Source organism: Candoia aspera, chromosome 2 (assembly GCF_035149785.1).
Source record: "Candoia aspera isolate rCanAsp1 chromosome 2, rCanAsp1.hap2, whole genome shotgun sequence".
NCBI lineage: Eukaryota > Metazoa > Chordata > Lepidosauria > Squamata > Boidae > Candoia > Candoia aspera.
Genome location: NC_086154.1, coordinates 182,751,146 through 182,823,234, shown reverse-complemented (window position 1 = coordinate 182,823,234; position 72,089 = coordinate 182,751,146). Strand labels below are relative to the sequence as shown.

Genomic DNA, 72,089 nt, shown 5'->3' with positions numbered 1-72,089 from the left:
TAATTTATTTATAGAAAGTAAAACAAAATGTAAAGGACTTAGCTCTCCTGGCTTGCTACATATCGGCAGAGAGAAAAAAAGAAAGTAAGAAACAAGTCTGGGCAGGATCCTCCCCCCAGGCGATTTGCATGAAGCACGTGAAAGGAGACAATCAAATACAACCTCTTCACCCGGCCAAAATGATTAGATACAATAGCAGTCTTAATCGTTAGTAGGAAAACCTCAACACACATATCTTAAACTTGCCAAGATTGAGAAACACTGGTCTAGAAAGATTCCTGGTTTGCCATGAGCAACTATTTTCAAATGTTCCCAGGGACAGAAGGGAGCTCTATCAATGCAAGTCAATGGAGAAATCCAAATTTAAATGTAGCCATCATGGGGTCCCCCGAAAACAGCAGTAATGGAAAGAGTTCCTACCCTAATTCAGTTCTTATAAATATACATGATATAAAACATTTTTAAAAATAACTCTGCTAATGAAAGTTTCAAAACGAGTGCCATTTGTTATTCATCATATTTCAAGCTAGAAAGGGTTGTGAGTTGTGGCTGGGACAGAGTGTCTTACAACACCCCTGCAGCGGAGTTCATATTAAGTAACATGGCTCAGGATCTGAGAAGATTATTCTCTACACAGTTAAGATCCCCATTACAAGTTGGGAGCTGATCTTAAGCTGAGACAGTAGCTACCAAAAGTTCTAGATTATAACCCATTACTTTTATTCCCACACTATAGTACAAATAGAGAGCCAGTTTGGTGTAGTTGTTAAGGCACCAGGATAGAAATCAGGAGACTGTGTGGGTGTGGGTGTATGTATTACAAATAGGCAAATATGTTAAGCTTCTGGGGGTTTTTTTCCTGTTTCTCATTTTTGTAATTCTATCAAATTCAGTTTGTCAAACTTGATTTTTTTTAAAGTTTCCAGTAAAAGTTTAAGTACTTTGGTATACATTTCTGCAAACATATGCATGCATTTTTGTTCACAATGGATATCCTTTCTGAAAATGATTTCCCCCAGTATTGATTTGTATATATTATTTTCATGCATTTCTGCAGTTTTGTATAGTTTTCATGAGCTTATTTGTTTATTGGTGAACTTGGGGAAACTGTGCATTTACATAAAAATTAAACCTTATTGTGTGTATTGGTTAAAAAATGAACTCAGCTAATTCTCCCCTACCCCTACATCCCTCTATCACAATGGGTAATTCAGATGCCACTATAAACTGGAGGGCTGTGTTGGTAATTTCTGGATCACAGTATTCCTGAAAACTAGGACAGGATGTCTCAACCAGCGGTACATGCGTGACTGCTGGTATGCAGTAGTCTAAGAATGTGACTTCCCTCCCCAAACTGGGAAAGGGCCCACAAGAAGAAGAGGGAAGCAGAGAAGATGGGCAGAATCGCCCATCTCAAGGATGCTGAGACCCCTGAAATCTGGGACTGGAGTAGCATCTGAACAGTGGGAATTTAGGAGCAAACAGAAAAGAAAGTAATTTTTTGTAGTAATGAGCTCTCTTTCATTACCTGGTTGTACTTTTTGGTTTCGGCTTAAGATATGACTGCTCTGATGGTGGCCAGCACTGCATCATCCTCAGTTAGAGCTCACTCATTTACTTAGATGCATTTTTAATTTTATTTAGGAGAGGACTGCTCTTACAGTGGCAAACATTTCTTCAACTGCAGTTAGCTGTCACTCTATTTTGCAATTACAGCAGTTATTATCAACAGTATTACTGAAAACTTTTATGTCCTTAAAATTTACTATATCTGATAGGTATAGTAGAATGCTAGTAAACATCTCTCTCTCTCTCTCTCTCTCTCTCTTTGGAAAAAGTGGATTTTTTGCTTCTATCATGATGATACCCAAGTTCTTTCATAAAGTGATTGGTGGGACTTAAAAAAAAGTTATATAACACAGCTATTTTATTTGCCTCCACACAGTTCCTCCTGAGACAAATCAAGCAAGTAGTTAGATGCAGAGGCATCATACTCCATTGATTTATATGCAGACCAGTTGCATTTTTCAGTGTTGAAAAGACTAAAAAAAAAAAATACACATGAAGATGGAAGTTACAGCAGCAACTCTTATCTTTTTGTTTTCAACAATCTCAGGAACACAATTTTTGCAGCCAAACAGACATATAATCCAGAGATGGCTTGCAAGATTTTATGGCTGACATTCCCCTCTCCCCAGGTAATGCTTAAAAAGCTTTTGCTAGGGTTACCAAATCTGGGCTGAAAAAATCTGGATAACTATTGTTGTTGTTTATTCGTTTAGTCGCTTCCGACTCTTCGTGACTTCATGGACCAGCCCACGCCAGAGCTTCCTGTCGGTCGTCAACATCCCCAGCTCCCCCAGGGACGAGTCCGTCACCTCTAGAATATCATCCATCCATCTTGCCCTTGGTCGGCCCCTCTTCCTTTTGCCTTCCACTCTCCCTAGCTTCACCATCTTCTCCAGGGTGTCCTGTCTTCTCATGATGTGGCCAAAGTATTTCAATTTTGCCTTTAATATCATTCCCTCAAGTGAGCAGTCTGGATTTATTTCCTGGAGGATGGACTGGTTTGATCTTCTTGCAGTCCAAGGCACTCTCAGAATTTTCCTCCAACACCACAGTTCAAAAGCATCGATCTTCCTTCGCTCAGCCTTCCTTATGGTCCAGCTCTCGCAGCCATATGTTACTACAGGGAACACCATTGCTTTAACTATGCGGGCCTTTGTTGTCAGTGTGATGTCTCTGCTCTTAACTATTTTATTGAGATTTGTCATTGCTCTTCTCCCAAGGATTAAGCGTCTTCTGATTTCCTGACTGTAGTCAGCATCTGCAGTAATCTTTGCACCTAGGAATACAAAGTCTTTCACTGCTTCTACATTTTCTCCCTCTATTTGCCAGTTATCAATCAAGCTGGTTGCCATAATCTTGGTTTTTTTGAGGTTTAGCTGCAAGCCAGCTTTTGCACTTTCTTCTTTCACCTTCATCATAAGGCTCCTCAGTTCCTCTTCACTTTCAGCCATCAAAGTGGTATCATCTGCATATCTGAGATTGTTAATGTTTCTTCCAGAGATTTTAACTCCAGCCTTGGATTCCTCAAGACCAGCTTGTCGCATGATGTGTTCTGCATACAAGTTGAATAGGTAGGGTGAGAGTATACAGCCCTGCCGTACTCCTTTCCCAATCTTAAACCAGTCCGTTGTTCCGTGGTCTGTTCTTACTGTTGCTACTTGGTCGTTATACAGATTCTTCAGGAGGCAGATAAGATGACTTGGTATCCCCATACCACTAAGAACTTGCCACAATTTGTTATGGTCCACACAGTCAAAGGCTTTAGAATAGTCAATAAAACAGAAATAGATGTTTTTCTGAAACTCCCTGGCTTTTTCCATTATCCAGCGGATATTGGCAATTTGGTCTCTAGTTCCTCTGCCTTTTCTAAACCCAGCCTGTACATCTGGCAATTCTCGCTCCATGAACTGCTGAAGTCTACCTTGCAGGATCTTGAGCATTACCTTACTGGCATGTGAAATGAGTGCCACTGTTCGATAGTTTGAACATTCTTTAGTGTTTCCCTTTTTTGGTATGGGGATATAAGTTGATTTTTTCCAATCTGATGGCCATTCTTGTGTTTTCCAAATTTGCTGGCATATAGCATGCATTACCTTGACAGCATCATCTTGCAAGATTTTGAACAGTTCAGCTGGGATGCCGTCTTCTCCTGCTGCCTTGTTATTAGCAATGCTTCTTAAGGCCCACTCAACCTCACTCTTCAGGATGTCTGGCTCTAGCTCACTGACCACACCGTCAAAGCTATCCCCGATATTGTTATCCTTCCTATACAGGTCTTCTGTATATTCTTGCCACCTTTTCTTGATCTCTTCTTCTTCTGTTAGGTCCTTGCCATCTTTGTTTTTGATCATACCCATTTTTGCCTGGAATTTACCTCCAATGTTTCTAATTTTCTGGAAGAGGTCTCTTGTCCTTCCTATTCTATTGTCTTCTTCCACTTCCGCGCATTGCTTGTTTAAAAATAATTCCTTATCTCTTCTGGCTAACCTCTGGAATTTTGCATTTAATTGGGCATATCTCCCCCTATCGCTGTTGCCTTTTGCTTTCCTTCTTTCTTGGGCTACTTCTAGTGTCTCAGCAGACAGCCATTTTGCCTTCTTGGTTTTCTCTTTCTTTGGGATGTATTTTGTTGCCGCCTCCTGAACAATGCTGCCAACTTCTGTCCAGAGTTCTTCCGGGACCCTATCTACTAAGTCCAGTCCCTTAAATCTATTCTTCACCTCCACTGCATATTCCTGAGGAATATTCGTGAGCTCATATCTAGCTGATCTGTGGGTCTTCCCTAATCTCTTTAGTCTGATCCTAAATTGTGCAAGAAGAAGTTCATGGTCTGAACTACAGTCAGCTCCAGGCCTAGTTTTTACCGACTGTACAGATGTCTGCCACCTTTGGCTGCAAAGGATGTAATCAATCTGATTTCGGTGTTGTCCGCACCTTAACCACTAGACCAAACTGGCTGATATCTCTGCTGCCACTTAGTGGTCGTATGGATATCTGCAGCCCAGATACACCCATTAGCCAGTAGCTTAGTTTTAAACTTAGATATTACAAGCACAACACTGTAGGAGGACAGCTGTGTTGACCTACAGTAGCCAGAAATCAGAAGGAGTCCGTAACAACTTTTCACACTAACAAATTTTAGTCGAAGGCATAAACTTTTGTGAGCTACAGCTGACTTCATCGAATGTGTACTGTAGCTCATGAAAGCTTAAGCACGATACTCAACATTACATTTCTGCAAACAAGCTCAGTCTGATCGTTTTTATGAGTTTAGCTGATGCTCCTTGGTGGCACCTCTAGAAGCCCTCTCATTCTTCTCAAAGACTGATTTCGCATTGGTGAAGCTGATTCAGACACAGACATTTGCCTCTGTAAGTGACATTCCCTCTCATTTTAGTTCCTATGAGAAATAACATGACAACCCACATTGTAAATACATGTAATCTCTAACCGATCTTATATTTACCAGGGACAAGGTTCCCCAAATAAGTACAGTCTCACAGGATTCCATTATGTTAATAAAACAGTGAAATATTCAGTGCTCATTTATGCTCCACAGAATTCTTTTTTTTAATTCCGTGTCAGTCTTTTTCCTAACAAGGCAAGAACTAGAGACCACCTTGCCTGCCACTCACCACAAATGGGTAACAACCCTGATTCCAGGCATCACATCAGTATTATTTCTGCACTTTGCTATCCAGTGCTTGTGTACCTGCAAGTGGGCAGAGAAGGCCTTGCTATTTATTTGTTTGTTTGTTTGTTTCTAAGTTTTGTATGGCCACCCATCTTAAAACTCAACCCTGGGTGGCTCACAACAACAATCCTTAGGGGCCAATTCTCTGTATGAGAATTCTCTCTTTGCTGCCATCTTGTGATTTTTGCAGCCAAACATGTTTGCCCTAATCATTCCATCTGATAATTTTAAACACTGAACCATACTTGGGACTGTTCCTGCTTCATATATGGAAGCCGAGGCAATTCTATTGACATGCACTTAAAAAGGAGGGAGCATCTGATACCAACCCACCCACACCCTTGCCCTACAAGAAGCAACATCTCACTGAATGAGATGACTTCAACAGCTTTTCCAAACAGAAATGCTAGTTCACCAAAGGAAACGCTCCTAGCAGTGGGTTCTGTGTCGATCTTGCACACCCCCTAGCCCAGTGTTTCTCAACCTTGGCAACTTCAACTTCCAGGATTCCCCAGACACTGCCCTAGACTTTCATACAGCTGGCTACGGGAGGCATCGGCTCAGTCTTTGTTTCTTCATCTTTGACCCAGGCTAGAGAAAGCTGGAGTGAGGTACGAACACACTGTGGGGAATGCAAAGATAACACCAATCCCTCTGCAGGGGTAAAAAAGAGGAATGCTGGGAATGTTCTGGCTCAGTTAGCAGTCACAATAAAAGGGAATCCTTGTTCCCCCATTCACTGTGTCCTATTGTTTGGGGGGGAGGGGGGAGCAGCGAGTATTTTTCAGCCAGACACCCAGCACTAAAAGTGTTAAACTAAGAAAGCCTGAATGTTTAATCTGCCAGAAACATATAAGAAGAGCAATCATATCTGGGATAAGTAGCTCTGAATGAGGTATGCCTGATTGCTTTGGGCCATGCTGTTTGTCAGTCTTTTAAAATTCAAGTCATTACCAGATGCTGATCTGCTATAATATTGTGATATTTTATCTGATTACACTTATCTGATTGTGCCATATCTGCTATTTGCCTTCCCATTTTTCCATGTATATTAAATGCAGGTGGTTTTATTATTCCGAGAGCTAGAAAGTGTTGACTGCTCTGAATATAAATGGGGATATTATATCATTAACTTGCTCTGAAAGCCAGGCCGTTCAGTGTGTAAATCACATCCAAGGTAGCTTGCAGAGACACAATAAACCATAATATCTTGAGAGAGAAAGCAATGAGGAAAAGATAAGGAGATAAAAATTTAAGGCATTGTTAAAGAAGGATAATCTTCATAATCCTATTTAGTTCTTTCCAGCTACTATTTGTTGATAATAGAACCTTTTCTATTCAGAATCTTTTTCTTCTTTTTTTCAAAGTTCATTAAACATCTCTTGGCAGAGGTGTTGCGAACTGAATGTTATCAACCAGATGATTGAAGAAAAGCCAGTCTTGGTGGAACATCAAGTGGCTTTTCCAGCTGAGTAAGGTGATGGCAAGAATATAAAATAGGTCAGTTCTTCTTGCACAGTATGTGGACATCAACCACTTGGAATCCTCCTGCCATATGCTAGGGTACATCTAAGTCCTTCTTAGACTCATTCTAGATAAAATGTCTTGATTTGGGAAATGTTATATTGGAAGGCAAATAACCTAAGAGCTTAGGGGCATGAAAGTGAGTATATATATAATGCAATCTGCATCTATATAGATCATATCCAGGATCCTAATTACAGATAAAGGGAAAGAGGAAAAGTGAATCATCATATGTCCTTCATGGAAAGGGAAATCCAAGACTTGCCAAAATGGCTTTCTCTGAAGAACTTGTGCAGTGCTGTCAGGTTTGAAGATTACAAATTGGACAAGTAAACATAAGATTTTTTAAAATTTTCAAACATGCAAAAAGTTGTGCTTGAGTTCAAGGACAGCTTTTCTCCTGAAGCAAACAGCAGCCATGGATGGTGATTTTCAGCAGATCTGTAGAATAGTGGTAAAATCCTCACCCTGGATGTTATGATCTTCATCTCCAATTGCCCTGCACCTTACAGTCTTCATCTTCAACTATCAATGTTATTTTAAGATACCAACAAGGCACATTAAATGTATGCACATATTTTCCAGTTTGGTACCCAGTTCCCTACAAAGAAAACTCAATTTCTTCAAAATAAACTCTTTTTTTCCCAGGTAACACTATCAACAGAATCATCCTGGTAAGTTGCACAATATTTATCTTTAATCATGCATTGCCTTATGTTGATATCAATGCTTATTTGCAGCTCTGAACTGAAAAAAAGAACATGGAAAATGACCGTGAGCTATTGTCTAAAACCACGTAATAGCTGCTTCCCTATTTCTGTGCCTTTCTTCCTTCAGAGGTCCCCCAAACCAGAAGTTGGATATCTTCTAGAAGCAATCCAAAGCATCCCTACAACTAGGTATGTGAGTTAGCTTTCTCAGCTACATCACCTTGAGTGCCATAATAGGATAAATGATTGTTTACAGTACTGTTTAGGCTACAGTTCTATGATTCCTGGGACAGCAACCCAAGAGACATAGGATTTGTCAGATTTATTCCTCCAAAGTCAGAGAAAAGGCTCTGAATTGGGAGAGGAAAATCCATACTTGGATTCCCTCTCCAGACTGCCCATAACAGCCTTCAGAAACTCCATCAGAAAGGGAACATAGTGAAGATTAGGCAGAAAGAGGGATGGGTGGAGTGAGGATATTCCCATCATGCCCATAGGGAAAGTTACAAGCAATGGATTTTGAATAAATACACATGCAGAGCAAGGAAAAAGCAAATAATTCATACCCCTCCATCCTCATTTTCCTCCCACCAGTACAGCATAATTTCAAAAACTCCTGCTTCAGAGGTCTCTAAAACCATATTTTGGATCACCAGATTGTTTTATTATGACTGTACTCTGATGCCAAGAAGGTTGGCATTTTATTTTTCCAGGGACAAAATGATTTGGCTAGTCTTGGATGTTATGTATCTTAAGATAGGGCTGGGGGGATTTGCTACACCACTCCAAGCAGCAAAACCTCTTGAGCCACCCCTATCAGCAGTTTGGTGCCAAGAAGGAACAGTGATTTGTTTTAGCGGTCCTCACTCAGAAATATCAAAGTGTTAGAAGAGGATTCACTTCAAAATTACCTCCTAACAATGGTGACTAACAAATTGGTTTAAAAAGTCAGCTGAATATATCACGGGATTGAAGCAAGGAAGTGCTACTTGTTCAAATGGGCCAGACTTTTATGCACTGTTTTTCCAAGAACTGATATGGGATTTTTAAAATGCCACTATTGTGCCCCATTGTGTGGACATCAAATGAATAAGGGGATTATTAACTGGAGTGAATGCCATTTTTCAGTAAGCAGTGCTAAGAAATGTGTTTCCAAAAACATATGGCTGAGTAACCTATGTTAAATTCATATTATAAATAAAACCTTTCTTTCACCTATAGTCCTTACAATAGGCTTTTTAGTAAGCCATTCACAAATATCTAGCTTTACTTCATTGGAGGAAGTTACATTAGCTGCTGAAATATCTGTACCTTTTTACTCCATTATCTGTGTTTATTTATATGCTAATGTCCTTGAAAATATTTATGTTGTAAAAACATCATATTTTTGTTTTCATTGTCTGCTGTGAAGTGGGATGCTCATGAAGTGAGCTCACAGGAAATCATACGATGAGGCCAAGCAAACATTCACTGAAACAATAATACTTATATTATTATGGTTCTACAACAAACCAGACACTACCATCAGTCGGTGACATAAGCAGAATGTGTCCAACGTGGTTCAAATGTCATGACATGAGGGACAGCTTTTATCATTTGATTACCAGCTTGCTACCTGAATTAATTTAATGACCCGGCTTACTTTCTGGAATATTGCAGGAAGTGAGGATTACTTGCAAATAATGCCAGCAGTTGATGGCTATATAGAATGGATTTGACCAACGTGTACTGAGTCAGTTGATGGCACCACCGTTATAATTGAACTGATTCCACCAGCTGCATAATGCATTACACTAAAGTGTATATATAAACCAGACTGTCAGTGAATCAGTTAAAATTTGGAAAAAGAAGTTATCTTGCCTCCTAAGGTATTTATTAATCTTTTTAAAAAAATGTATGGCATTATTGATCATATTGCTGTACATACAGAGATTGGGATGAGCTATCTACAGTATTTTGAGCTGGGGCTGTATTCACCTTGAAGTGCAGCCCCCAATCATGTTGGAGGCTGCACTTCAAGAAACAGACAAGCTGAAGAGTGGGCAGGGTTAAAGTGGGCAGGTTCAGAGTCAGTGATATGCTAATAGCAGTTCAGCAGTCTAAGTTGCATGTCAACATCCTCATCATCATACCCCCTCACCAATGAGTTATTAGCATTCTCAGTTGTTTTTGTTGCCTTTAGTATTAGATAAAGGTCAATAAAAAACTTAAATAAAGGAATAAATAGTTGTCTTCTGAAACAAAAAGTTCCAGTAAGTGGGTATGATTAGAATAACTGTTGGATGTAATTGTTGTCTGTTTTGGTTTTCACTGGATGTGTTGCATAACACCTTAAATCCAATGGCAATGTGCAGGATATAAAACCACAAATAAATTAAATTAAATTAAATTAAATTAAATTTTGTCAGCTGGACCTCAGCTGTGTGACATTGCAAAATAAAAGGTTTAGATTCTGTTCATAAGAAGCTCATTCTGTATTTGGATGAAAGCTCAAACACATAAGCTTAATACAACACACACCAGCAGTACTGAGATCAGTGCAGGAAGGAACAAATCCTGCATGAAGGATGACTTCAGGGGATCGTGACATCTGCCTATTTCCTCCTCACCAATCATCATTTTCTGATCTCACCTCCTCTCCCCCAGGAGAAACAGTCCATCCCTCAAATTGAATTCTGTTCTCCAATCATAGCTAAGAGGGTATAAGAATGGGGGCATGCACACAAGCCGCACCTTCAGTACACTTTGAAACTTCTGAAGACATGGATGCAACTCTTACAGGCTTTGAGGTTGAATGGGAAAAGCTCTACAGAACAGCATGGTTTGGACTGAATTTATATGCACACCCTCACTCCCACCTCAACCCTCACGTGTTTCTGAAATGAGGGAAACTATCTTCCAGAGCTGGGGGAATGATTAAACGAGCTGGCTGATATTTAATCACTGTCCAGCCATTTTGGAGACCAATTATTTTTATGGCAAAATCAAAAGCCTGATTTTCAACCAATTTCATCATTTTCCACTGAGGCCTGAATTCCCTTTAGACCTCTTCACCCCAGGAGGTCAGTAGGGACAAGCTCACCAGCTCTGCCACCCCTCTATCACTTCCTTCCATGAGGAGATATTCTCTCTCTGTAAAGCTTTCCTGTATCAATTGCAATTCTCAAAATATCAGGATATTTAATCACCTGGGGAGCCCCCATAATTTAAAAGTGCATCTTACTTCATACAATTGCTCTCTAGCACATGGAGTAAGGAGGAGAGCAAAGGAACATGATCAACCCCGCTATTCCTTCTCTCAAAAGCTCATAAATGGCCAAGTAACCTGCAAACAGAGTGATAGTGAATAATTTAGCTGCCATGTTTCTCTGAAAAGGGCAGGTGGCCTTTTCAAACGCCATCCTGAATACTATTGTGATTCACCCATTAGACTGATGGACATTTTTAAAAGCAACAGTTGATTGATTTGTTTTGATTTTCCCTTCTGTCCTGAACCAGCAGAAAACTAAAATTTAATCTCAGTAGATAAGATTATCAGGTCTGAGGATGCATGCAGGCTTTAAGATATATAGTTAAAGCATTATTTTTATGGAGGTTTTATAACCTACAGAAAATTGTTGTGCTAGAATAGTTACTCTTAGATGACTAATTATATCTTCCGATATTACAACTCAAACCCAATTTGGTGCAGAGTCAAGATGTAATTTTCTTTACCTGAAATCCATATTGATTCTGTGTTATAGCTAATCCTCTCAACATTCAAAAACTGATAGTCCTTTACCATTTAGTTCTACTTCCATTCTTCTTTTCAAGTATAATTATGCTTATTGTTGGGTTAAAGTTATAGCTTGAGAAATATCCACTAAAAAGGTAACATTTATAGGTCTTACTCCACGTGATCTCAGAAAATGTTAAATGAGGAAATGTTACATTTGGTTGATCCCATTTCTGAGCCCACAGGTCCAGAATATTTTATAAAATCCCAAGCTTTCATAACATGCATAAAACTCAGAGGAACAGAGAAAATCACAGCTAAAGTAAGGCCAGAAATATGAGTAAAAATAAACAACATTATGGTCAGTAGCAATTATTAAGGATATGCTCCATATGGACCATGACTATCTGTACCAAGGTCCTCACTGGATTACTGTATATCAAGCAGGAAAAATCTCTTTTTCCCAAAGCCACACCTCATCTCTATCTGCAAAAGAAGGGTGGGCTCAGTCATTCTTCACCTGCAGGTTTAGGTCTGCTTGCCAAGGAAGATTGAGGCATGGGCAAATCAGGAAGCACCTGGCTTGGGAACATATTTATATGTTCCCAAATAAATAATAGTACTTGATAGGCATAAATGACATTGAAGAACACCTGTTCAGCCCCACCACTAATTTCATCCAGTCACATGGGAAACAGGATTTGGTCCTCCAGTTTAATCAAGTCTTTTGTCCCTGATGTACTGAATCCTATGCCTATGAGCTATCAATAGCTAAATAATAACTTGATATTTCCAATTTAAGCTGAACTTAAATTTCTTTCTTCATTCTCCACTCCATTTTTCTAGTAACATCTTGCCTGAGGAAGATTTATAGGGACCTCAAAAGCTTATTTTGTGTGGATTTGGGGTTAGACCATGATAGGACATTTTAACATAATCAGTGAGCTAGACATTTGTTTCCTATAAAATCCCAATTTAGAAAAAATAACTGCAACAGAGGAATATGCGACAGGGGCAATTGTGGTGAGCTGGCAAATGGATATATGTAAATTTTCCCATTAATCTTTTTTTTTTTAATGTAAGCTGGATGGCATCACCACCTATTGGGATCAATTGGCTTCCATAAAACAAACATACAAAGCTTGGAACACCCTTTTTTATTTCCCTTTTAATTTCTTTCTAGTAATCCCAGCAACTTTAAAAGTCTGTCGAAGCTTCAGTGGAAAACAAAAAGATGGTTATACTATTAAATATTTCTCCTAGTAGCTGACAAAAAGCTCTCTCTTAACCTGATGGCAATGAAAGACAGAGAATGAATCATTGCTCCGGGAAACCAATTTATTTAGTCACTCCGTTCTGCTGTTATTTATTACTTGTCAGCACATGCTGTTAGTTCAATTAAATATAAAACTCTGATGTTCTCTGCTGGCCCTTCCCCTCTCCCTCCACAACCCCCCTTTTTTTTTCAAAGCCCCCACAACAAACAAGAAAAATGACAGAAATATGCAACACTAAAACAAAAACCTTTTGGGTTTATTGTGCTTCTCTTGTTTTAATTAAGCATTGTTTATTAAACCTTTTGCAGCAAAGGTAAGGGGATTATTAATCTTTTTCACTAGCTGAAGATAAAAGTTTGCAGGGAAAGAGGACATTATAAAAATATAGTTTAGAGTTCCCCACTGAGATAAACACAGGGGAAAAAAATTAAAATGAGGTAGCAAGACAAAGTGTTGATTATAACACTTTATCAATACCAACATGAGAAGCCACAAAGAGCAAACTGCCATAGTAAAATATTTCTATTGCTTTAGGTATACAGCAGCTTGGGGAATTGAGGGAGAAACAGAGAGGGAGAGAGATGATTCGATTTTGCTTTATGTCGGGTGTGTACATCTATGTGGGCTTGTGCATGTGTGCCATATATGAAGCAAGAAAGACAGGCAGGAGTAAATGTGTCTTCCAGCCCATACATATTTAGCTGGCAGTAAGTCCTATGGAACTCAAGGGAGCTTGCCCCTGAGGAATCATAGATAAGAATATACAGTTAATTACTTAGATTCCTACCCTATGATGGTCTTTTTTCCCCCTAACAACTCAGGAGCCAGCTGAAAGTCTACCAGGGCAGGCTTTTTGGCCCTGGAACTCCCTGTGATATAAGCCACCTCTTTATAGCAGCACTACTGCACTGACAGCCCTCATGACACACACAATTGGGTGATTACCTGGGCTGTCCCAGAAGTGCTAGCGAAAAGGGAGATTTCTGGAGAAATGCTTTACCGTGGTTTTGGAGTTTTGTTTTGCTTTGTTTTTTGGTGACTTCGAGTCAGCGTTGACTCCTGGTGACTGCCTGGACTAGTCCCTGCCGTTTTCTTGGCAACGTTTTCAGAACTGGTTTGCCCTTGCCTGCTTCCTAGGGCTGAGAAAAAGTGACTGGCCTAAGGTCCCTCCCTAGTTTCTCAGGCTGTTAAAAGGATTCAGCAGGAGGATTGTACTTTTAGACTTGCAAGATTCTGTTCATGTAGCTTTACAATAAAGTAGAATTAGCTTATCTGTTTGTGTTTCCTGTCTGGTCTATCTGGTAAGGCTGACATCCGTCTTGCAAGTCTGAAAGTACAATTCTCCCACCGTCTCATTTACAGTCCGAGAAACTAGGGAAGGTCCCTTCTGAGCCTCTTGCCCTGTCCACTATCCAGGTGCGGGCTATGCTGTCTCCTATCTGACCGTTCCCTAGTAGCCTCTCTTTACCCCATCTCCCAAGGTCTTTCCCACATACTATTACACCCAGCTGGCTTCGTGCCTAAGGCAGGACTAGAACTCACAGTCTCCCGATTTCTAGCCTAGTACCTTAACCACTACACCAAACTGGCTGTACCATATACAGGGGGTGGGCAGGTGGGGAGGACCAAAGGTGAATCCCTCTCATCATAAGCATCACAAAGTAAGTTCTACCCCCTACATAGTCATGCTGATGAAGCGTTATATAACCTGCAGTCTGCTCTAAATAACAGGAATGACTCTGCTGAATGAACAATCCCAAAATGTTGGTAGAAGTAAGCAGTGCTAGAATTAAGGTGGAATTAAGCAATGATTTATGATCTGTATATTCCTTATGTTAGCTAATATGTAGAGGCGTAGTTCTCTCTTCAGAGTTTAATTTCAGCCCCTGAAATTCAGAGATAGAGTGCATCTATTCAAGGAGTTGCATTTAGCTACATCTCATGCCCCAGGCTTCCTTCTTTCCTGACTTCCTTCTTTCCCAGGCTTCCTTCTTTCTTTCCAGGGCAGGGTGTGGGGAGTGCTACAAACAGAAATAAATACAAGCAAGTAGAAGAAATACTGCCGTCATCAAATGTGCACTTACGTGTACGAATCATAGCCAGATTTTTTGCAAAGAATTTACAACTTAGATATTCAGAACTTGTCTCTTGTACCAATACAGCACTGTATGTTAGGAGGAAAGCTACAGCCTTAAATTTTAAAAATGATTTTCAGACTTAAGGTTTATACAGAAGGGGGTCGGCTGCAAACCAAGACAAGGAAGCATGCCCTGATTATTCTTGCACACGCAAACTTGCCTGAACAAAAATTCCAACACAATTTATAGCTTGCACAAAGAATTCACTGTTCACCTGGAGCCATTTAGTCATACTAAATGGGAAAAGCTCTTGGAAAATTTGTCTGCATTTACATATATTACAGGGGCAGGGATGGGGGTAGAATACAGACAGACACCCTGTCTGATCTGCATTTGTCCACCTTAAAAAAAAAGAATCGGTTGCCTTTTAAATTAAAACTATTATCAACTTTACACATCCAATGTATCAAACTCAGCCCACTGATTTTTCAGGCTGATTACAGCCTTACTTCAGTAAGAAGTATAGATTTTATCCTCCGAAGCCATTCTCCAAACAGCTTTATGAGACAGCTCTTCATCGACTATAGATCTGACTTGCACCAGGTTCCTTCCCTTCGGCCTATTGATATTTAATGAACAGGAGTGACAACGTTATCTGCCTTGGCAGCAAAATGGGAACAGAAATGCCTCTGATGGCTAAGCAGCTCACCCCTCTCCTTCTCCTTTCCTTAAAAAAGAGAACAGGATTGGATCACGGCCAGGTTTTCAGAGAGTCCTTACCTATAAATCCTCCACGAGGGAAGTGCGGTTTCAAGCTCTCCCCTTTCAAAGCTGTTCAGACAACAGGGCTGGTAATTGTGGAGCAGAGGGCTCAGTGAGTAAATTATAGATTTCATTAGATGCCCTTATACAAGGCCGTTAATTGGAAGTAAATGCTATTACAGGCTTCTCTGTCTCCAAGCTTTAGGAAATTCCAGTAGCAGCCTTTTAGAGGGTTGTTTTCTTGCAGGGAGAGAGGACTACCTCCTTACTAGGTTTATTATTTTTTACTTTTTGCAAAAACAAAGGAAAGCTGAGGAGAGCAATCAAGCAGACAATGGCTAAGTTCACATGATGCAGCAGACCCAAACATCCTTTACACCTGTTGAATTAACTCATCTTTGGGCATCAGCAGTGAGTCAGTCAAGAGGTTTTAATCTGCTGGCCTGGGGGCTGTTGTTGTTGTTTATTCGTTTAGTCGCTTCCGACTCTTCGTGACTTCATGGACCAGCCCACGCCAGAGCTTCCTGTCGGTCGTCAACACCCCCAGCTCCCCCAGGGACAAGTCCGTCACCTCTAGAATATCATCCATCCATCTTGCCCTTGGTCGGCCCCTCTTCCTTTTGCCCTCCACTCTCCCTAGCATCAGCATCTTCTCCAGGGTGTCCTGTCTTCTCATTATGTGGCCAAAGTATTTCAGTTTTGCCTTTAATATCATTCCCTCAAGTGAGCAGTCTGGCTTTATTTCCTGGAGGATGGACTGGTTGGATCTTCTTGCAGTCCAAGGCACTCTCAGAATTTTCCTCCAACACCACAGTTCAAAAGCATCGATCTTCCTTCGCTCAGCCTTCCTTATGGTCCAGCTCTCGCAGCCATATGTTACTACAGGGAACACCATTGCTTTAACTATGCGGGCCTTTGTTGTCAGTGTGATGTCTCTGCTCTTAACTATTTTATCGAGATTTGTCATTGCTCTTCTCCCCAGGATTAAGCGTCTTTTGATTTCCTGACTGCAGTCAGCATCTGCAGTAATCTTTGCACCTAGGAATACAAAGTCTTTCACTGCTTCTACATTTTCTCCCTCTATTTGCCAGTTATCAATCAAGCTGGTTGCCATAACCTTGATTTTTTTGAGGTTTAGCTGCAAGCCAGCTTTTGCACTTTCCTCTTTCACCTTCATCATAAGGCTCCTCAGTTCCTCTTCGCTTTCAGCCATCAAAGTGGTATCATCTGCATATCTGAGATTGTTAATGTTTCTTCCAGCGATTTTAACTCCAGCCTTGGATTCCTCAAGCCCAGCATGTTGCATGATGTGTTCTGCATACAAGTTGAATAGGTAGGGTGAGAGTATACAGCCCTGCCGTACCCCTTTCCCAATCTTAAACCAGTCCGTTGTTCCGTGGTCTGTTCTTACTGTTGCTACTTGGTCATTATACAGATTCCTCAGGAGGCTGACAAGATGACTTGGTATCCCCATACCGCTAAGAACCTGCCACAATTTGTTGTGGTCCACACAGTCAAAGGCTTTAGAATAGTCAATAAAACAGAAATAGATGTTTTTCTAAAACTCCCTGGCTTTTTCCATTATCCAGAGGATATTGGCAATTTGGTCCCTAGTTCCTCTGCCTTTTCTAAACCCAGCTTGTGCATCTGGCAATTCTCGCTCCATGAATTGCTGAAGTCTACCTTGCAGGATCTTGAGCATTACCTTACTGGCATGTGAAATGAGTGCCACTGTTCGATAGTTTGAACATTCTTTAGTGTTCCCCTTTTTTGGTATGGGGATATAAGTTGATTTTTTCTAATCTGATGGCCATTCTTGTGTTTTCCAAATTTGCTGGCATATAGCATGCATTACCTTGACAGCATCATCTTGCAAGATTTTGAACAGTTCAGCTGGGATGCTTTCATCTCCTGCTGCCTTAGCAATGCTTCTTAAGGCCCATTCAACCTCACTCTTCAGGATGTCTGGCTCTAGCTCACTGACCACACCGTCAAAGCTATCCCCAATATTGTTATCCTTCCTATACAGGTCTTCTGTATATTCTTGCCACCTTTTCTTGATCTCTTCTTCTTCTGTTAGGTCCTTGCCATCTTTGTTTTTGATCATACCCATTTTTGCTTGGAATTTACCTCTGATGTTTCTAATTTTCTGGAAGAGGTCTCCTGTCCTTCCTATTCTATTGTCTTCTTCCACTTCCACGCATTGCTTGTTTAAAAATAATTCCTTATCTCTTCTGGCTAACCACTGGAATTTTGCATTTAATTGGGCATATGTCCCCTTATCACTGTTGCCTTTTGCTTTCCTTCTTTCTTGGGCCACTTCTAGTGTCTCAGCAGACAGCCATTTTGCCTTTTTGGTTTTCTCTTTCTTTGGGATGTATTTTGTTGCCGCCTTCATCCTGAACAATGTTGCGAAATTCTGTCCGTAGTTCTTCCGGGACCTATCTACTAAGTCCAGTCCCTTAAATCTATTCTTCACCTCCACTGCATATTCCTTAGGAATATTAGTGAGCTCATATCTAGCTGATCTGTGGGTCTTCCCTAATCTCTTTAGTCTGATCCTAAATTGTGCAAGAAGAAGTTCGTGATCTGAACTACAGTCAGCTCCAGGTCTTGTTTTTACCGACTGCATAGATGTCCGCCACCTTTGGCTGCAAAGGATGTAGTCAATCTGATTTCGGTGTTGTCCATCTGGTGAAGTCCATGTATAAAGCCATCTCTTAGGTTGTTGGAAGAGAGTGTTTGTTATGCAGAGTGAGTTGTCTTGGCAAAATTCTATCAGCCTATGTCCTGCTTCACTTTGTTCTCCCAGGCCATGCTTACCTGTAATTCCAGGTGTCATTTGACTGCCCACCTTAGCATTCCAGTCTCCCGTGATGAAAATAACATCTCTTTTAGGCGTGTTGTCCAGTAGGTGCTGCAGATCCTCACAGAACTGCTCTACTTCAGCTTCTTCAGCATCTGTGGTTGGGGCGTATATTTGGATCACTGTGATGTTAGATGGCTTGCCCTGAATTCGAATTGAGATCATTCTATCGTTTTTTGGATTGTATCCAAGCACTGCTTTAGCCACTTTACTATTAATTACGAAGGCTACTCCATTTCTTCTGTGGTCCTCTTGTCCACAGTAGTAGATCTGGTGGTCATTTGATGTGAATTTGCCCATTCCAGTCCATTTCAGTTCACTGACACCCAAAATGTCTATCTTTAATCATGACATCTCACCAATAACCACATCCAATTTGCCCTGGTTCATAGATCTTACATTCCAGGTTCCAATGGTGTGTTGATCCTTAGAACATCGGATTCGCCGTTCACCACCAGCACTGTTGGCCGCTAGCCGTCCTTTCGGCTTTGAGCTAGCTGCGTCATCATGTCTGGGGCTAGTTGAACTCATCCTCTGTTCCTCCCCAGTAGCATTTTGACCATCTTCCAACCTGGGGGTCTCATCTTCCGATGGTATACCGACATATCTCTGGTTGTACTGATCCATTTAGTTTTCACGGCAAGAATACTGGGGTGGGTTGCCATTACCTTCCCCAGGGATCGCATTTAGTCTGACCTCTCTGTCATGACCTTCCCGTCTTGGGTGGCCCTTCACGGTTTAGCTCATGGCATCATTGAGGTGCTCAAGCTCCAGCACCATGACAAGGTAATGATCCTTTGCTGAAGAAGGCAGCTTTACTCACACCATTTCTAATGGGGCTATGGTGGGTATATGGGACTAGTAAGATGATGACTGATATGGAGTGCTAGAGTGGCCTCATTTTCACAGAGTCTCTCTAGGACTTCATTTTGATTGGAGGTGTCAGAAAGCATCAGGTTGTGCTGGGGAGAGTTAATTGACTGTGGGGAGTTAGTTTAGTGATTCCTGGACTTTTCAGGCTAAACGTAACCCTCTCAAGGTTAATTATCTAGGTCCTTTAGCTGAGTAGCCTTGTTCTATCCCCTTCCTGTTCTTGGGAAGCAATTAGTGGGCCATCCTTGAACTACAGATAAGCAGGATGAGCCATATGTGAGCAAAGTCAACTTGGCAACTGATGGCACATCTGCAAAACACGATGTTATGAGGACTGTTTTTCCACCATTTCCACCTTATGGGTGAGATGCAATTTACCCATCAGTTGTTAACAGTTCCTGTAGATTGTGGGCAAACAAACAGATCATCCATATCAACCGCGTCATTCCAATAAAAATCTAACACAATGCTTCAAGAATAAGAAGGGAGGAAGGATACACACTGTTCTGTTCATGAAATGCTGTTTGGAGTCCAATCTGGAAAACAACCAGATTTTCTTTGGATTGATTCAGAGGCTGCCCAGTCCAACTTGGCTACAACTGGTAATCAACAAATGGCCATAATCTTTTTCTTTATTTAATTTCATTTGATGAATGAAGCCTGATAAACTACAGGCAATCAAATGAAAAATGATTATGTGTTATAAATACCCCTTTAAATTTTTATTACAAAAAAAAGGGGATTTCAGCAACATGTTCATATTTTAGCAAAATTGGAAGAAATGTGCAGTCATCGTTGCCTTTAGTGACAGGATCAATTTTCAGATGAATAGCTTTGGTAGCTTTTGGTATTGCTTGAAATGTTCCAGAAGAAGATGTAGTTGTCCCCCTGTGGAAGATTCTTGGGGTTTTGTTTGTTGTTTTGCTTTTTAAATTTAGAGAAGCTGCCAGTTGGGAAAACATTAGAATTTAAGATTTTTTTCAATTGTGTGTTTTAACTCTCCAGATTAAATGGACTAAGCATTATCTAAATTCAAGCCCACTAATTTATAATGAAATTTATTTCTATGCTTAAGAATAAATAGAATTAAGTTGTGTCAAGCACCTTCTTAACTCTCCTGTTTAAATCCATGACTGGAATCTGCTTGGCTGCCTGACTTTGACCAGCCACAAATGCCAATTCACTGAAGGTTTGCACCAGATTAGAGCAGTGAAGTCTTTAATCTTTATTTCAAAGTCCTTACATTTAAGTGCAAATGAATGAAATTAGAGAAAGGAAGTTGAGATAGATGTGGCAGTTGTATCTTTCAAGGAGCAGGAAGCATTTAAAGATTTCCTAAAGCTTGCCATTTTTAAGGGATTAGCCATAAAAAAAAAATTGAGTGTGGGCCAAATTGGACCGTGCATTTCTAGGCAGGGTTGTTGGACCATATGACGATGCATTTAAAACCAGAGATGATAACTTGTCCTCTACAGTTTAATAACCATGCAATATTTATAGTTACGCTCTTTGGTTCCTTCCCCCTCTGCCTAGAGAGTCACTTTGATTAACTGGTATGCAGCAAAAACCTTTTTACGGGCTTCAGACTTTTCTTCACCTTTTATGTATCCTGTTTACATATTTTAATATTAATGGAAAGAAGCAACCATAAAACACGAGTCTTGACAAAAAAAATGGCAGTATTTTAACATTTAAATTTGGCCATAAATAAGGTAAACATAATAAACTGGGGTGGTTGGGTTTTTTTTCCCCCTCTACACATATTGCAGATTGAGTTAGCAATAAACACGAAGCTTTATATTATCATGACTAAACTGCAGGGTTTAATAATCAGATTTTAATTTGGGATCGATGCTCCTAAAGTTGTCTACGTTCTTTTCATTGTCAACACCTCATTCCCCCTTGCAGCCAGTTTGGGGGCTCCCAGTTCCAAACTAACCTTCTGGGCAAGTTCCTGCCTCATAGTCCAGATACTGTCTGTAATCTTCCTCCCTCCCTCCTGATTTCTCCTACAACTTCTCCCATCTTTTTTCTTACCAGGAGAAACAAAGAAGAAAACAATCCACCAAGGCAGAAGAATGGACTAGCTGTACAAAATACCTTGGCTGGCAGTGCTAATTGCTTAGCTGTTGGAAGCTCTTTTCTATGCATGACTATACCGTTCTTAGCACATCTGTTGGGATCTCTGCTTTGCCCAAACCCAGTTAAATAGGGTGGCTTCCAGATGCTGTTGCACTACGTCTCCCACTCTTTCTGACCATTGACTATACTAGCTGGGGACAAGAGGAGTTGGGAGTCCAACATCATCAGGCACAGTTTATTCCCGAATCATGCAGCAACACTGACCTACTAAACAAGTTGGCCTCAGCTGTGGTATATGAGTCCTACACATCTTTGTAGAAGGGCCTGAAAAGTTTGTGTTACCTTCATTGTTTATTCATGATTTCTGTAGAATGCTTCTCTGCTGCCCTCCTAATACACATGCCTCATTCAGGGCACCATGGAGTAGGGCCCACTCCTCAAAGGGTCTGCTCCGGTCTGGAACTGGCATCATGTCTCTGTGTCCCCTCAACAGCATGGTGTTTCTGGATATCTCTGTCAGATGAAGCACTGTAGAGATGGTTTTGCAGCAGTTTCTCTGGAGCTAAAGAATGGGCAGTTTCCCATTAGCAGTAACCTCCCACCTCAGCCTGCTCCCAGCTCCTGTGATTTTGCCTTTCCTTCTGAAGCCAAGGGTTTGCCACCACCTTCCCTTTCTTTTGGACAGAATCCACCATTGGTAATCTGGCTAACTTTTTAATCCACCCCCCTCTTCGTACACTCCAACCAGCCGGCCTCAAAGAACACTCGTGAGGACGTGCGACAACATAAAGCTACTTCAGAGGATAAGGGGGTCAACCCAGTGGTTGTGTGGAAATGCCCTGAAACTTCGTTTCAAGCCAGCCATTGTCATCTATTCTACCCAGCTTCACAGCTGAATAGTTTTGTGTGGGAAGAGGAGGAGGGGGGGGGGGACATTTATGGTATTAGTTCGATAGTACTTACATTTAGTCACCTTTGGTAATGTTTTTATTATGTTGCCTTTAAGGAACTTTATCTAATTGTCAGTGTGAATACTTTGCCACCTTTGTGGTAAGTGACTAAATACCTCAGACCTCAAAGATGGCAAAAATCTCAAATATATTTGGAAGGAAATTAACCAGGCCTCTGGTTTCCTAAACCATCCAGGCAAAACATTTCCTTGCGAAAGCAATACTATAATGGGGGGGGGAGTGCTGCAAACAACCTGAATTGTATGGAGGAGATGCCCATAATTTGTCTTTTAAAAGTGACATTCTGATCTTTAATTATTATTCTCCATCAAATCACCATAAAAACAGCATTAAAGCCTCTTGCCAGCAATAATTGGTACTTTCAGTTCACAGGGGTGTCACACCATTTTATTTCCATAATTCCAGCAGCAATCATGCCAATAATGAAACGGCAAGAAATGTTTCATGGAATGGTATTCCTCTGCTACACGGCATGTGATGATTTTCCCTGTCACTTGATCAATACCCAAACTGCTCATTCCTAGGGCCATTTGCTATTCTGATCCTAACCAACTACTGGACTGATGTTAGGATAGAATTGGGGTGGGGAGAGGATAAAATGGGGGAGAAGGAAGAATTATAGCCATCCAAGCTGAACTTTCAGACTAGGCAGCTGTAGAAGTGCATTTGTTTGTCTGGACCTCAAACTAGATGCCTCCTTACTTTCCCCAAGGCGGGTGGGGGTGGTATAACGTTGTATTACCTTAGTTATATTCATTCCTGACCACTAGGAGGCACTATATGACTGGTTTCATTCTTGTTGAACTTGTTAGAGCATTATCCAGAGTCCTCTGACCATCACTGTTCCAGAATAACAGTAATGAGGAGACTTTCAATCATTTCCGTGATGGCTGAGTGATGCTACAGGGACTCTATAAGTCACTGATGTAGAAAGAGCTTAGCTTAGCAGAGATGCACATCAGCTGAGGAAGGAACACAGAAAAATGGCCACACTGATGCCATCACTTTCTGGTCAGCTTCAGTTCTGTATGTGCACAGCACCCCGTCTTGCTAAACTATAGGTTATAAGATCCCACTAAAAAATGGAAGGCTAAAATGGAATGCAATGGGATGTTATCAACTGAAAGCAACCACAGCAGCAGCAGAATTCACTTCCAGCTGCATTCATCTATTATGTAACCAAGTTCATGTTTGTATTTCTACATCAGGGGTACCCAATGTGAACCCCTAGGTCTACGTGGGGCTACCCAAAAGCTTTGGTTATGGCTCCAAGGGCCTATGCGGTGGTTCAAGTGTTGACCTTGAACCTGAGAGACTGTGAGTTTTATTCCTTCCTTAGGCACAGAAGACAGCTGAGTGACTTTAGGCCAGTCACTCTCTCTCAGCCCAATCCCCCTTACAGGGTTGTTGTGGGGAAAATAGAAGGATGGAACATTATGCAAGCTGCCATGAATTGTACACATAAAGGCCGAATAATACTACTAATAATAATAATGGATTTGTGTGCAGTTGAGAAAAACTCAGGGCTGTCTTCCAAACTCAGGGCTGTCTTTTAATAATGGATTTATGTGCAGTTGAAAAAAAACTCAGGACTGTCTTTTTCCATGGAAAAATTGCCATGTGAACCCAAAAGTTATAAAGAGTTATCTGTGGCAGCCAGACAAGGCAATTTAAATCTAGTTCTCTAATTTACATCCCCAGTTTTGCCATTACTGTATATTCTTGGAACAAGTAAGTGCACTAACTGCTATAAAAATTAAGCATACTTGTTTCTAGTTACAGAAATTTAAACCATTGTATAGGAGAGCCTTCCCCTATTTCATTTCCATTACCAGATACCTCAGCATGAGAAAGCCTTTGTAGAATTAAAAATTGTGATTGGCTATTCTATTCATGCTATGTTACAGCACCTATTGAAGATGAAAATGCCCAGAACTTTTCGAAAGCAATTCTAATTTGCTCATTTTTCTCCACAAAACGGAAATTAAATGTCCAGGCTCTTTGACTGACAGCATCTAATTTACACAATAATAAATACAATACATGGGTATTGGCATATTTTTGCTTGATTTACTAAATAATATTTTTGCTCACAATCCACTGTATTAAGAGGGAAAAGCACATTTCAACTTTTAAATGCTGGATATACAGTATGTTATGGATTCCGATTGAAGAGATTATGAATCGAATTTTAATTTCTCTTTCCTAAAACTAAACTCATATTTCATTTAATCCCAGGTTATTTTTAATATGTGCTTAATGTCATTAATCTTCAGCAAAGGATCGTTACCTTGTCGTGGTGCTGGAGCTTGAGCACCTCAATGATGCCATGAGCTAAACCGTGAAGGGCCACCCAAGACGGGAAGGTCATGACAGAGAGGTCAGACTAAATGCGATCCTGGGGAAGGTAATGGCAACCCACCTCAGTATTCTTGCCGTGAAAACTAAATGGATCAGTACAACCAGAGATATGTCGGTATACCATCGGAAGATGAGACCCCCAGGTCGGAAGATGGTCAAAATGCTACTGGGGAGGAACAGAGGATGAGCTCAACTAGCCCCAGCCGTGATGACGCAGCTAGCTCAAAGCCAAAAGGACGGCTAGCGGCCGACGGTGCTGGTGGTGAACGGCGAATCCGATGTTCTAAGGATCAACACACCATCGGAACCTGGAATGTAAGATCTATGAGCCAGGGCAAATTGGATGTGGTTATTGGTGAGATGTCAAGATTAAAGATAGACATTCTGGGCGTCAGTGAACTGAAATGGACTGGAATGGGCCACTTCACATCAAATGACCACCAGATCTACTACTGCGGACAAGAGGACCACAGAAGAAATGGAGTAGCCTTCATAATTAATAGTAAAGTGGCTAAAGCAGTGCTTGGATACAACCCAAAAAATGATAGAATGATCTCAATTCGAATTCAGGGCAAGCCATCTAACATCACAGTGATCCAAATATACGCCCCAACCACAAATGCTGAAGAAGCTGAAGTAGAGCAGTTCTATGAGGATCTGCAGCACCTACTGGACAACACGCCTAAAAGAGATGTTATTTTCATCACAGGAGACTGGAATGCTAAGGTGGGCAGTCAAATGACACCTCGAATTACAGGTAAGTATGGCCTGGGAGAACAAAACGAAGCAGGACACAGGCTGATAGAATTTTGCCAAGACAATTCACTCTGCATAACAAACACTCTCTTCCAACAACCTAAGAGACGGCTTTATACATGGACTTCACCAGATGGACAACACCGAAATCAGATTGATTACATCCTTTGCAGCCAAAGGTGGCGGACATCTGTACAGTCGGTAAAAACAAGGCCTGGAGCTGACTGTAGTTCAGATCACGAACTTCTTCTTGCACAATTTAGGATCAGACTAAAGAGATTAGGGAAGACCCACAGATCAGCTAGATATGAGCTCACGAATATTCCTAAGGAATATGCAGTGGAGGTGAAGAATAGATTTAAGGGACTGGACTTAGTAGATAGGGTCCCGGAAGAACTCTGGACAGACGTTGGCAGCATTGTTCAGGAGGCGGCAACAAAATACATCCCAAAGAAAGAGAAAACCAAGAAGGCAAAATGGGTGTCTGCTGAGACACTAGAAGTAGCCCAAGAAAGAAGGAAAGCAAAAGGCAACAGTGATAGGGGGAGATATGCCCAATTAAATGCAAAATTCCAGAGGTTAGCCAGAAGAGATAAGGAATTATTTTTAAACAAGCAATGCATGGAAGTGGAAGAAGACAATAGAATAGGAAGGACAAGAGACCTCTTCCAGAAAATTAGAAACATTGGAGGTAAATTCCAGGCCAAAATGGGTATGATCAAAAACAAAGATGGCAAGGACCTAACAGAAGAAGAAGAGATCAAGAAAAGGTGGCAAGAATATACAGAAAACCTGTATAGGAAGGATAACAATATCGGGGATAGCTTTGACAGTGTGGTCGGTGAGCTAGAGCCAGACATCCTGAAGAGTGAGGTTGAGTGGGCCTTAAGAAGCATTGCTAATAACAAGGCAACAGGAGACGACGGCATCCCAGCTGAACTGTTCAAAATCTTGCAAGATGATGCTGTCAAGGTAATGCATGCTATATGCCAGCAAATTTGGAAAACACAAGAATGGCCATCAGACTGGAAAAAATCAACTTATATCCCCATACCAAAAAAGGGAAACACTAAAGAATGTTCAAACTATCGAACAGTGGCACTCATTTCACATGCCAGTAAGGTAATGCTCAAGATCCTGCAAGGTAGACTTCAGCAGTTCATGGAGCGAGAATTGCCAGACGTACAAGCTGGGTTTAGAAAAGGCAGAGGAACTAGAGACCAAATTGCCAATATCCGCTGGATAATGGAAAAAGCCAGGGAGTTTCAGAAAAACATCTATTTCTGTTTTATTGACTATTCTAAAGCCTTTGACTGTGTGGACCATAACAAATTGTGGCAAGTTCTTAGTGGTATGGGGATACCAAGTCATCTTGTATGCCTCCTGAAGAATCTGTATAACGACCAAGTAGCAACAGTAAGAACAGACCACGGAACAACAGACTGGTTTAAGATTGGGAAAGGAGTACGGCAGGGCTGTATACTCTCACCCTACCTATTCAACTTGTATGCAGAACACATCATGCGACAAGCTGGCCTTGAGGAATCCAAGGCTGGAGTTAAAATCTCTGGAAGAAACATTAACAATCTCAGATATGCAGATGATACCACTTTGATGGCTGAAAGTGAAGAGGAACTGAGGAGCCTTATGATGAAGGTGAAAGAAGAAAGTGCAAAAGCTGGTTTGCAGCTAAACCTCAAAAAAACCAAGATTATGGCAACCAGCTTGATTGATAACTGGCAAATAGAGGGAGAAAATGTAGAAGCAGTGAAAGACTTTGTATTCCTAGGTGCAAAGATTACTGCAGATGCTGACTGCAGTCAGGAAATCAGAAGACGCTTAATCCTTGGAAGAAGAGCAATGACAAATCTCGATAAAATAGTTAAGAGCAGAGACATCACACTGACAACAAAGGCCCGCATAGTTAAAGCAATGGTGTTCCCTGTAGTAACATATGGCTGCGAGAGCTGGACCATAAGGAAGGCTGAGCGAAGGAAGATCGATGCTTTTGAACTGTGGTGTTGGAGGAAAATTCTGAGAGTGCCTTGGACTGCAAGAAGATCCAACCAGTCCATCCTCCAGGAAATAAAGCCAGACTGCTCACTTGAGGGAATGATATTAAAGGCAAAACTGAAATACTTTGGCCACATAATGAGAAGACAGGACACCCTGGAGAAGATGCTGATGCTAGGGAGAGTGGAGGGCAAAAGGAAGAGGGGCCGACCAAGGGCAAGATGGATGGATGATATTCTAGAGGTGACGGACTTGTCCCTGGGGGAGCTGGGGGTGTTGACGACCGACAGGAAGCTCTGGCGTGGGCTGGTCCATGAAGTCACGAAGAGTCGGAAGCGACTAAACGAATAAACAACAAAACAACAATGTCATTAATGTCATTAGTTGTTTTTTTTTAAGTACCAATTTTCATCCTATCCCCTGCAGACGTGGTCAAAGAATAACTATACAAATAACCAGAATGAGTGGGTGGTACAGGGAGGCAAATGTTTTAACTCTTCAGCTGTTGGTTTAAAAAAAGTATCAGCCAGAATATGTAATATTCAGCTGATGATATTTTGCCAATTACTCATGAATCTTTAGGTTATTCCTAAGATAAGATGCTAGATATAATTAAGGGAGAAAAAATGGGTCCTGTAGATTTACAGTTTATATTAAGCTCACTAACAGCAACTTAAATAAACATTGCACAACATTGGAAAGCAATAGAAATGCCTATACTTTATAGATTGTTATATGAAAGCAGGAATTAACATTGTTAGCAAATTAACTCTTTTTGTTACAGGAATTGATACAAAATTGGCCATCGCTTATAAACCTGGGGAACGAGGATTGTCAGGACCGAATCCAGCACTTACCTTCCTCTCTTAGCATGATCACCATCGATTTTTTCTCTCATATTTTCTGCATTTTTCCTTTCTCTATGTATTTATAATATTTGCTTTAAGGAAAAAAATGGGTATTATAAAAATAATCAGCCATAGAGAACTAAATGCAAGGTGGCCCAGAGTCTTTTGGACTGGGGCAACAGGTTACAAATACTGTTAAATAAATAATGTAAATCAACCCAAACGTTTCATGGTATAGAGCAGTGTTTCTCAACCTCAGCAATTTTAAGACGTGTGGACTTCAACTCCCAGAATTCCCCAGCCAGCATGGTGGCTGAGGAATTCTGGGAGTTGAAGTCCACACATCTCAAAGTTGCTGAGGTTGAGAAACACTGGTACAGAGGAAAGGACAAGCAAGAAAGTGAAAACCTTTGTCATTCTAGACTGAAGACACCTGCACATGAGGACTCTTTGCTGGTCCCCAAGCAGCCTGAGATGTCTATAGCCCCACCATGTTGACTGATTTCAGCAGCTCATCCAGTATCTTTTGGCTCAGGTGTGATGTAAACCAAATTGCTGCTCCCTCCCTTTTGTGGGGGACAATGATGTAGTTCTGCAAAACGCATGAGCCATTTGTTTCCACCAGGAGAAAGTCTTACCTCTCCTCTCCATTTACCTCCTGAGCTTCAGCATCGGCTGCGGTGAAAATGACAGGGCTCTGTTTGGTTCTGTCTCTGGGATGGGGACCAGAAGGCATGCAAAGCACCAGCCTGCTTGGATTTTTCATTTCTTTCACATGGAATGTCTGTGTGTTGGGGGAAAGGGTATTTGGGTTACTCCAGTGAGTAAATGGTGGCAACATGGTCGGGTTCTAACTGGATTCTAGTTCCTACATTTTGTATAGAATTTATCTCCCCCCTTCCTCCACTACAGCTTACAACCATAATTAGACAACTTGAGAAAAGCACCACACTGCAAAACTGATGAGCTCTCAGGCCCCCCTGACAAGCCTCAATGGAATTTTCAGTACAGGAGGAATGATGGTGTGGCAGGTAGGCAGCTTCACCCCATGACTCAGGATTCTTTCGGAAATGCCTAGGCAATGCATACAACTTCCACTGAAAAAGGTGGGGTGCAGTGGGGTGATGGTTTGACCAACAACATCAAAGATTGGGTACTGTCAGCCTTGCAAGGTAGTCTAGACAGGACGCACAACCAGATTAATTCCACTTTATTGTAAAGTTACATTAACGATCTTGCAAGTCTGAAAGTACATTGCTCCCCCATTGCTTTTACAGCCCAAGAAATATGGGAGGGTCCCTTCTGAGACATTTGCCATGCCCACATTCCTGCTACGGGCTAAGATGCCTCTTATCCAACCGCTCACCTGGCTGCGGCTCTTCCCCCTGTCTCCCAGGGTCATTCCCACATACCATTACAGGTACGGATTGAACATTTTTTGCAGATTTTTCCTGGGCAGCCTGGATTGGCTCATATTGTTCCCAGTATTCTGAGATCATAAGAGTAAAGGCATTCAGAAAGTCCATTTCGAACTGCTTTGTAGAGCGTATGGAAGTGTCCTGAGTGTTGGCTGTGACTTAGCGCTGATGAAAGGGCAGAATCCTCCACGTATCTGAGAACAGCAGGCTATGGGGACGCAGAGCAAGTTGTCTGGCACACAACTCTATCTGCAATCTGTCCCTGAGCACCTTATGCCTGAGGCAGCTGTCTCTTTCTGCCTAATAATAGGACGGTCCAAGCCACATGAGAAACAGCACATTTAGCTAGGTCCAGAGGCTCATTAAGTGCACATTGCTACCATTTAAATCCCCAAATAGATAATGGATGCATCTTGCTATTTGCATACCTCCACAGAAATGCATGGGCCAAGGTTATGCACAGCTTGCTGTTTCATGTGCTGATGGGACTCATTTTGAACAATTCATGATAGGATAATTAAGTTATTCTAGCCTATCTTTTCTAGAAAGGAGGGACAAAATCTTGGCTTCAAAAGAGAGCAGAACAACCTATTACAATGAAGAGTAAATAGTGCAGCAGATGGAGCGGAGCCTTGAGCAGTGTGAATGGTTCCTTGGGGAAGATCGAAAATGGAGCACTGATCTTTGATATGGGATTATGCGCTTTAGAAGCATATCCCTGTTTTCATCTGTGAAATCAGAGGCAGCGTGTCTCCCAATTCCAGCTTATGGGCTGTGCCTAGGCATCTGGTTAGGTTCTGCAGAAATAAAATGACTTTAATCTGATCTGTCACATGATTTATTTCACTTTTTAGGGGATACAGTATATGCATCTCCGCTAAGTGATGCAACCCTGAAACTGACTGCAGTAAACTGCAGAAACAATACTTCCTTGTCCTGAACCTCTCATGTGGCCACTCAAGGCAAACAACATGGAAACACATTGACCCTATTCTTAATGGCTGTGCCTGCCACTCATCTAACAGAACAGTGTTTCTCAACCTTGGCAACTTGAAGATGTGTGAACTTCAACTCCCAGAATTCCCCAGCCAGCCATTTGCCTTTGCCCATGTGGTGGGAATTGGTCCAAGTTCTGCTGGTTGTGATGTAAAGCAGCATTGTACAACTTTGGATCCCTAAATGCTGTTGGCGCCCTAAATGCAGAATTCCTGTTAGTCCTAACCATTGGCCATATTGTCCAGGGATGAGCGGAGCTGCATTCCAACAACACTTACTCAAAGTTAGGAAGGGCAGGTTAAAGAGGCATGCAAAACTGAAACCGTGAAAAACAGTCTGGAAGGGGGGGAATTAATGCAGAGGCTTGCAGAATATTGCTGATGATTCGTAAAAACCTCAGCAGTTCCACAATGAATTTGCTCCTGAACAAGTGGTTGCTTGCAAGGTCTCGAGCACAATGCAAAACCAAGTAATAGTTTATTCTTTGAAAAATATCTTTAGTTGCCCTGAAGGTATTTGTTTTCACAATTTGTCAGTCATATGCATGTACCAGTCTACCCCATTTTTGTAATTATTTGCTAGTTTTAGATTACTGCAATTGAGATGTCATTGACTTCGATTATTAAATACCAAATGCCAGCTATAGAAAATCAACATCAGCTATGCTGCTGGCTTTGGAATTCTGGGAATTGTAGTCCTAGCACATCCAAAGGGTACCAAGTGGGGGAAGATGCACCTGAACTCATAGCAATGCCATTTTTAGAACCAATATTTTCAAAAGGGAACTATGACTTGTGCATCATAGCAGTCCCTTTACATTTTACTCTGGACTGTACAACTGCCTTGACCTCTTGCATAGCCTAACCAAAAAAAAAATAATCTATAAATATTTTTATATGAAATTGCTTTAATGTAAGTATCAATATCGAATTACTGGCATAAACTGAGCTAAAAATAATCCAGAGGAAAAATACCAGCTGTTATATAGAGACAATGGCAAAAAAACTAGTAGGGAGAGGTCTGCAAATACTACTTTGATATCTAACAAATCTTCATACTTTGAGCTTTGCAGGAGTAGAGCAATGAAGAGGGACGTTGCCCCTTTCTTATTTGAATTTCCTGTTGATTTTTTTTGTCTTACTGACATTCATCCTGTTCAGCCTCTGCTTAATAGACGTGCTGTAGTGGAACATCTGAGCCTGTAGATGAGAAAGCTGGAAATCTCACATCTCTCAAAAAGCACTGTGTGTCTTCACATCCTGTCCCCAGTCCTGCTTTGAGTTAGTAGCTTGGTAGTTCCAGCAGCCACCCCCCATCTTCCATGGAACACCTCACCTGGCATGCCCCTGGCCTCCCAGTTGTCTGAGGTAAGGCTCTCACAACCTGTGCTACCTCTTCAGTGATTAAAGATGAAAATAGAGGGGGGGAAATGAAACAATTTCTATAATACAAACTTTTAGCTGCGTAACTTAGAAGCACATGATTAGGAGGTTCAGCTCTTTTTCTCCTTGGTAAGCAGATCAATCTCACTAGAGAGAAACATCACACTTTATTTTAAAAGAAATGGTACAATATAAATGATACAATATTAAAAAAATGCAGTATCCAGGTAGGCTACAAGAGGGTGGTTTTCTACAGATGAATTGCAATTTAATATACAGATTACCAGGGGTTTATAACTAAATTTAATATCTCCTTGCCCAGCCTGAAGGATAGAATGTGAGGCTGAGGTACAGACTTCAATTTTCTAATTTGTACAGAGAAATAAAAGTGATAGACTTTAGCACAGCATAGTTAAAAACAAGCTTAACACAACATTCCTAGTTATATGTTTTTACCTTTTTTTCCCTCCCAGATAAAAGTTTCATGAAACAGGTATTCCCTCTGCCTTCATTATTCCTGGGCTCCCCATTTCCTGGGAATTCTTATAAATTAATATTGAGACTGCTGAAGAGATAGACAGCATTTTCTTTTCTCAGCCTATCTATAGTTTCTGTTCTTTGTTTAAAAAGACATCACATTTTTCTATTTCCAGCAAAGAAAGGCAGGCTTGGGTAATTTGTCTCAGCAAATGACCCAAAGACATACCTGACTCAGTGAATGTTGAATAACTAGCATGCATGAAGCTGACAGTCTGCAGAATTGTTAATGTAGGCTGGTATTCACAACACATGTACAAATCTGTGTGTGTGTACTGCACTTCTAATGCATGCATTTTTGTACATTTTGCACTGTGCTCATCTTTAAAAAAGTATTTTTCTCGAAGAAAATGCATTTGTGTATTTTTAAAAACATACACATTTTAGTATATACTTTCCTCAAATCTAATGAATTTGGTCCACTTTTTTTGCAGATTATATTGCAGCATTCAGAAATGTCTGATTTGCAGGACCTATTTGTATTCCGTGTTGTCCTATGTATTCAACAGATCTAAATTCAATATGTTCACCCAAAATTTCTGATGGGTCAATTTTTAATTCATTAATATGTCCTCAAGGACACTACAGTATCCCTAGAGAAGAAATCTTCTATATAACCAAAATGTAAGTTCCCTCTCCCTAAAAAACCAATCTACAGAAAATAAAGAAATATGAGTCATGTATTAAGAGCAACTAACAGGCAATTGTAGCAGTACATTTTTTAAAAAAACTTGAATGGTTTAGATTCCACATCTTCAAACATTTCAATAATAATAATAAATTAAACTTGTTTGCCATCCTACTCTCAATGACTCTGGGCAGCTCACAACAATAAAAGGAATTAAAATAAAATCAGTCAAACATAAAAAAGATATATATGTCTTATATACATATCTTCTGTCTATCTACTTGCCAAAGTATCCAGCTTTCCTATTAGCCAGATGCAAGAATTATTGACCTAACTAAGCAGAATTCTTAGTAGCACTGAACATTGAGAGGAAGGATTCCATCTCCATGTGAATTTAGGAGAGCCTGGTAGTAGACCCCGCATTATGAAATACACTTTCCTTGAAGTGCTATTGTTTCCATCCTCATCTCATTCTATAACATGAGTTATAACTGACTCTATAACAGAGTCCCTCCTTTGGGGCGGGAGATGGGCAGTGACAAATTTGACAAATAAATAAATAAATAAATGAAATTTGACAAATAAATAAATAAATAAAATAACATCTTTAAAACCATTCTGTTTCAACAGGCCTTCATACTCTAGGATGATTGGGGTATATCATTTATGATGTATATTGTTTTTTACGGTTGAAATATTCTGGTTTTGGTTTGCTCCTTGTATGCTGCCCAAAATCACTCAGGATCAATAATCCTGACCCCAAACGAATATTTGGGGTCAGGATTATATGTCGCTGATCATCATAAAACATCCCTAATTTACTTATTTAAATTTGCTTCATTATATAACTAGTTTTATATCCTTATTATTGTCAACACCTGAGGATGACTCAGTAGAATCAATTATTTTAAAGATACTTAAGTTGTACTGGTCAGTGACTGTAATAAAACTGAACTGAACAGATACTTAAGTAAAAACTGAGGTAAGATCAGGACCAGTGGTTAATATTTGAGTGATTTGTTCTAGAAATATGCTGGAATATTCTGCCCCCGGAGGTGAGGCAGGCACCTCTGCTCCCAGCCTTCCGGAAGAATTTGAAAGCCTGGTTCTGCCGCCTTGCTTGGGATAGGAAGGGCAACAGCTGTTCCTGGGGGTGGTTGGCGCCATAGTGAATGAGAGCTTTTGGATGAGAGGTTTTCACCATTGAATGAGAGCTTTTCGCCACAAGGATCTTACATTTATCTATTTATAATGATGGTCTGTATCATAACTTATGTTTTATGGTTTTATTTTGTTGTAAACTGCCCAGAGTCCCCCTTTGGGGGAGATGGGCAGTGACAGAAATTTGAAATATAAATAAATAAATAGTTTACATTCTGGGTTTTTTTCTACACTGTTGTTGACAACATCACCCTCACAGTTTTATTTTCTATATGGGGGCATCCCTCTTTATTATTCCTGGCTGGGTTTCCAAGATTTTAGAAATTTTGATTAATTTAACCTACAGTGGAAAAAAAGTTTAAGGATTCTTGTATAACATTTTAAAGATACGTTTGTTACGCATTTTTCCAAACTGGTGTGAACCATCATCAGTCAAAAAGTATACATGCAAAGATGGATGCTTCAAGTGCTGCTGCATCAGCATAAAACTGCTAATCTATTTAAATGACTGCATCTCTTGGATATGTTTATACTCCCAACTGAACAAAATGTGGCTTATTTTCCAGGAAATATTTATGCCCAAAGCTAGTTTGTTTTCACATTCAATGGTAGAGCATATTATTGTAATTGCACATTTGAGATAAGAACCTAAGAACAGGCCTGCTGGATCAGGCCTATGTGTGTAACATTAGGGTATTTTATCTATGTATCACTTCACACTTACTTAAATTGAACTGTGTTTGCCATTTGGTTAACCATTCATCCAATTTAAAGAGATCCTTCAGGAGCTCTTCTCACACACTTCGGTTTTTACCATCTTGAATAATTTAGTATCATCTGCAAACTTGTTCAGTTCTCTGCTTTCCCAAGTCAAGGTGCACAGCATATAACTTTAAAACACGTAAGAAGATGTGTGACATACAATTTTCATTTAATTGAATAGGAGCCAATCTGGTTCCAATACTCTTTAAAATGCAGGCATATACTGTACATATACAGTGATGGTGATGCTGGGGTAGAAAAAGCAATTTGCTTCCTCATAGCAACAAAATACAAAAGTATGAAGCATTGTGAGCTAGGAAGAATAAGTTACCCATTCATTGTATTTTTTTTAAAACACTAATGACTCTAAACATGATTTTTTAAAAAAACAACAGTCATGACTTATTGTTTAATTTATATTTGCATAAAATAAAATGCTGTAATAAAAGTACTTAACAATAACAAGGTTTAAGGCTTGAATATTATTTAGATGGTTCATTAAAAACTTTCATAAATCAGGTGATTAAGTACAAAAATAATGCTGATACTGAGCAATCACAAAATTAAATAGTCCTAAAGTCATAGTACATAGTGTATTTCTATCTGAAAAAATGAACTATTTGAATTGTGTGGTTTTCAAATTTTTAATGAATGCATTGTTTTCTAAACAAGTATGTATATATTTATTTATTTATTTATTTATTTATGTATTTATACTTCAAATTTACTCACCACCTTTCTCAGGGAGCAACTCTGAAACCAAATATATACATGAAAGGAAATATACACCAATTTTATACTTCCGAAACTGATAAAAAAGATAGTTCTAAGCCACTCTATGAAACCATTCCAACCACATCTGCCCATGTAATCCCTTCCTGTTGTTCACAGTGACCAGCTGAAACTTCCCAGTCAGAGGTTTCTACCTCTTAAATTTCAAATGTTGAAACAAACCTTACCTAAAACTATTGTCTTGTTGGCTTGGCCAACAAGACTTGGCTTGTAAATGTCCCTGGCTCATTTGGCTCCCTGACCACTTCTGGGAACTAAAGCCAGACTTGCTGTAATGCCAGAGGGTCAGCTCCTATTCATGCCCCTCTCCCAGATTTCTCCCTCAGTCACCTGCCCTACACACTCTAGGAGAAAAATAAACCCATTTTCTTTTCTCAGGCCAGCTTGGTCTCTTTAGTCCAGTTAATGATGCTCAGCTCACTTCTTTTCTCTCTGTTTTTCTCTGTAAGCAAACCATCCAGGCTTAAGAAGGTAGAATAATAAAGAGTGCAATGTAAAATGGGTAATTCCTGTGTGCACATGGCTACCACTGACCAGTATGCCTTCATTCTTCCTGTTTTGCAGTGACACAGTACAAGTATCCATGCTGAGCTCAGTATACTTCCATGAAGGCAGGCAAGCAACAAGGTCATGCACAGCCCTTTGGCACAACCTGCCCTGCTCCAATTTGGATTCCCCACTCCATCCAAAAATCTTTACTGGAAAAAAAATCCTGGGTATGCACATTAATGAGTCAATTTATTGCCAGTACATCTTGATTTTTCCACCTGTGTTTTCAAAATAGCAGATGCTAGCGTGCTACATGCCCTGAACAAGGAACTATAAAGCATTTTGCAAGTTTACTTTCAAACAAAAGCACTCTTTTTTAACATTTCACAGCTTGCATTACTCTGCTCTATACTTCACAATAGCCAAATAGTTAAGAAATAAACACAACTCTCTCTAAACCAGGTATAAATGTCTAATTTGGCTTTGCCAAACAGAAGCTCCAAAACATTACTGATGATGAAAGAACAGAAAAGCACCTCATCAGTCAAGAAATTCAGTACTTCTCCCCCACTTGTTATAGCAGTCAGGTGCCTCTGTAGCATCCTACTTTGAGCTTCAAATGTTACTTTCATCATATTGATTATACAACCTAAGCTATGCTCAAGTACTTGTGTTTAACTATGCAATTCATATTCTGGAATTCTTAGTGCTACCCACTCTCAGTCACCAAAAGTTCCTTATGGGTAGTCCTCAGGTTACAATGGCAATTGGGACCAGGACTGCCATCACTAAACGATGCAGTAGTAAAGCATGACATCATGTGACCACATCGCTTAGTGACGGCAATCTCGGCAGTCCTGGTTGCTGTTGTAACCCCGGGACTGTGCGGGTCATTAAGCAGGAAGATGTGGGAGTCTCAGGTAAGGAACATGGAGTGGGGGGATACTGCGGGCAGGTGCTGCAGAGTGAGGGCCAGTGGCAGGAGCCATGGGTGGGCACTGGGAGTGCGGGTGGGTGGGGGAGTACTATGGAGCACAAGATCCCTGGGATCGCATACTCCATAGTGGGGCTCCTCAGGAGAAAAAGCAGCAGAAGCAACTTATGAAATGACTTGTGACCTTCCCTGCCGGCTTCCCCATTCACTTTGCTTGTGGGAAGCTGGCAGGGAAGGTCGCAAATGGCAATCATGTGACCGTGGCTCGTAAGTCTCCCTCATTCAGCGCTGTTGTAGTTTTGAACAGTCACTGAATGAGTGATTGTTAGTCAAGTACTACCTGTATAGAAAATAAGATACAGATCACCAAGGTCACAATTAAGAGAGACATGAACTAAATTTTATTTCAAACCACAGAATTATGAACATCTGTTGTTGGCACCAAAGCAATCACAAAGCATCACAAATGATGATGCACGAGATTCTGGAATCCTGTGTTCTGTAACTCTCTTCTCTAATGTGTGGTGCCTCTGCTTTTTCCTTTCCTGCAGTTACAGCTGCTACATAAAGCAACCAAAGGTTCAACTCCTGAAAGCCAGAACTAACCCTGTGATTAATCTAGTCTGTAAAGCAACAGGACTTAGCTGCATCCATACTACCTCTGACTGTTTTCCAATTCATGTTGGGAAATAATCTAACCTAAAGTGGGAAAAAGGACAGCTGGAAAAAACAGCATCAAACCAATCCATTCGCATAAGTCACAGAAGCAGACTGATGGCCCTGAAAACTGCTGCCAACTATTTCAGCTATGAGCTAGAATGCACAAAGGGCTTGAATGAGGAATGTCAAAACTAGTCCAAATATACTGTAGCACAGAAGGAAGCTGACCCTATATTCATCAGAGCAAATACAACTATCTAGCAAATGAAATAGCCCTGCGGCTATTTTTTTACATCTCCAGCTTTCATAAGGGCCTTAATAGCCCTCGCTCGCATCTCAAGCTCCAGGAGCTCCAGCTGCTGTGCTGATGGCTGAACATCATCTGCTGGAGGAACTGCTAAAGCTGCTGCCTTGGAATCCTTTGGGGAGGATTCAGCAAGCCCCAGGATTTCATTTACACTTTTCTCAATGTCTTTCTGAAGGTCATCTATCTGACCATCTCCACTTCCAACCGTCCGTTCCGGCACATCTGGATTATCTTCTTCATTGCATGGTCCTTCAATGTCGCTGTCGTATGCATCTGCATTGATGCTGAGGATATCACTATCTTCTCCTTTGCCTGTAGCACAAAATTAACAGAATTCAGAAGCCTTGCCAAAAAGGAAGAGCTGCTTTTCACCTTGCAGTTGCTTCAGCACACAAATATTCCCTTGCACAGATTTAAAGTATAGGAAAGGTCATCTATAAATTAAAAACAACAGTTTCTCTCTTTCCAGCCCTCTCCCAACCTTAAGACTGATTTAATTTAGACGAGTTTTAATGCATTTTTATTCCAATTTAGAAGAACATGCAGTAGTCCAAAGCAGCAGTGCTTGGAAAATTTATTCCATCGTATGGAATTGCATGATCTATTTTCCTAATTAAAATGTCATAAGGTTTTATATCATAAGGACGCATCTGCATTTCAAAATGAAAGTTGATGTGGGAAGCCTCTGGGACTGACTACTGTTTATTATTTTAGAAGTAAATTTAATTCCTAAAGTGCAGTTTAAAAGTACTCCTAGAATTACTTTATACATTGTAGCAAAAATATGAGAACAGTTATCTGTACAGCAATACACTTATTAGAGACATCTATGCAAAGACTTTCAATGAGGTTTAGGTTTCAATTTAAGTTTCCTCCAGAACAATTATAGGATTCTTATTTGCTTAATTATGTTTGATAGACTTGATAAGGGCCAATAAACTGAGCTTTCATCCTTATAAGGCAAAGGTGTTCTTGATGGCCAGATCTCTCATTCTAAAAGAGATATACTAAAGTTTTGCCACTGGATGTTCATAAGGCCTTTGAGCCTTGCTCTTACAAATGTCTATTTCCACTTCCTGATCTACAGATAACCCATCTGTAGTGATCCATGGTGTGATGATGTCTAGGTTACTGTAAAATGGGACAATTTTTAGATGGTCCAAAGGCATTAAGTAATACAGACCCAAATTATGCCTATTCTTGGTTACCTGTACCAGCCAGATAGTGATGTGGATTTACAAAGCCTTAAAGGAGCATAGCGCCAAATGATTCACTGGAAAGCCTCTCTCCTCTGATGTATCATCTTAAGATTTACAGAGGCAGCCTTCCTGTAGTGCTGACAGTGACTGCATATGTTCTTGATTCTGTTCTATAGTTTTAATATCTTAATGTTTTACAGTTCATAGTAATTGTTGTAAACTGCTTTCTGACTGATATACAAATGTAAACAATAGGAACATGGGCTTGGGCCCAATCTGAGCATGCATTAAGGCTCAGAAATTTTAAGTGTTTTCTATAAATACTAGAGTTCCATTTTATAACTCAACCTTCTCCAATGTAGTGCTTTCTGTTGGGTAAGAATTCTGGGAGTTCTAATACTTCTTGAGGACACCTGTTTCGGCAAATCTATTTAAGTTATACTCCCTTTGACATTTCCATCAGGTTTAAGAATGCAACAAGGAAGCTGATGTGCTAGAAATATGTGTCCCAAATTCCCTTCCTTGTACAAAACCAGCTGTAAGGATCTTTCAGTCTAGAACAGTCTTTTTCAACCTTGGCAACTTTAAGATGTGTGGACTTCAACTCCCAGAATTCCCCAGTCAGCAGTTGAAATCCACACATCTTAAAAGTTGCCAAGGTTGAGAAACACTGATCTAGAGTATGGATTTTAGGAAAGTTTAACAGGCTATGTACAACACAAAGAGTAAGAATTCTGACATTACATTGCTTTGATAATAAAAGAAAATATACATTTATTTGACATTCAGTCATCAGGTAAAATGAATGTGCAATCATTTATACTTTGAAGTCATTTATTAACTATTTTATTGGTAGACATTGTTTCTATTGACAACAAAGCAATTTAATCCAAAAAACAGTACAATGACAGGTTGCATAAGCAGAAAAATATAGAGAGAAAGAGAGAGAGAATATATATTTGCTGGATGAGCACAAAGGCTCAATTAGTTCAGCATTATCAGTACCACCTATGGCAAGCCAGATGTCCTTGGGAAACTACTAATGAAGATACATTCAAGGTCTCATGATTCTATTCATAGCTATTATGATTATCCATAATGTTATTTTCTGCAGTGAATTTGTTTAAACAAAGTTATTTAAACCCTTTTTAAGGTTATTTTCACCCTTCCTGGCATAATTATGCATTGTATGAAACATTTTTTTTATTTACAAACCTGTACAAACCTTTTGCAGGTTTAACCAGTTTTAGAACATGGATTTCTAAAAAGACCCAATTTTTATGACCTTTCTACATTTTTGTCTTAATCACTTTTAAATTATTCTTTTCTGTATTTTTTCCAACACAGATATTTCCTGGTGACTTTCCACTCAAGTACTAGCCAGGTCCAAGCTGGCTTAGCTTTTCCCAATGCGCCACCTTTGACTAGGTGTGGCCACCTGCTCAACTTGGTCATATAACAGATGATGAATTAATTAGCATAGAACTGGCAAAATAACAACATAAGGGTCAATGTACCTCCATTGACCTACTTCCCCAAATTAGAGGCTGCTATCACTTACCAAGAAAGTAGACTTTTATGTATCTTGGGGTACATAGATCTGTATGGAGTACTTAGTTACAACACTGCCAGTTCTCAAGAATGATTCCACGGGGTATAAAAACTACTTTTTAAAACCTTTAATTACAGAGTCATTTGATAAAGGTAGAGAATTTAGGTCTGCAGATACAAGGGGCAAGCCTCACAGCATAGTAATTATATCCTATTCCCTTTTTGCTATAAACTAGTTATCTTTCAACAAGAGAACTAGCAGCCATCCATGTCAAAGGTCACTGCCAAGTATTGTCCTTGATTTCATCTTCCTTCCTGCAGGAAGCAGTAGATATTTATTTCAAGTACAATTGTCTCTCGAAAAATGGCTGTGATCTTCTGGACTCTGAACTACAAAATCTGAAAATTAATTTAATTCTTCTTCAAAATAATAGAATTACTGTATTTGCCTTTGTGTAACAGATATAGCAAAGTTACTGATCATTATTAGAGCAAAAATACCTTAAAATTTAAATCCTTGACCATTATTTAATCAATTTATTCTAACCCCATTCATAGATCAAATTTGAAGAAAACATGGGAAATCCTAATGGTTGGGTAGTAGTAGAAATGGGCCTTGCGCTACACCAGTCCAGTGGAGCAACTCTTCCAGGCATTTTGAGTAAATGATACAGACACCACAGATTTAGCATTAGCATCACACAATGTCCCCTGACCACTAATGGAAGAATTTCATCTTGGATATCAGCACATATCTAAGCACTGCAAAGAATCCTCACAAGCAGTGTACAGAAATATTTTGTAAAGTGAAGGGAGGAACCTTTAAGGAAAATATAACAAGATGAGGCAGCGAGGTTAGAAAAATAAAAGAAAAAGAATGTGCATGTGAATGTGAATGCATAAACTTGGGAATTAACAATCCCAATCTCAATAATCAGAATGAGAATCCCAGACATGTCGATCTAATCAGACTTTATTGTAACAGGTAACAAATTCTTGGAATCAAATGTTTGGCATTACTGGGGTCTTCTAATGTACTGCAATTTGAAGATTGATTGTCATTTTTATGTCTATGCTTGCTGAGCACTTAATTTCTTTCAACATGTGCTAGTCTCTGCTCATCATGAAAGTTTCAGGAAACAAAGATTCTAGAAGAGTGTTGCTGCCGTGTTAACTATTTCAGCATTTGGCAATAATAGTGTACTGCATTACTAAGTTAGCTACATGAATACTTCTTTTGGAAAATGGGACAGAGAAATAAAAACCTTTTCACACATACAGAAGTCAATATTCTGCACTTAATCTTTATACCAACTACTTTCCATTCGCATCAAAGTCTGTCCAAAGACTGAACAGCAGAATACATATTACTGAAATTAATCTACAGTAGTTCCAAGCAACTTAAAGCAAGACTATTTTTTTTTCTCTCAAGTCAAAGTTTGGTAGGGTGAGAAAGGCTTTAAAAAACCTATTCTGGTTTTAAATCTTTTCTGAAAGAAATGCCATAACTTTCATTGTGTGTGTATGTGTGTCTGGGTGTTGTGTTTATGAGCAAGGAAGAAAATCTTTAGAAAAGCATATTTCCTTTGACTTTTTATGATATAACTGGTATCTGGAGGGAGAAAAAAATCAATACGGAACACTAAGAGAAATGTATAATAAATGCTCTTCCCCATAAAGTAGGAAGTAGCTTTTCTTAAAGAAACTGGAAAGTAAAGCATTCCACAAGTAACGTTGCAGATATTAGAAATATAGGTAAATAGACAGCTGTAGCATATAAATAGTATTATGATTCCATCAGTAATATTAAAGTGGCCAAAACCAAAAGAACCCTGTCTGGTTATACCTATTCAAATACACAGAGCTCTATTTGCAAGTCCTAATTTCAGAAAATGTAAGTTTAAGGCTAAATTTTTGTCAAACTATTAGTAAGTGTCAGATTCTTTCAGAAAAGTATACCTTTCTGATAAACTTATTATATGTCAGGTTTAGCAGAACTGGGAAAATCACATGAACAGAACATTAGGCCACCACATTAAATGCATTGCATCTAAATTGGCTAAAGAATAACATTTGCAGCCTAGGAAATATAGCTATGATTGTGCTTTCCTATGTCCTAGTTACATCTGATCATGTGCCATAAAGTAATTGTCGACCCTTACAGAACGCACAGACAGATTTTCTCCAGGATGATCTCTTCTCAATCTGGCCCTTCAAGTCTTCCAAAGGTGAACCCATTGTCCATATGCCTTGCTGCTGGACATCCTCTTCTTTTTCCTTTCACCTTTCCCAGCATTATGGACTTTTCCAGAGAACATAATATGTCCAAAGTTTGATAATTTGAGCCCGATCATTTGTGCCTTGAGTGATAACTCTGGGTTGATTTGTTTGATGATTCATTTGTTCGTTTCCCTGACTGTCTATGGTATCCTCAGGAGTCTTCACCAACATCAAAGTTCAAAAGCATCAATCCTCTTTCTATCGTGCTTCTTCAAAGTCCAACTTTCGCTTCCATACAGTGCCACATGTAAAACCAGTTTGCACAATTCTGATCTTTGTAGGTATACATATTCCAGAATCTTAATATCTTTTTCAAGGCCTTCATTGCCATTCTACTAGTCTGTGGCATATTTCTTGACTGTTGGTTCCTTTACCGTTGATATCTGAAAGGCATAAGCTATCCATCACTTCAATATCTTCACTGTCAATTCTAAGACTGGTTGTTCTACCTGTTGTCATTAGTTTGGTCTTCTTTATATTTAAACTCAGTACCATTTTTTCACTGTGCTCCTTGATTTTCATTACTACAGATCATTTGCATTTTTAGCTATCAAAGTAGTGTCATCAGGATAGTGTATTAATGTTTCTTCATCCAATTTTAAAACCATGCTCATCTTCTTCCAATCCTGCTCCCCTCAATATATATTTCAGATACAGGTTGAATAAATAAGGAGACATCTGGCATCTCCAAATCCATGCAGAGCTCTATTTTTTGTTGGATGATCCTAAGCATTATTTTACTAGCATGTGAAATTTAGGATACTGTATGATAGTTTGCACAATCTGTTTAGTCTACTTTCTTCGGTATTGGCATGTAGATTTACCTCTTCTGATGTTGGCCACTGTGTCATTCTCCCAATTTGCTGGCAGAGGTTGGTTAGAACCTTTACTGATTCTTCTTCTGTTGCCTACCATATTTCTGTAGATATTCCATCAATCCCTGTAACCTTCTGACTTGGTAATGTTCAGAGTCTTCATCTAACTTCATCTTCTAGTACTGGAAGTTCTTGTATCTTATCTTCTAAGGTATCTTGGATATTGGCATCTCTACTGTACAGAATTTCAGTATACTCCTCCCATCTTTGTTTGATCTTTTTGGAATCTGTCCACTGGCATCCTTTAGCGTACCAGTTCAAGGTTGGAACCTCCTTCTGAGATCTTTTAGAAGACTTTCCTTGTTTTTCCATCTCTGTTTCCATCTTCAGTGTTTTTACAAATGTTGTTGTAATACTGTTCCTTGTCTCTTCTAACAGCGCTCTGAAATTCTTTAAGTTCCTTCCTGAAAACTTTGTCTTTCTTGGCTTTAGCTTTTCTTCTTGGCTATCTCCACAGTTTGTTCTGAGATGCAGCTTGCTTTCTTCTGTTTCTTGATCTTCTGCAGACTCTTTTCACATTCATCCTCAATTAACTATTTTAAGTTCATTCCTCATTTCACATGCCAGTAAGGTAATGCTCAAGATCCTGCAAGGTAGACTTCAGCAATTCATGGAGCGAGAATTGCCAGATGCACAAGCTGGGTTTAGAAAAGGCAGAGGAACTAGGGACCAAATTGCCAATATCCGCTGGATAATGGAAAAAGCCAGGGAGTTTTAGAAAAACATCTATTTCTGTTTTATTGACTATTCTAAAGCCTTTGACTGTGTGGACCATAACAAACTGTGGCAAGTTCTTAGCGGTATGGGGATACCAAGTCATCTTGTATGCCTCCTGAAGAATCTGTATAACGACCAAGTAGCAACAGTAAGAACAGACCACGGAACAACGGACTGGTTTAAGATTGGGAAAGGGGTACGGCAGGGCTGTATACTCTCACCCTACCTATTCAACTTGTATGCAGAACACATCATGCGACATGCTGGGCTTGAGGAATCCAAGGCTGGAGTTAAAATCGCTGGAAGAAACATTAACAATCTCAGATATGCAGATTATACCACTTTGATGGCTGAAAGCGAAGAGGAACTGAGGAGCCTTATGATGAAGGTGAAAGAAGAAAGTGCAAAAGCTGGCTTGCAGCTAAACCTCAAAAAAACCAAGAGGATGGCAACCAGCTTGATTGATAACTGGCAAATAGAGGGAGAAAATGTAGAAGGGGTGAAAGACTTTGTATTTCTAGGTGCGAAGATGACTGCAGATGCTGACTGCAGTCAGGAAATCAGAAGACGCTTAATCCTTGGGAGAAGAGCAATGACAAATCTCAATAAAATAGTTAAGAGCAGAGACATCACACTGACAACAAAGGTCCGCATAGTTAAAGCAATGGTGTTCCCCGTAGTAACATATGGCTGTGAGAGCTGGACCATAAGGAAGGCTGAGAGAAGGAAGATCGATGCTTTTGAACTGTGGTGTTGGAGGAAAATTCTGAGAGTGCCTTGGACTGCAAGAAGATCAAGCCAGTCCATCCTCCAGGAAATCAAGCCAGACTGTTCACTTGAGGGAACGATATTAAAGGCCAAACTGAAATACTTTGGCCACATAATGAGAAGACAGGACACCCTGGAGAAGGTGCTGATGCTAGGGAGAGTGGAGGCAAAAGGAAGAGGGGCCGACCAAGGGCAAAATGGATAGATGATATTCTAGAGGTGACGGACTCGTCCCTTGGGGAGCTGGGGGTGTTGACGACCGACAGGAAGCTCTGGTGTGGGCTGGTCCATGAAGTCACAAAGAGTCGGAAGCGACTAAATGAATAAACAAGAACAAGTTCATTCCGCAGTTCTTCTGATTCCTAATCAATGAGGTTCAGGACTTCAAAGCAATTCCTGATGTTCTCCTTGAAAATGGTGGGTATATGCTCAAGATCATATCATGGAAACCTGGTTGGCTTTCTTCTTCTGCTTTAGCTTAACTTGGAACTTGCACATTAACAATTTGTGATCTGTTCCACAGTTGGCCCCTGACCATGTTTTTGCTGTTATAACTGAGTTCTTCCACCTCCTTCTACGAATTATATAGTCAATTTGATTTCTGCATACTCCATCTGATGGTGTCATTTTCTTTGTTTGGAGACTGTGTTAGCAATGAAAAAATAATTAGATTGGCAGAAACTAGTAAGTCGTTCTCCTGCTTAATTTTGGTTTCCTAGGCCCTACATCTTCCTTAATATTTCCAACTTTGGTATTCCAGTCTCCATTCACAGACAGCACATCTTGCTTGTATGTGTGAGCAATTTGAAATTGAACTTGATCATAAAACTCATCAACTTCCTCCTCTTCTACATCAGTGGTTGGAGCATAAACTTGAAAATTGTCGTATTAAAGGATTGTCCATGAAGTCTAATTGATAGTATTTGGTCACTGATTGCATTGTAGCCAAGCTATACCCTTCCTAACTATGAAAGCAATGCTTTTCCTTGTTTCTCATGTTCTGAGTAGTAAACAGTGTGATCTTCTGATTGAAAGTGTCCAATCCCAATCCATCTCAATTCGCCAATGCCTAAAATGTCAATTTGTAGTTATTTTATTTTACCTTTCACTGTGCTGAGCTTTCCCGTGTTCATGTTTCTTACATTCCATATTCCCACTGTAATTCTGTCTTTGCAGTTTTGGATTTTCTTTGCCTGCATGGCAACATCAGCAACTAGATATCCTGAAGGCTTTAATCTAGCCACGTCATAAATACCATTACTACTCTGAAAGACTCTTAGCTCTTCCTCAATAGCATGTTGAGTGCCATCTGACCTGAGGGGCTCATCATCTGGCTATATCATCAATCACTTTATCTTGTCTATGGTGTGTGTGTGTGTGTGTCGGTTTGGTAAAATACAGGAATGGTTTACGACTGCCTCCTCCTGCATAGTATGAACTTATGCCTTTGCCACTGTCACTAAAGGGATCTTCAACGTCTTTCTATATTGTTGCTGCCCAATATGGCTACCTGTTTGTTTTAGCTGGGCAGCAGGGATGACCTTCATGCTTTGGGTGACCCTGTTGGGATTATATACTCTTGGTATACACTCCCAACATTCTTTGCTCATTCTTCTCATGAACCGCCATGATGGGGCAGCACAGCAGGACAGGCAGGGTATAGGAGTGAATTATATCTACTACAGTTATAAAACAATAGTTCAAAGTCAGCAATTTGAAACTTCTGCAAAATATATCCATCAATATTGCCTTATGAGGACTAGTTGTCAAAATAATTATCAAATATTCAACTTGAACCTACAAGATGTGATATTTAATTTTCTACCACCTAAGAAAAGCAACCAAACACCATCCTGCAAGAAATAAATGAGAAGTGTGAAAGATGGGAAATGGGAATCAATAGGATTAAGGAATGGAAATTCTTTTGCCTTGCTACAGGGTAGTAGTCCATATTTACTTAATACATTGTTCAACTAAACAGAAGCTCTTCAGTGAGATATCACATTCCCCACTGAATAAGCCTAGTTCAAAGATCAGAAGTTATGTTCCAGCATACTCATCTCTTTTTGTCAAAGGCCAACTGTTCCAAGTGAAAGAAGAACTGACCTGAGGGAATGAGGCAAAAGTAGTTTTTAGAGAAATCATTTATCCTTTCCTCAAGAGTGAAAAGTTACCTGAACCTTAAGAAAGCATTATCAGCCTGGATTTTTTTCTTCAGTGCTGGAAATCTCCATAGATGTATGCTGCACAATAATGACACAGTTGTACTGGCCTAAGAAATGTTTAATTAGCTGAACTGCTTTATTCTCTTTTTTTGCAGTTGTAATTATACAAGTAATAAAAGTCTCTGGTGGCATTTTTCTCATTATCTTTCTCATTTTATCAAAATGAGAACCTGTATTTATACTTTCAACTACAATTATGAAATTTATTTCCAGGTTCTTAATTTTTCTTTCTTAAACACTTTTTACTTATTTCTGCTTACCTCTTGGCTTTTGTATTTTTCATCTTCAGCATCACAGGCTCCAGTGTGGAATAAGAACAGTTACTAAGTTTTACCATTTTATGCTTGCACATTCTCCAAAGGTCCTTAAAACCTAACATCCTGACTAGCACTGTTGTCATTGCCTAAAGCCATCATGAAACGGTGGCTGATAAAGTCATAAAAAGGACAAAGAAGTAATCACCTGCAAGAAGTCATCAATTCCCCCTGATAGCAGAAAAGAAAGAGAGCAAATCTGCAGGAAACATGTCAATTCAAAGGTCATACCAGAGAGTGCAAAAAGCAGTATTTAAACTATTCTCTAGAAAGTCACAGCATCTTACCAAATCTTCGTTGCCTCAAATTCTGTTCTATTCAAGTCAGTTTTTTTTATTAGCTAGTACAGAAGAATGAGGCATTTACTTCTAAAGAACAACAATTAGTGGAAATATGTATCCTAATAAGGTCTTGATTGATCCAATCCTTACACATGCCTATCATCATCACAGGAAAGACAGGGAACTGTTGAAATTCAAACAGACCCGTAGAAGGAATTTCTCACTGAATTCACATCAGTTGCTACTAACAAAGTAACTTATTCTCTTCCCTAGCAATTTCTAATGCACATTGTTCCTGTCAACTTTCCAAACTCTAAGTCAGCCTTCTACAAATCTGATGGCCTCCAATGGGTAGGCTTCAATTTCAAAAATTCTAGAGGAAGTAGGGCCCACTGATGAAAATTCTAGGTGTTGAAATCCATACATCTGGGGGAATGAATAAAATCTGACCTTTGTCTATGGCATAGTAAAGGATGGATTTAATCCTCAACACAACTGTGAGTTTAAGAACACCATTTTTCTTTTCCTGTATGGCTGAATGAAACCATTCATTAATATGAAATGACAACTGTATGAAGAGCAGGACAATGTTGTTACTGAAGTTCGTTTATTCAATCCATTACACTCTACCAGGAAGAAAAAATCATAGCAAAGTCACAGTTAAAGAATTGGCATTATGAATACTGAATTTACCTGATCGGAATGTGCAACCCATCTACGCCTCTTCCTCTCCTTACCTGACAACTAACAAGTGATTCAAAGTCTTCTGTCATTCTGAAATACACTTTTTCCAAATAAATATGTACTGCTAACGGTTGTTCACAATCTAATATTCATATACATGCCCATGAAGTCCCCCACCCACCCAATTTTCAGTAACATCACATTATCTCCACTTCTGTATCCAGGATACCTAACACAAAAGTGGGAACAGTTTGATTTTCTCCAATCCCTACCTTGTTTTGAATCCAACCCTTCCAATTTGTTTTCTTCCTTCAAAGAAGAAGTAGAATCTATGCTATTGTCTTGCCTGAGAACAAACAAGAATACATTTAAATTAGTTTGCCTTTTATAATTATAAAATAAGCATTTCAATACATCAATACCTGCTTAGCACTATTTTATTGCTTGATTTATGTAATGAAATAACTGTAAGGAATTTTAATACAATGAAGCATATTTATTGACAGCTTTTAGAAAAATTACATTAGTTTCTTAGCCTGTTACCTTTCCCTCTAGATCTGACAGGGCAAGTGCTCTCAGAATTCCCAGCCAGCCTGAAAATTAGGAATTTATGGACCTAATATATCTGGAAGGAACCAAGTTGGGTAAAACTAAACTTGATGTAATGAATCCAAAGAATTACTTTAGAAGTTTTTGAAGGCATAATACATTTTCACATTATTTGTGCATAAGAAGTAGACCCCATGCCATTGAAAGTGCACTACATGAATCGTATTCTGTAATCACTAAAATAGCCAAATGCAAAAGAGGACATATTCCTGCTGTTTAATAAGTATGAAGAAGAAGGAATTGAGGCTTCTGCTTTCTTTTGGAGAACTGTTAAAAGAGAGGAAGCTTTGCCTTTCTTTGTAACTGCACAACCTAATGACTCTAGGAACATAGTAAGTTTATTTATACTACCTCAGAGTATTGCCTGATGGTCAGTACTCTTTGCAATGGATAACAATCTACAGTTTCAATCAGTATTTTCTGCATAAAATAGTATGTGATATATCGAACAATGACCTCACCCCAAAGAAATGTGCTACACCCACCGCTGATTCTTTGAATGGGCTATGACCCTTTCTAGAAAAAAATCCATCTATGACTTCTTAATAAAATGCTTTCCCAGCTTCATCTTCCCAGAATGGCCTTCAGCATTTTAAGTCCTAAAGAAGTCCAACTGAAGAACTCAGAAGAACTAATAACCTACAAAACATCTGAAAACAATTACCTTTATGAATGGCAGAGCTCTGCCCACAAAGCCTCCAGCAGTGAATCTATCTAGTGTTACTGCCTTGAGAAGCAGAATCTGAGAGTTAATTCTTTTACCTTAGATAAGATTAAAAGGTTCCCCAGCAAGCAGTTTTAGGATCAGGCTAAGATCCCTCAAAATAAACCCACTAGGCTAGAGGAGAACTAAATGTAAAATCCACTTGAGGGTCTATACTCAGAGAACTGCTGGGTAAAGAACCAGATTCAAACCTTACATACAACACTGTTCAATGCTGCATTTGTAACTGCTAACACTATCATACCATTGGCAAGAAGAACATTTTAACAGTAATTTAGTTTTTATTCTCAAAAGTGAAAAATGTTTTCAGGCAAGACAATTATGCAATCTGCAACATTGAATAGCCTAGCTCAAAATTTTGCAAGGACGTATCTTTAGAATAGCCTTGTACATTTGACAGTTTATATAGAACTGAAAGAAAAATAACTAAAACACATTTTCTGGAAAGTTGATGAGATGCCAACTTAGAGATTTTTACATGCTTTCAACTTAATGTGAAGATTTCTGCTGTACAAGGAGGGAAAACTGCTGAAAGGAGGCACCTTATCTGTTGTTTAATTGTCTTTATACAAAGCAGCAATGGAAAAGAAAGATTGTTAAGATACACTTGAGAAAACAGGATACAGTTCTCCACAGGATTTTGAAATCAAGACTGCCTAGTCCAGTTGCTGAGTTTAATGAGCATTTTAGTCATAAAATTATTTTATATTCATATAAGCAATTTCATACCTGAATAATTTTGTCTAGCAATTGTAAAATACATATTATGTTAATACACACACACAATCAAAACACTCAATGACTCTGCAGATCAGAGTTAAACAAGAACAACAAAGTCTTCTGGCTCTTCAACAATTTTATTATGGCATAAACTTATACCATAATAATTCTGGTAATGTTTAAGATGCCGCAGGATTCCTTATTTGTAAAAGATAAATATCATACCAAAACGTCACTCTAACATTTACATTTCACAGGACTTTTACCTATGTCTACCTGTTTTAACTATGCAGAACACCAATGGTACATGCAATGTTGCAATAATCCCACAAGTGGACATGCAAATAGATCACTGGAATTAAATTCAAATTGCAGAATCCTTAAAACTGCATCATCTTTCCAATACAAACTTAAATATAAGCTATTCAAAGTATATTACCACCAGACTACAAATAGATTTCTCATTCATGCTGGCAAACAGGAAAAGAGTATTTGGCAATTACACCCCTAGCATTTGGAGTTAGAAATTCTATGATGAGTTAGAAATTCCTCATTTCTAACTCATCATACGATGAAGACCTAAATTCCTGAATTGGATGGTAAGGCTATAATCAAGTACTGCTCATTAGCAAACTAAAAGGATGACTGGGCAAAATCTACTTTTACTGAGAGAGAAAACACCAAAGGGTATGTGTTCTAGAATAATAAAACTCCTTCTGCCTTGAAACTTGCTGCATATTTCATTCAGGACTCAAAATTTTTCACTTGGCAGGAGCCACACAGTAATTTCTTTAGTTCTAATTACGCAGCTTGTTTTAAGTAGAGGTCATGGAAATGGTTACAGTCAACCTATTTGGCTATGTCATTTTTCTGACAACTAAATAGTCTGATACAAAATCAGCAGGGAAAAAAATTAGTACCTGGTTTCTATCAACCACTTCAGCAGAACAGTACTGTACATATACTAATAAGACAATCTGCTGTCCAAAACACTTTATCGCTGAGCAATTCTTATGCTGTCACATAGAGAATTTCTAATGTAAGGCTGCAATTGATCTTTTAATATGCATGCATTTTCTGCCATCTTGTGGCTAAATAGTGTAAATTTTAGGGACCACTTTTCCCACTTAGTTTTAATTTTAACCAAACTAAGCCAGCTGATAAAGTCACTACAGCATTTTCACATAAATGTATACTGTTCAAGGTTTTAAGGTCATATCATACTATTCATTTCTAACTGCTGACAGAGATTTGTGAGTCCAAGTATTTATTTCTGGGAAAATGTTGCTTTCTCACAAACTTTATTCTAAAAATAATGTTATCCCCCATACCCATTTATACCAAAATAACTTAAATGGTGCCTGGTCACTTTTTTCTAAAAATAATCAAGAAACAGGCTGTTTCACAGTCACTTATGGAAATGCCAATGAAGGTAAAATGCCTTAGATTGGGTTGATTTTCCTTCCTTTCATGCTCTGATTTTACAGTAGCTGTATAATCGTCCTATTAGTATATCTGTATGTTTTCTGGTCTCTTATAACTCCTGCTAAACAAGCTAATGATAAGCTCACACTAGATTGGAGGGGAAGGAAGAGAAATCAGACCTACAAAAGATGTATTTTATCAAGGACCTCAGATAACTCAATGATTATTATCTGAGAAGTAACACAATCTCTTCACAAGCGATACTGTTGGAAATGCATATCCTTCAGGTTTATCTAAACAGATTACAATTCTGATCAAGTTCAATACGTATGATGCCATTCACTACTATGAATGCAGTAAGACTCCGAGCTGAAGGCTGCAATTCTATGTACATTTGAAGAAACCATATTAAACACTAGGATTTACTTTGAAATAAGTAAGTTCATTGTATGTAATCATAAGGAAAGTTATTTTTAAAGGCAAAGCATATAGCATACATGAAGAAGTGATCTATTTATTTACCAAATTGGAATGCAGCCTGTCTCCCAACAATTCTGGGCAGCTGATTAAAATACATATGAGGAGTATCTGAATTCCAATATTTGAATCTAGTAGATAGGCAATTTTACTTCTTGATTTTACAGTATCTGCTTAAAGCTCAATTCAGAAGCACTAAACATGTCAGGGATACTATAAAAATAAAAATATTGCAAAGTTTTATTAGTGGGTAGGGTATAAGACCAATATTTTAAAAAGTACTTATTTTAACTGAATCACAGCAAATACTTTCAAACTTTTATTATTTTATCACATTTTAGAAAATAACAGGAAACAATTATTGTATTAGCCATCATTATGGTCTTGGTGATATGCAGTCTTGTATTTTTTTAGGGCATTTTCATCTGGGTTTCACAACGTTTTGTCATGCCTTAGTTATGTTTAACTGCAGATTCATCAGAGCTCACTGAGGCTTTATTTGGAATTTTGCAGGCTTTTATTTCTCTGATTTTTGCAATATCCCCAGCAATTGTTCATTTTTCATACTGCAGCAAGATTTTATAAATTTTTGCCAACATTTCTCCAGTTCATCCAATGTTTTGACAAAGCTTTAGTAGAAATTTTGCTGATATTTCACAAGTGTTTCCAACTGAATTTTTAATACAAGACAAAATTAAAACAAAATCTCTAAGAACAGATAGAATTAATTCATGGCAATTACTTACTGACTGACTGGTTCAACTGTTGTCTTTTCTCCACCGCCATTGGTCTCCTCATCACTGTCAGAGTCCACCCCATTCTCACCTTGAAATAAAATGTCAGTATGAGATGTTATTTTTTGGTAGCATTTTTCTGCCTTAATGTTATTCACCAGTAAATATTGTTATCACTGTCAAGGAACAGGTAGTCCACCTGTTTCAGAAGGGAGGTTGAAATAAATCATCTGGAATTGCAATCAGTGAAGGAAAGAAGTATCTGCATTTTGTAGGCAGCTGGCAATAAAGAGCTGCTGCAAGTTCCAAGGGTGTACTATTGCTTGAGTGAGAAATATCCCACATTTTTCACATACAAGAACTCTACCATCTCCAACATGAAACCCTGGAGAACCCCTGCTAATAAACATAGACAAAGTTTTATCTTTGTGTAAGTTACCATCTGACCACTCAGAACCTACAGCTGGTCCAGAATGTGGCAGCATGGGAAGTTATGGGTATGCCTTGATATGCCCAAATTACACGACTACTCTGTGAGCTGCACTGGCTTCCAGTAGGCTGCTAGGTACAATTTAAGATGCTGGCTGTCATCTATAAACCTCTTCATGGCATAGGGTTGGGTTATGTGCAGGACCATCTATCTCTTACTAATTCTGCCTGTCCCAACAAATCCAACAGAATTGGCGTGCTGCAAGTCCCTTCTACCAAGCAATGCTATCTGATGGACCCAGAAAGCATGCTTTCCTTGTCATGGTGCTGCTTACCCTCCATAATTTGGTGGAACAGCTTACCTCCCAAAATTTGGATGGCCCTGATCCTGTTGGCCTTTCAGAAAGCATTGAAGACCTGGCTATTCCCATAAGTATTAAGCCAGGGCATTGAGTGAGACCAACTCTGAGAAATGTTTTTATGGAGCTGAGTGATTGTCCTTAGTTGTTTTCAAGATGTTATACTCCACTTGGTTTTAAATTTGCTGTAAGCTGCCCAAGTGTTTTGAATTGGGCAACCATATAAATTGAATAAATAAACAAAATAATCCTCATTAAGATGAACATAAAAAATACATGCAAAGAATCTTATGAGATAACCTTCTAATTTTTAATTTGCAAAGTAAGAAAAAAGTATTATAACAAAAATACTTGTGAGCAACTCCTCTGACTGCTGAAAACATTAATCTTAAATCTTCCTATATTAGAGGGATTTCAACTACATTTCCCTTCATTTGCTCAAAATGTCTCATCCTATCTATATTATAGATAATTGCTGTATTTGTCTGTTGCATATACAAACCTTCTTTTTTGCTTAGTGTTCATTGGGGATCCACAATTACAAAAAAGACACACTGCTTTAGAAATATATAGATGTATCACACAACAAAAGCATAATTAATGTACTTGTTTCTTTAAATGCCCATATCCATACATTTGGGACTACTAACTTGGGCTGAGCTACTCCATATCCAAATAGTGTCTTAATATTCACATCTCCCTTTACTGGGTGGAGCTGCCCTTGATTCTAAGTAAGGACACAGCAATTCCCTACTCATAACTGCAATTACAGATTAGAATTTATGCTTTCTTCATAAGGACAGATTAAATGGATGTTTGATGTTTACATTCTAGTCCTATCCCGCTTTCCCTACTGTAACTGACCTTCTTTATCAACACCTGCTGTCACTTCATCTCTATTCAGACTTTGCCTTTATTTCATTCAAATCATGTAATATCTTCCTCAAAACCCAGCATTGGTTTTTCATTCTGTCCTGCAGACAGTACAATTTCCTTGTCTTTATCTGTGGGTCTGGCAGAAGATTGGGCTGGTTTTATATACTTGAGGAGTGAACTGAAAGGCTATTTTCATAGATAGTGGACCTGACAATGTTGATGAACAGTAGGAAGATATAAAAATGGGGACTGCTCTTCTTTCTGTAAGACACAGGAATAAGGGGAAAGATGTAGCTCAGTGCTTTTTGCATACTTTATATGAAAAATGTCCTAGGTTTCAATCTCTGACATTATCAGTTCAGGCTGCCAAACCCTGAATCTGAAACAGTAGAGACAGTTACTGCCTATTAATATAAGCAACCCTTCCCTAATCAAGGTGCCCTTAAGATGCATGAACTTCAACTCCCAAAATTCTCAACAATGAATGATTCTGAATGTCTGAATGATTCTGGGGATTAAACTCCATAAATATGGAGGGCACTCTTGGTGGGAATAAACAACACTAAGATAGATAAATTAGCAGCCTAATTCCATCCAAAGCAATGTCCTATGGTCCCATCTTTAAAATTCTGTATTTTTTAAAATGATTTACTTATCTGATTGTTCATTCATTCTACTTTTGTGCAATAGAGTACAAATTGTTCTACTCCTACATCACCATATCAACAGACTCATGGCAGTTTCCAAAATGGTCAACAAAAACCATACATAAAACAGTTAAAATTAATCAAAAACAACCAATTATTAATCAAAAATACAAAATACATAACTGTAAGAATACTAATCATGAAAAATAAATAAAATAATAACAAAACCAATACTAGAATAAAATAACATAAACAATTAATCAATTTAAATAACTTCAAGGTAAACTAAAGATAGCAATAACAAACTATTCTCCAAACACTGTTCAGAAGAGTTTCGTCTTAGGTAGCTTCCAGAATGTTACAAACATGAAGCAAGTCTCAGGAAGGCTATTCCACAAGGCTGTGACAGTGACAGAAAAACAGTGCCTCCTGGCTTCCATTTCCCTAACTTCACTTATATCCCTGCCGTGTGACATTTGTTCCTTCTACCCAAAGTGCCGAGCTCCTACAGAGGATGACTGAGCTTTGGCATGCAGACAGAATTTGCTAGGTTTTTCATATAGCCAAACAAGAACAAGGTTGAAGCAGAGACAGGGTCTATCAGCTTCAGAGTCAGCCAAGCAGCAAAATAATTCAGCACAAAAGGACTCAAGAAAAAAACGGGATGAGGATACAAACCACATTACAGGTCCAAGTAGTCAATACTAGAAAATGAGGCAAAGGTTCTGGCAACTGGTTCAAGTAAAGATATTATTTCAAACACTGAGTTATCTCCAACTGGCAGCTTTAAATCCCAGGCTTCAAGTCTCTTTCCAAAATCAGATGGTACATATTGGCTCTTACCACACTGCCAGTTCAGTTGGGAACAACAGTGATTCCTAAATAGACTGTAATTCCAAAGAAATTTTCCCTGCTCCTTCCATGTCTGTGCCTTTCAGCCTCACTCTTGCTCACATGGACTTGGAAAGTGCTTGGGGAGCCCTAACTGGGATCAGAAACTGAAGATAATCCAGCAGTAGAGCTTCCCCACTTTTCCTACTGAACTCTGGTTTCTGGTAGGGAATTAGAGAACCATCAGTCTCTAATCCTCTTCAGGCTCCTTCTAATAATCATCATCATCATTATCATTTCCTCCTCCTCCTCCTCGAAAGGAACCCTATATGATCCCACCTATGCCTTAACAGAAGTGCGTTTCTTTTTTCAGATGATGGAGATGTATCTAGATGTCCACAGAGCCAGAATGATCAAACTTTGTAATTCTAATCAAAGAATATTTATTTTGCATACATAAAGCAAAGGGTAAAGGTAAAGGTAAAGGTTTCCCTTGACGTAAAGTCCAGTCGTGTCCGACTCTAGGGGGCGGTGCTCATCTCCGTTTCAAAGCCTTGGAGCCGGCGTTGTCATAGACACTTCCGGGTCATGTGGCCAGCATGACTCACGGAACGCCGTTACCTTCCCGCCGAAGCGGTACCAATTAATCTACTCACATTTGCATGTTTTCGAACTGCTTGGTGTGCAGAAGCTGGGACGAGCAACGGGAGCTCACCCCGCCGCGCGGTTTCGAACCGCCGACCTTCCGATCGACAGCTCAGCGGTTTAACCCGCAGCGCCACCGCGTCCCTGTTAAAGCAAAGGGTACTGATTCAAAATTAGAAATTGTAGTTATTTCTTTTGCTATGAATTACTCCATAGTCTGAAACTAAATAATTAATCTGATGGCGCTGCATAAAATAGAAGGCTTCAACTCTGTCATCCCTGACATCTAAATTCTGATTTTAGTAGATATATTTTATGTCTAAAAAGAAATAAAATATTTTAGGATTTAATCATATGCATATATTTCCAGACCATATATGCTCTGGAAATAAATCCTGTTGAGCTCAGTAGAACTTACATCTGTGTGTGTGTGTGTGTGTGTGTGTGGTATTTAGCTTTTTATTACAAAAATATTTCTTGTTAATTTTCTGAACTGATACAAAGCCATGTCCTTGTCTAGTCTTATATAGGAGTTACTCTCAAATTTTAAATGAACAAGCCAAAGTTTAGTTCAGTATATATTGATACTGATACTTACCCTCAAGAATTTTCAATAACTTCTTCTCAGACATAAGTTCCAATTGTTCAAGACAAAGCCTTTTAATTTCTTCTACAGAACAGTTCTAAGGAAATGAAATAAAAAAGCAACATTTCTATACCATAATTAAAACAAGAGATACTTTGGATAAGCCAAGTTTAAATACACTTGAGGCAAACCTAAAATCTAGTAATTAATTATTAATTAAACCTAAACTCATGAATTTAATCTAAAATAATGAACAGAAAGTTGATCTTAAATGGTAAGTGTCATAAAACAATGTAAAAATAATAGAACTCCAGATGTGCATGATTTGGAACCTGAATATTAGAAAGTGTTTTAAAAAGAATAAATTTAATTATGTCAACTATGTTATAATGCAAAATCATCATCATCTTCATCCTTACTCTTGGGAACAAATTCAACTAATAATTATTTCTAAGCCAAATAAAGACCCCCCAAAAGCTGATATAAGTGCCAGTTTGGTGTAGTGGTTAAGGCACCAGGCTAGAAACTGGGAGACCGTGAGTTCTAGTCCCACCTTTGGTACAAAGACAGTTGAGTGACCTTGGGCCAGTCACTCTCTCTCAGCCCTAGGAAGCAGGCAATGGCAAAACACTTCAGAAATCTTGCCAAGAAAACTGCAGGGACTTGTCCAGGCAATTGCCAGGAGTCAACACTGACTTGAAGGGGCACGCACACACACAAACACACAAAGATATCAAATAAACCTAATACACTACTAAACCAAGATAAAAAATATTCACTGAACTATTGGCCAGAAAGTTAAATATATCTGTCAGTAATTACATATTCTTTTTATCAATCTGGGTTTGTTTCTAAAACAAATATACCAGATTCAACCAGAAGAGTATTAAATAGAGTGAACTATGCTCAATATACTAGAACTCCACTTGTTCTGCTGTCTTTAGATGATTTTGAAGAACTTTCTAATGTTTAAAAAAATTCTATAATCAATCATTTATATTCATTGGCATAATCAGTAATTAGCATTACTGGAGTAAAGACATGTTTTTTTAATTAAACAATCCAATAGAAAAGAGAATGATCCAGACTGCAATAGAGAGAACGACAGAAAAAACAGTTATGCGGAGAAGGTAGCAGTTTATGTATTAGTGATATAAAAAAAAGAGAGAGAACATGTTGGGATCCACAGTTGATGCAGAAGATACATGTTGGGATGTATCTTATGCATCATCTGTGGATGAAAGAGAAAAAAGTTTTGAGATAAGTGCTTCTGAATAAGAACTATGAATTCAGTTAAGTAAAACTGTTTTGGGACCAAGTTACTATTTTTTTTTCAGCCCTAGCAATTTCCCTTTGTCTGAAATAGATTTGGAATTTGCAACTACAGCAGCCATTTTGTGAACAGATATCACAGGGCAGCCGTTTTGGATACTATCTCAAAATTCCAAATGTGATTAGTGGTCCCAAAAGCATCTCCAATATCCTCATACTTCTGGGCTTTATTACAGTAACTGGGAGCTAATGATGTTGCAGTGTGACTATGGTACTCAGTCTGAGGAAGAATGCAAAGTCAAAATACTTAAAAGAACCAGCCAGTTTGGTCTAGTGGTTAAGGCAACGGACTAGAAATCAGGAGACTGAGAGTTCTAGTCACGCCTTAGACATGAAAGCTGGCTGGGACCTTGAGCCAGTCACTCTCTCTCAGCCCAACCCACCTCACAGGGTTGTTGTTGTGGGGAAAATAGGAGGAGGAAGGAGTATTAGGCATGTTCGCTGCCCTGAGTTATTTATAAAAATAATAAAGGTGGGATGTTAAATAAATAAATAAACTGCTCTCTTTTCATTCTAAATTTTACAAAAATAATTATTCCCAAGAAACAAGTGAGACAGATTTAGGATATCACAACTTGTTTTGCCTTTTTCACCTACTGAAACATTCGGAAATATTCTTAAAAAGCACTAGTAACACCTTAATGTTGTTTCCATCTTATTTTTAAATCCTGCTTGCTTCTGATTTCTACTTAGTTATTTCCCAGCAAAGATGCCACAAATCCTTTGGGAGTAGTATGCTTTTTTAATTATAAATGACTTATTTATAAACTGCCAGGTTGCCACATTCGTATCTGATGGTGTTATGTCCAATTAAAGAAAAATTTCAATATCCCCCTGGAAAAGCTATAATTATATACTACATTATTCCATATGCCACTGTAATTAACGTTATTTACACTTCCAGTCTGATCTATTCCAAGGACTGTACATCAGTATTTATACAGTATCACAGAATTTATTAATATACACCCACATACAAATATATAAACACTGATTGCCTTTATGGCATTCTAATCTTAATAGCTGAACTACTTAATCCAGCTGAACTACTATTGAACCATCTTACAAGTACATAAGATGCACACCAAATAATGGTGCAGACATTAATTGGCAGGTTAATCAATTACAGCTTACTTGATGAATCAGTGAGAACTTCTTTAATCAGTAAAAATCACACTGTAATTGGTAGGGTTGTGAGACAGAAATACAGATGTCTATTTCTGAAGGTATGCAAATGTTAATGTGGTACTGCACTAAGGAACAGATAACAAATAGAAAACAGTAATTTTCCTTTCAAAAATTTATAGTAGGTAAAACCTTTTCTTTTAACCTTTTCTAAAGCACAGCTGAGGAACAATTTGGGAGAAAATAAACTGAAGCCACAGCCCACTTCAGCTTGAGAAAAGGAGTGCAGAGAATGCAAAAAGTTACTTTTTGAATATGCCTTCCTGTTTGAAAAATGCAAGAAATTAAGGAGAATCTCCCCAGGTGTTACTGGAAAGAGAGAGTAAAACTTTCAAGCTGATTTGAAGCCAATTGGCAAACCCTGCATTCTACACTCTTGAGTTCTGGCTTACTAAATCTTGTTATTTTACCCAAATTACAATATTTCAAGAAGGCCCCTACACTGAAATGCTGATGAAATGGATGTATATTTAAACAGTAACAAAACAGCTAAAATATTAGGTATCAAGTAAAGATGGTCTTAATTGCACTGTAGTTCTCATTCTGAACATTCTGCTGTCCATATTTATTATGAGATGGATACCTATGGATATTCAATTTTTTCCAGAATGTCCTACAAACACAATTATTATATACTCATATAGGTAACAAATTTGTAACTTGCTCTGATTATGTCATGGCTATGACTGATTAAAAGACACAGAATTTGACATGGGAGCTTCCTTCACCTTCTCAACACTGAGCAAAATTAATACAATAATGCTGTTTATAGTTTACTAAATATTTAAGTACACTAAGCTAAAATTCATGATTAAGAGAGCACATTGGCTGGATGACCCCTGTAAAGTGAGTTATTAGCCCAACCCACCTTACAGGGTTGTTGTTGTGGGAAAAATAGGAGGGAGGAGTATTAGGTATGTTCACCACCTTGAGTTGACCAAAACATATCAAAAAAGGGCAGGATTATCAGCAGCAGCAGCCGCCAAATGAAACATGCCACATTACCATTTAGGAATATAGCCCAAGCTATATATACAGGCTATTTTCAAGAAAAAGATAAATTCTAAAACATCTCTCTTTTTGTAACTCAATTCTATTGGAAAGCACAGGGGAGTTCAAATATCATTTAAAATTGCAACAAAGAAGGGAGGTGCATTTTTCTGGGATTATTTTATTGGATGCACCTCACTTGACACATGCACAATTTCTACGAAAATAAGCTAATTTATACCACATTTAGGCCTGCTGCTCATAAACTGCTAAGTTGGAAACATGTTTAGGAATCAAGAAGTGCATTGTTTCTCTAGGCATTCCTTCAGAATGACTCTTTTCTTCTCTTTCTGAAGTTGGAGAGTACTTGCTGTCGAGATCTGCATGTAGGCTAGAAACAGGGCCAAGTCTCCCTCTCCATCACTGGAGGATGAAAGCCAACATGTCCTACAGACCATAGACTGCCCTGCCTGGCCACAGGTTTAAAGTCTAACTTCACAGTAAACTGATACTATTTCATTTCTATTATTTTTCTTTACATTTCCCAAATGAAAGATAACAGCAATAAGCTGTGTGATTTCAACGGAATATAAGCAACATAATTCTGTACACAGTTTCAGCCAATAGGATGTAAGTATAATACACTTTTGAAAATGTATGATTTAAAATACATTTTCAACCCTCATAAAAGGTATATAATAACTAAAAAGAATGCAATGTAACTGTTGTGGTATTAAAAAGATATAGTAAGAGACTTAAAATATTACATTTAATATCAAAATTTATTTAAACTTTTTATTCAGATCACTTGCTATATCTTATATAATATAATCAGCCTTCTCTTAAATGTGACAACATATTCACACAAAGCACTTACTTTAGAACAATTTTAAAAGCTGCATCTTTTCTAAGCTCATGAGGCTATTTCAGAAATTATTCCTGGCATGGATGTGCATAGCCAGTACACTTCATGGATAAAAACATATTTGCTTTAATAATTTGAAAAGAAGTATTTCATGTGTTCCTGTGTGTTCTGCACCACCTTGTTTAAGGAATTTGCACAGCTCTAACAGATATGCTTTAATACCTTTAAAACATCAGGCAACATCTTCTGCAATTTCTTCTCCCCTATGATATAAAAGCACTGCTGAAGCATTTCCTTCTTGTCTGTAATGTAGAAACTGACAGGCTTTAATTGCACAGTCAGATCTAGTCCACCTTCTTCTATGTCACTGGGCTCTTCTACCACATCTTTCTTTTCTGGAACCTGAGCAATACACTTGGTTTCCTAAAATATGACACAAAAAATAACCATGAACCAATTAATACTTGTCTGATTGTGTAGTATTCTCACCAAAGAAATGATGATGAAGAACTGACAGTTCAGTCTCAGAGAGTTCAATACAGCTCACTCCCAAGTGAATCCATACAGGATTGCAGTTTGAGTCAGTGAAGCTTCTAAAATAGCTTTCTACTATTGTACAGTCTAAACATCATAACTCTCTCTAAGTTATGACACGTGCAATGACAATATTTTAATATGGTTCATTAAGCTGCTCAATTTTGCATGTCAATATTATTTGAAAGATCATAAGGCCAACAAAGGAGTTTACAAATGAATGTTGGAAAGGAAGACTAGTAGAATAAGGTTATCATTCAATAAGCCTAATTGGCAGAATAAAAAAGCAGTAATAGAAACAATAATGTTTTTATATATAGTTTTGTTGTATTACTACCAGGGCTGCAACTGGGGGGGACAAGCAGGGCATGTGCCCCAGGGGCCGCGCTGGGGGGGCACCAAAATGAGCCCTGGGGGGGTGCCAAAATGGGCACGGAATCCATGTTTGCCCCAGGTGACACAGACCCTAGTTGCAGGCCTGATTACTGCACATATTCTGAGGGACAACTTATACATTTTAAGAAATAAATGAAGGGTAAAATATGAGATCATTTGAGGGAGACAAAATACTTTTGAACATCTAAGGGGATAGAGGGATAGAGGGAGAGTAACAAAAATTCAGAGCTACTTCTCAAGAATATCAAAGTCATGAAGGTCTTGAAGGAAGAACAAAATTTGGGCAAGATATTGGGACAAATAGGAGCTGGGGGGGGAAATTAAGGAGGAACATCACATAATCAAATAACAAAGTGATTTATTTTCTGCAGAAAAATGCTCAGTAGAGAAAGATGACAATGGAAGATTAGGAGATTATAATACTGAAAGATGACCAGGATAAAAAGGAGATCAGAAGATCAGCTACTAGAGATCAGAAAGAAAAGTCACAAATTTATAACTTCTTAAAGGTAGAAGCACCATGGTTTGTCAAAGGACTGAACATGCAGGACAAAGCAAGCAAGCCATTAAAGGAAAGCCAAGGATACATGCATTTTAACAAGCATGGAAACACGGTGAATTTGAACACATTGAGCTCAAGACAATAACAATAGCACATCCAAGAAAAAATAGCAAAAGAGCAGTAGGAAATGTAGGACAGAACACTGGAAGTCCTCAGATGAAGAGGCAGAACAAAGTTTCTTCAACATATCAGTACTGAGATCCATAGGATATGATGAGGTCACTTGGAGCAATGTGTGTGTTTTACAACTTACTATGGAATATTATGACCCTTAAAATATGATTTTCCATTGATCCTTAGAATAAAATTGTTATGGATACAATAATATCATTCCAAAGTGTAATCTAGATTTTGCAATTAAATTTATTAAAAAGTTAGTCACATATTAACATACTTCATAAAATTGTTCATTCCTTTTTTTAATAAAGTAACAGCACAAATTACATGTGATTACTCAGAGGTCATACCATGTTCAGTGGCACTCTTTCCAAGTAAGGCGGCCAAAATCAAAACTGTCACGAACACATAGAAAAGGCTAACAGACCTTAAGACTTCATGTGAATACACATGGAACTGGCACTTGCTTCCCATTAGATGTGAATTAATGTTACTTCTGTAAATCTGCCATTACTTGTATGCTTACTAGTGAATGCATTAATTCGCAATCTTATGTGGGGGATGTGAGGTTTCCATAGAAAGATTGCTAGAGATTTCTGGTATCTCTGCTTGAGGATAAGGATTCATAACATTACCATTTCAACAGATCCTTCTGCCCATGATATTTATGGAAATGATATATAAAATGATAATACATTTTAATTAACATAATACAAATAAAAAGGAACATAACATGTTGAAAATAAAAGCAGCAGCTCCCTCTGGTATCATTTTGACCAAACACAGGAAAAATCATTCTTAGAAAATAAAAATATTAGATGAGCACAGCCAAGTGGTTAATTTGGTGTGACCAAGTGTGACTACCACTCAAAAAAGTAAATTGTAGTGATACCCTGTATTCAACCACTGCTGTAATACAGTGGGATATTCTGAAGAGACAGCTCTCTACTTCCATTTTAGGACTGCTTCTGCCACATATTAACTCCTGGCTTTGCCTCCTAATCTCAGATTCCACCTTCCAGCTGAAAGTAATGCAGACCCTACCAATTACATCAGACAGCCACTACCCCACGTTCACTGGGAGAGTGTGCTTTTACAATTGTTAGGGACTTTCTTCCCTTTTGTTTGTTCCTTGCTCAGGTCAAAACGCCAGATGCCATAATTCAGAGTTTGAAAGTTTTATTTGGCACACAAGGCAAAAGCATTAGCATGGAGTGCGACTGGCCGATTACAAGGGGTGCAAAGCCATTTTATAGTCAGGTATAAACAGCTAGTGTATACATACCTAGTTCTAGAATTTTCAAGTTTTATTTTCCTAATAAGGAATAGCCTAATTTCTCACGTTCTAATTGGCATATTTCATCTCCGTTGCTGTGACCGTAACATTTGTCCTTACATTCCTTTCTGATCTATGTTCAGGATACTCTTGCTTCTGTGTAATAGAAAAGGACTAACTTCCCTTCTAAAATGGCCTTAGTGTAGCTTCTTACTACACTATTTTGTCTTACTAAGTTTCAGAGAACAAAATAGCTTGCTCGTCAGTGGTAACTGAGACTTTCCCTGAGCACATTTGCTCACCGTTAACTATAATTTACTCCATCAACCAACCTTCTGGGTTCACCCACACAGTTAGGAGAGCCGTTAGTTTACGGTGGTAGAAAATCAGGAGTCTGGTAGCACCTTTTCCGAATAACAAATCTTAGGCATATACTACGGTGGGCTGCAGCAAACTTAACTTAATCACTTGGCTTGATTGGCACAACAGGGAAGGCCAAGTTTGGGGTCCCCAACCTTTGATTTGGTTAAACGAAGATATGGATTTTCTTCAGTGGCTTTACTGCTCTCTTTACGTTTTGTGAACCATTATTTTATGTAATACCAGAGCTTAAAAAGAGGCAAGAACGAGACAGCGATTATCCCGCCAAAACAGGCACGCGAAGAGAGGGACTGAAGGCGCTCCTCCCTATCACGTGATTCAGATAAACAGTATTCTGCGCCTGCGCAATTCAGCGACTCTCCGCTTGCAAGGCTGACCGACTGTTATACCTCGAGAGGGCCGCGGACTGCCTCAGTGCTCCGCCGTTTTCTTTCGCTACCGCCTCCTTCCTCTGGGCAGGACAAACGCGAGCGATGTCGCTTCTTCTCTTTAGAGAATTTACGGCCCGTCATGACGTCCGCCTTCGTGAAACGGTGGCAGCTCCTTTAAAGCGTCTTTAAAAATAAATAAATAACCACATCAAATAGCCATCTCGCGACCGGTGGGATCAGAGATTCGCGCATTACGTTCAGCCGGAGCTCGTGTCGCAGTTTGATTACGTTATTTCTAGGACTTGTTCACCGTAGAGATAGAAACGTTGAGAAGGATTCATGACATATTGCGGGTTTCTTGGTATCTATTAAAGCTGGGCTCTACTTAGGACGAAGGAGAGGAGCGAAGCAAAAAGGAAAACTCTGACATACTGTTTTCCTGTCTTTCAAGCCTACCCCTCCGCTCCTGACCTTTTGAAGCACGTTTTTACTTGGATGCGATTGGCAAAGGGTTTTTTTTTGTTAATGATCCTGCCTGTACAATTTATTATTTCTGTTACCAACCCAAAGCTGCCCTTAGAACTGCTCAGGCTTCAGCAAAGATTGCTCATATTGCTGCAACTTAACCCACATCCAGTGCTCTAATTCATTCTGAATTCCCGGACTTATTGGTTAGTGAACAGATAAAAAGAATAAATGCAGATAAACAGATAAAATGCAGATAAACAGATAAAAAGAATAAATAAATCTTGATAATGAACAGGGATCTTTTTGATTCCACATGAAGCTACTATCAAATAATAAATTATATTCATCCAAGGGGAGTGTATGCTAACAATAATGGGTCTATTTTTGGCTTCACTGGGGCCCAAAAACATGCATCTGACCCATGAAATGGGTCTTGCTTTCTCATTATTTTTATACTGCATCCACATGAAACCACCAACTCAGAGAATACATATGACTCCATGCAGACTTCAGCAAAGGATCGTTACCTTGTCGTGGTGCTGGAGCTTGAGCACCTCAATGATGCCATGAGCTAAACCGTGAAGGGCCACCCAAGACGGGAAGGTCATGACAGAGAGGTCAGACTAAATGCGATCCCTGGGGAAGGTAATGGCAACCCACCCCAGTATTCTTGCCGTGAAAACTAAATGGATCAGTACAACCAGAGATATGTTGGTATACCATCGGAAGATGAGACCCCCAGGTCGGAAGATGGTCAAAATGCTACTGGGGAGGAACAGAAGAGGAGTTCAACTAGCCCCAGACATGATGACGCACCTAGCTCAAAGCCGAAAGGACGGCTAGCGGCCGACGGTGCTGGTGGTGAACGGCGAATCCGATGTTCTAAGGATCAACACATCATTGGAACCTGGAATGTAAGATCTATGAGCCAGGGCAAATTGGATGTGGTTATTGGTGAGATGTCAAGATTAAAGATAGACATTTTGGGCGTCAGTGAACTGAAATGGAGTGGAATGGGCCACTTCACATCAAATGACCACCAGATCTACTACTGTGGACAAGAGGACCACAGAAGAAATGGAGTAGCCTTCATAATTAATAGCAAAGTGGCTAAAGCAGTGCTTGGATACAATCCAAAAAATGACAGAATGATCTCAATTCGAATTCAGGGCAAGCCATCTAGCATCACAGTGATCCAAATATACGCCCCAACCACAAATGCTGAAGAAGCTGAAGTAGAGCAGTTCTATGAGGATCTGCAGCACCTACTGGACAACACACCTAAAAGAGATGTTATTTTCATCACGGGAAACTGGAATGCTAAGGTGGGCAGTCAAATGACACCTGGAATTACAGGTAAGCATGGCCTGGGAGAACGAAATGAAGCAGGACATAGGCTGATAGAATTTTGCCAAGACAACTCATTCTGCATAACAAACACTCTCTTCCAACAACCTAAGAGATGGCTTTATACATGGACTTCACCAGATGGACAACACCAAAATCAGATTGACTACATCCTTTGCAGCCAAAGGTGGTGGACATCTATACAGTCGGTAAAAACAAGACCTGGAGCTGACTGTAGTTCAGATCACGAACTTCTTATTGCACAATTTAGGATCAGACTAAAGAGATTAGGGAAGACCCACAGATCAGCTAGATATGAGGTCACTAATATTCCTAAGGAATATGCAGTGGAGGTGAAGAATAGATTTAAGGGACTAGATTTAGTAGATAGGGTCCCGGAAGAACTCTGGACAGAAGCTCGCAATGTTGTTCAGGAGGCAGTAACAAAATACATCCCAAAGAAAGAGAAAACCAAGAAGGCAAAATGGCTGTCTGCTGAGACACTAGAAGTAGCCCAAGAAAGAAGGAAAGCAAAAGGCAACAGTGATAGGGGGAGATATGCCCAATTAAATGCAAAATTCCAGAGGTTAGCCAGCAGAGATAAGGAATTATTTTTAAACAAGCAACGCGCAGAGGTGGAAGAAGACAATAGAATAGGAAGGACAAGAGACCTCTTCCAGAAAATTAGAAACATTGGAGGTAAATTCCAGGCAAAAATGGATATCATCCAAAACAAAGATGGCAAGGACCTAACAGAAGAAGAAGAGATCAAGAAAAGGTGGCAAGAATATACAGAAGACCTGTATAGGAAGGATAACAATATCGGGGATAGCTTTGACGATGTGGTCAGTGAGCTAGAGCCAGACATCCTGAAGAGTGAGGTTGAGTGGGCCTTAAGAAGCATTGCTAATAACAAGGCAGCAGGAGACGAAAGCATCCCAGCTGAACTGTTCAAAATCTTGCAAGATGATGCTGTCAAGGTAATGCATGCTATATGCCAGCAAATTTGGAAAACACAAGAATGGCCATCAGATTGGAAAAAATCAACTTATATCCCCATACCAAAAAAGGGGAACACTAAAGAATGTTCAAACTATCGAACAGTGGCACTCATTTCACATGCCAGTAAGGTAATGCTCAAGATCCTGCAAGGTAGACTTCAGCAATTCATGGAGCGAGAATTGCCAGATGTACAAGCTGGGTTTAGAAAAGGCAGAGGAACTAGGGACCAAATTGCCAACATCCACTGGATAATGGAAAAAGCCAGGGAGTTTCAGAAAAACATGTATTTCTGTTTGATTGACTATTCTAAAGCCTTTGACTGTGTGGACCATAACAAATTGTGGCAAGTTCTTAGCGGTATGGGGATACCAAGTCATCTTGTATGCCTCCTGAAGAATCTGTATAACGACCAAGTAGCAACAGTAAGAACAGACCACGGAACAACGGACTGGTTTAAGATTGGGAAAGGAGTATGGCAGGGCTGTATACTCTCACCCTACCTATTCAACTTGTATGCAGAACACATCATGCAACAAGCTGGGCTTGAGGAATCCAAGGCTGGAGTTAAAATCTCTGGAAGAAACATTAACAATCTCAGATATGCAGATGATACCACTTTGATGGCTGAAAGCGAAGAGGAACTGAGGAGCCTTATGATGAAGGCAAAAGAAGAAAGTGCAAAAGCTGGCTTGCAGCTAAACCTCAAAAAAATCCCAAGATTATGGCAACCAGCTTGACAACAAAGGCCCGCATAGTTAAATCAATGGTGTTCCCTGTAGTAACATATGGCTGCGAGAGCTGGACCATAAGGAAGGCTGAGAGAAGGAAGATCGATGCTTTTGAACTGTGGTGTTGGAGGAAAATTCTGAGAGTGCCTTGGACTGCAAGAAGATCAAACCAGTCCATCCTCCAGGAAATAAAGCCAGACTGCTCACTTGAGGGAATGATATTAAAGGCAAAACGGAAATACTTTGGCCACATAATGAGAAGACAAGACACCCTGGAGAAGGTGCTGATGCTAGGGAGAGTGGAAGGCAAAAGGAAGAGGAGCCGACCAAGGGCAAGGTGGATGGATGATATTCTAGAGGTGATGGATTTGTCCCTGGGGGAGCTGGGGGTGTTGACGACCGACAGGAAGCTCTGGCGTGGGCTGGTCCATGAAGTCACGAAAAGTCGGAAGCAACTAAACAAATAAGCAACAACCATGCAGTGAGCTATCATAATTCATGTTTTGCCACTATGATGTTGCCCCGAAGAAGAGAATTTTATTTGACTAAGTGATCTTAAATTTGACAAATTTGTTGATAGTTCTGAATTGCACATAAACATGAGAAGGACAAGATACACATGTTTCAATAAAACTAACTGCATGGATTCTTAAAGAATTATGTCAGGTTTCCATCTAACTGGATAGGTCCATGAAGTACAAGAGTCACTAGTTTTTGTGGACGTTCAATATTACCAAAGTGACTGTTAGCCTGCATGTTTCTTGAGACCCTCTATCTATCCTCTTCTAGCATAGATTGCCCTTTTCATGTAAATAGTAATGACCACTCATTACAGTCAAGTAGGTCCTAAAAACCTTGGCAAATAGCCAAAGATACCACACAAAGGTCAGCTTACAAATCACATTTGTATCCATGATGTGAACCACTTCCATGTTGACATAAAAAGATTAAAAGAAGATCTGAACCATAGTTTTAGGTTCCTCCTATGTCAATAGTTAAAAAATTATGCCTGTTGTTTTGTGGTGTCACCATTTTTTAAAAAATTTGTGCAGAAAGCACTGATTCCTAAGGATGCCCTGGAATACTCCCTAGTTCACTGTACAAAGCACATTTATAACTGAAATACTTTTTAAATGAACCAGATCACTTCTAAAATGTCTCTGCCGGTTTCTAATATGCCCTTTTAATATTCACTGCTGATCATTTCAGAAGTCTTTGCTGGCAATAGTTATAGTGATCGGTTTGAATCTGGCTTCTGTTTAGGGATGTTGGACTGAGACATCTGGCCAGTGATAGATGCCAGAAGAATAGATGGGGAAAATGTTACCTCCTCCTACGTATTTTGGTGGCTGGGCAATTCTCCACCATCACATCTTCCCGGAACATCTCTATGAGACATGGAAAAGGGTATGGCGGTGGCTTCAGTTCTATTTGGAATAGAGATTTAGAAGGTAGGGTAACTAGTGAGAAGGATCACTTTTCAGTTTCATAGTTAGTAGCTCATGGATGGGTCCCCTGAGTTTCCATTTTGTTCTTCTGCTTGTTAATATCTATGTGAAACTCTGCTGGGTAAAGTTCTCTGGCTGTTTGGGTTGGGATGCCATTTATTTATTTATTTATTTGTTTATTTTTATTATTCAAATTTAATTACCGCCCATCTCCCCCAAAAGAGGGACTTAATGATCTGATGTCATGCAACTATACATTTCCTTATCAAATGTGGATAAAAGGGATTAAAATATTTCCTTATTACATCAAGTTGATTGGAAAGTGATCATTCTGAAGTGAAGAATCCTAGGGGAAATAATAGAATTTGTCACCCAGTTCCTATTTGGCTGTACATGAGAGGAACATTTCTCCCTGCAAGTGGGGCTGTGACAGTCATTTTACCTAAGAACAAGGACATAAATAATGTGTGACTGTGCAGGACTGTATACAATTACTGGAGTTAAAACACACATATACATAAAAATCGATGCCTGCTAATACAGTAAAATAAAGAACAAAATGGATCAGGTCAAAAGCTCATCTAATCTAGCATTCAATGTCACACAGGGCCAACAAGATATATTCAGGAAACTCACAAGCTTGGACAGGAGAATTACTGTTTTTTCCCACTGTCTCACCCAGCAGCTGGGCTTTTAAAATTTCTGTTAGAATGCCCCCTACTCCCATTACAGGAATCAGCATTGTACTCAGGAACAAAGCTCTCAAGGAGTGCAGCAAGTTTACACACTCTGCATATATTATTATGGCTGATTGTGTCTGTTGTCTGCCCACTCTCAGGATGTTTCTTGTCCATTCTGTTCTATGGCTGCATTATAAGTGCAAGGTCATTTCAAAATACATTAGGGTTTAATGATGCAAGCAAAGACAGTTTTACAGATGCAAGCAGAAACAGACTATCTTAGACT

The 72,089-nt window shown here is 39.2% G+C and overlaps 1 protein-coding gene across 2 annotated transcripts; it reads right to left on the bottom strand.

Moving 5' to 3' along the window:
* Positions 1-37,581: 37,581 nt before the first annotated feature.
* Positions 37,582-66,397, bottom strand: CAAP1 (caspase activity and apoptosis inhibitor 1). 2 transcript variants are annotated; one of them, XM_063295004.1, is made up of 6 exons: positions 66,149-66,397; positions 62,716-62,916; positions 58,134-58,218; positions 53,761-53,839; positions 49,332-49,405; positions 37,582-38,477 (listed from the first exon to the last, which is right to left on the bottom strand). In XM_063295004.1, the coding sequence occupies exons 1-6, from the start codon at positions 66,269-66,271 to the stop codon at positions 38,140-38,142; spliced, it is 900 nt and encodes a 299-aa protein (XP_063151074.1). In that variant the 5' UTR covers positions 66,272-66,397; the 3' UTR covers positions 37,582-38,139. The 2 variants fall into 2 exon arrangements, with proteins under 2 accessions (XP_063151074.1, XP_063151075.1); XM_063295005.1 differs by lacking the exon at positions 66,149-66,397 and adding an exon at positions 65,445-65,546.
* Positions 66,398-72,089: the final 5,692 nt, after the last annotated feature.

Coding starts and splice junctions, on each gene's coding strand:
- CAAP1 (XM_063295004.1), bottom strand. CDS start 66,271: ATGACGGGCCGTAAATTCTCTAAAGAGAAGAAGCGACATCGCTCGCGT. Junction 53,840..58,133: donor GTTATTGAAAATTCTTGAGG/GTAAGTATCAGT, acceptor TTTTATTTCAAG/GTGAGAATGGGGTGGACTCT. Junction 38,478..49,331: donor AGGGTTGGATTCAAAACAAG/GTAGGGATTGGA, acceptor TTTGTGCTACAG/GCAAAGGAGAAGATAGTGAT.